The 72,089-nt window shown below is 33.8% G+C and overlaps 6 protein-coding genes across 10 annotated transcripts in view; 4 read left to right on the forward strand and 2 right to left on the reverse strand.

Moving 5' to 3' along the window:
* The first annotated feature begins 23,238 nt into the window (after window positions 1-23,238).
* Window positions 23,239-28,656, forward strand: LOC109165710 (endoglucanase 6-like). Its single transcript, XM_019314596.1, has 9 exons — window positions 23,239-23,703; window positions 23,815-24,027; window positions 24,241-24,441; window positions 25,738-25,827; window positions 26,202-26,366; window positions 26,612-26,896; window positions 27,258-27,606; window positions 27,695-27,778; window positions 27,861-28,656. Exons 1-9 carry the CDS (start codon window positions 23,509-23,511, stop codon window positions 28,157-28,159), a joined length of 1,881 nt encoding a protein of 626 aa, XP_019170141.1. The 5' UTR covers window positions 23,239-23,508; the 3' UTR covers window positions 28,160-28,656.
* Window positions 28,657-29,361: 705 nt separating this feature from the next.
* Window positions 29,362-40,095, reverse strand: LOC109165709 (long chain acyl-CoA synthetase 4-like). 2 transcript variants are annotated; one of them, XM_019314594.1, is made up of 20 exons: window positions 39,796-39,947; window positions 38,575-38,638; window positions 38,388-38,477; window positions 37,973-38,029; window positions 37,159-37,207; window positions 36,865-36,941; window positions 34,577-34,616; window positions 34,406-34,500; window positions 34,058-34,225; window positions 33,806-33,916; window positions 33,652-33,739; window positions 33,104-33,170; window positions 32,623-32,698; window positions 32,392-32,509; window positions 31,731-31,976; window positions 31,511-31,650; window positions 30,654-30,836; window positions 30,370-30,489; window positions 29,674-29,786; window positions 29,362-29,470 (listed from the first exon to the last, which is right to left on the reverse strand). In XM_019314594.1, the coding sequence occupies exons 1-19, from the start codon at window positions 39,945-39,947 to the stop codon at window positions 29,742-29,744; spliced, it is 1,986 nt and encodes a 661-aa protein (XP_019170139.1). In that variant the 3' UTR covers window positions 29,362-29,470; window positions 29,674-29,741. The 2 variants fall into 2 exon arrangements, with proteins under 2 accessions (XP_019170139.1, XP_019170140.1); XM_019314595.1 differs by lacking the exon at window positions 29,362-29,470 and having other exon boundaries at window positions 29,503-29,786; window positions 39,796-40,095.
* Window positions 40,096-44,959: 4,864 nt separating this feature from the next.
* LOC109165798 (putative E3 ubiquitin-protein ligase UBR7) lies at window positions 44,960-50,185 on the forward strand. 2 transcript variants are annotated; one of them, XM_019314735.1, is made up of 6 exons: window positions 44,960-45,134; window positions 45,235-45,332; window positions 48,043-48,201; window positions 48,798-49,058; window positions 49,191-49,835; window positions 49,932-50,185. In XM_019314735.1, exons 2-6 carry the CDS (start codon window positions 45,252-45,254, stop codon window positions 50,019-50,021), a joined length of 1,236 nt encoding a protein of 411 aa, XP_019170280.1. In that variant the 5' UTR covers window positions 44,960-45,134; window positions 45,235-45,251; the 3' UTR covers window positions 50,022-50,185. The 2 variants fall into 2 exon arrangements, with proteins under 2 accessions (XP_019170280.1, XP_019170281.1); XM_019314736.1 differs by having other exon boundaries at window positions 49,194-49,835.
* Window positions 50,186-54,676: 4,491 nt separating this feature from the next.
* LOC109164773 lies at window positions 54,677-54,961 on the forward strand. Its single transcript, XM_019313322.1, has one exon. It carries the CDS (start codon window positions 54,677-54,679, stop codon window positions 54,959-54,961), a length of 285 nt encoding a protein of 94 aa, XP_019168867.1.
* Window positions 54,962-61,367: 6,406 nt separating this feature from the next.
* LOC109164775 (E3 ubiquitin-protein ligase PUB23-like) lies at window positions 61,368-64,029 on the reverse strand. The gene is made up of 3 exons (XM_019313323.1): window positions 63,700-64,029; window positions 63,377-63,428; window positions 61,368-62,092 (listed from the first exon to the last, which is right to left on the reverse strand). The coding sequence occupies exons 1-3, from the start codon at window positions 64,027-64,029 to the stop codon at window positions 61,368-61,370; spliced, it is 1,107 nt and encodes a 368-aa protein (XP_019168868.1).
* A 6,570-nt stretch (window positions 64,030-70,599) lies between these two features.
* LOC109165509 (titin homolog) overlaps window positions 70,600-72,089 on the forward strand; it is a 6,494-nt gene continuing 5,004 nt past the window's right edge. The window contains exon 1 of one of the 3 annotated variants that reach the window (XM_019314310.1): window positions 70,600-71,749. In XM_019314310.1, coding sequence (XP_019169855.1) covers window positions 71,044-71,749 — 706 coding nt within the window. In that variant the 5' untranslated portion in view covers window positions 70,600-71,043. Of the gene's footprint in view, window positions 71,755-72,089 lie in introns of all 3 variants that reach the window. The other 2 variants (XM_019314311.1, XM_019314312.1) reach the window with 2 other exon arrangements.

A 72,089-nucleotide genomic window follows, 5' to 3' on the forward strand; every position in this document is an offset into this window, starting at 1 on the left:
TTTAAAATTAATTAGAAAAAATTATTATAATTGTTGTAATATATTTGTGTAGTTTACATAATAAAGTAGATACACGATTGTTGGTGTAAATTCGGATCGGAGAACTACAACACCAACATTAATTATATGCTTATTAGTCATTAAAAGTGTTGGGAAAATCCCACTTCCTGCGACAATGAAAAATTACAGAACCGACAGGAACACAAACACAAGATGATACATAATAGCCCAAAAATAAATATCAAACACAAGAACACACGATTTACGTGGAAAACCCCAAATCGGGGAAAAAACCACGGGACCACCACCAACCAAATAATCCACTATAATAAATCTTGGGTATAAAGTTTCAGACTACCACACGAGCCAAACATCCACAAATCATCAAATACAATAATTCTAGGCCAAAGATTTCTATTATATTCCACAGGCCTAAACAGAATACCAACTCGTACTTAAAATATTCAACCACCACAAGCAAGATGAATAGAATACAAATAGTACGAGAATACCCAAAAGATGCCTGGAACAAATAAGCTGACCTCCAAAATATTTGATGAATAAACCACCCAAGAATATGGCAAACCCACAGCAACGATCTCCTCTTCTCGCTGCCGACGGAGAACAACCCAAAAAAAATCCCTTTTCTTTTGCTTAACCTATTCTGCCAAAAACAAAAAAGGGAATAAAACAAAAAAGGAACCTTTTTCTTTTACTGCTCTCAATGCCGCACTGCTGCCAAGAACATATATAAAATATATATATGTTGAAGATTGAAGAATGAATAAAAAGGAAATTTTGTTTCCTTATTCCTGTTGCCGCCTCATCATAATCCCTAATTCATCCAATATTCCTAATTAAATATTATTATATTATATAAATATAATAATAATAATTAGGGCTCAATATGAGAGGAAGTCCAACAAAAATATAGTGGATACAAATTGGCTTGGTCCAAACATGAGCTATTTACCACATAGGAGGGAAGCCCAACCCAACAAAAAGATCAATATTGAAATAGAATGATGTAACAAGAGCGTTCTTGGTACATAGTTCGGGATTACAAAAGCAATATTGTATAGTTCAGAAATTATACAATATAAATCGTGTTGATTGATCAGGTAAGTGCATTTTGTAAAATTGACAGATTAATACAAAATTACATCCTGTAAATTTTTTCGTAAAATTATTATACCAGGTTGATGTATGAATACTGAATAAGTGGTAAACCTAATTCAGTAAATCATTTGAAACTTATATTTGTAAAAACAATGGTTAATCTTTACTTTAGTGAACAATTTTTTGGGTGTGGTCCTACATATTAGGATATGTTCTCCAACTGTGATATCAAATTATTGGTTGTTCTTATTACTTTTGGGGCCAAATTTAAATTAATTAACCTGTTATTTGTGGAGTTGTTGTTGTTATCTCAATATCGATTGTTATACAGTGGATCATGGTACATAGTGTTACGTGGACCATGATTGTCAAATGAAACTGTAGTAAAATTAAAATGATACTTTAGTGTTGCTAAAATGAAATTAGTGTGTGTGAAAAATGAAACTAAAAAACAGAGCTCATTCAACAATGTATATTGTAAAATGAAACTGTAGTATAATTAAAATGATATTTTAATGTTGTTAAAATGAAACATAGTGTGTGGAGAAAATGAAACTAAAATCCATAACCATACAATAACATATATTGTCAAATGAACGTGGTGTGTAATAATTAAAACAATACTTTAGCATTATTATAATTAAACTAGTGTGTGTGGAAAATGAAACAACAAAATAGAGCTCATACAATAATATATATTGTCAAATGAAACTATAATAGAATTAAAATGATACTTTGGTATTGCTATAATGAAACTAAAAAACAGAACAATATTGTCAAATGAAACTATAGTACAATTAGAATGATACTTACTTTTTAGACCATATTACTACATGACAATAGTTATGCCGTGCAACCGAATGTACCATGCGCATGGTGCATACGATGCAAAACGACGTCGTTTTGATTAAAAACGCGCGTCCCACTTAAAAAAAAAAAAAAATCAAATTCGATTCTCGGCAATAGCATTATTGTGGATATATAGTTATGAATTTCTGGATATATAGTTATGAATTTGTGGATATATAGTTATGAATTTATGGATATTTAGTTCATTCATTGTGGATATTTAGTTCATTCATTGTAGATATTTACTTCATTCATTCACTGTGGATATATAGTTATGAATTTCTGGATATATAAAAATGCTATTGCTGGGAATCGAACCTAATTTTTTCTTTAAGTGGGACGCGCATTTTTTTAACCAAAACGGTGTCGTTTTGCAACCGTATACACCTTGCAAGCTGCATTCGGTTGCACAGCATAATTTGCGACTACATGAACCATGGTCTCACAATAAAATTTTCCATCTCAATATATATTAGGCCTGGAGAATGGACTGAATCATACACCCATGAATTTCAGTCCAAAGAACCCAAGCCGTTTAATATAAAATGAACATGTATTAATTTATTTGACTAAATTGATACCAAAGGTCCAAAATGCCCGTTTCAGCCCAATTTTTATTGGGCTTAGATCCTAACTGAGCAGTGTACTGTTTTAAGAGCTGAATCAGAGAGAGAGAGAGAGAGAGAGGAAAAAAAAAAAAAAAAAAAAAAAAAAAGTAAACATTGAACCTTTGCTATAATATTTGAATTTTGGTTCAAGTTAATTTTGAATCGTAAGTTTAGAATCAGAATCAAATCATAGTCAAGAGTACTTGTAATATTGTAACTCATAACATATTTATTTTTAAAAAAAATGCTTAGTTACTTTTTTTTTTTTTTCCTTTCTGTATGTCAAACTGAAAATTAGGTCACAAGGCATCACAAATCTCATAATGATTATTTTTTTTTTTTGAATGCTACTGGCTCTATTACAATGTAATATATGTTCATATACTTTCTCAACCTACTAAAACACAAAAAACTAATAACACCTCCACTAAGATTCAAACTCACAACCTTCCAACTAGAAATCCAACCTGGGTACTATTAAACCACATAGTCTTGATAATTTTATAATGATTATCTAAAGTATTCATATTTTTATTTTATTTGAAAGGAAAAGTATTCATATTTTTATTTAATACTTAATTTATTGAGTATAATGTCAATGATATGTTGAATATGTCAATATATATCTTATTAAAAATTACTACTAAACTCGTAAATCATGAACCAATATATATCATTTGAGTTAATATCCAATATAGTCCTGGAGTATAGTGGTTTTACTTGATTTAGTCCTAAGTGAATTTTTGTGCTTAATTTAGTCATCGATTTTGATGTTTTTACACAATTTAATCCTCTGTTAGTAATTCCGTCTGTTGGCCGTTAGAAGAAGGGTTAATATGGTAATTTCTCATTCTATTTTTTAATGTTCAGATTGCATTCTTCTCCGCATTATTAACCTTATTATCCAAGTATTGGACGGTGTCGTTTGGTGACGATCGAAGGAAGGAATTGGGGCTTCCGGAGGGTTTCGATTTGGAGTTGTTCGAAGCTGTTGAGGTAACAGGGTTAATAATATGGAGAAGAAGGCAATCTGACCAAAAAAAAAAAAAAATACCATGTTAACCCTGCTTTTTAACCACCAACAAACAGAATTACTAACAAATGACTAAATTGCGTAAAATCATCAAAGTCGAGGACTAACTTCAGCACAAAAAGTCACTTAAGACTAAATCAAGTAAAACCACTATAGCCGATGACTATATTGGGTATTAACTTTATACTATTTTCACAAATCTTTTGAAACTTTAAATATTAAAAGATTCCTATAACAAATAACATAAATAATATTTTTGTTTGTATATATTCATGATTATCAGTTCAGTCAGCACACATTAATTCTAAACTATTTATATACAATACTTCAATAACAAACCACAATTAAGAGCTGAGCTCCATAAAAACAATTATATATATATATATATATATATATATATATATATATATATATACTGGTTCAAATGAGAAATATATATATATACTGGTTCAAATGAGAACAATGCTTTCCGTACGGTCGTGCGATTCACCATTAGGTATGTATAAATGTATTACACAATGTTCAAAATGCACCACACACAAAAAATGTACCACACTGCACTATATTTAATGGTGTATTTCTGAACATTTTGTGATACATTTATGTGTAACTAATTGTGAGTCACCGCATGGCCACATAAAAAGGGGCAAATTATGTTGTGCATCCGTATGCACCCTGCATGGTGCATACAGATGAAAAAACGACGTCGTTTTGCATAAAACGCATGCCCTACCTAAAAAAAAAAAAAAAAATCAGTTTCGATTCTCAGCAACAACATTATGTTATTCATTTTTAGTTCATTCATTTTGGATTTTTTAGTTATGAAATTCTGGAAGTGTAGTTATGCAATTCTGGAAGTGTAGTTATGCAATTCTGGAATTATAGTTATGCAATTCTGAAAGTGTAGTTATGCAATTCTGAAAGTATAGTTATGAAATTATGGATGTGTAGTTATGCAATTCTGATTTTTTTTTTAAAGTTAGACGTCAAAACGACGTCGTTTTTGTGGTGCATACGGATGCACAGCATAACGCTCCATAAAAAGTAGTATCCGCGACCTTATTTAGAAGATCATTTGAATAATACATAAAGATTGATTTGTATATTGAGAGTAGCATTTTGATTGATTCGAACTAACAATCTTTCCAGCGTAAGCAAAAAGAGAAAAGCATACAAAAAGATTGGGCCCAAAAATTGAATGAGCTCACTGACAGCTGAAGAAGTTAGAAATAAAAGGATCTCCTGCGATTCGGGTGTCGGCTTTTTACACTTTTTTGTTCCCCCACAATTACAAATATAAGTAATATTACATATACTTTTATTTTTTACTTCATTTTTCTATTTTATATTATGTGTTATGTTTTAATTGTCTTATAAAAAGAGATGAGTCTTAATTTTTGTTTAATCTTTTTTTTTTTACATGAAATAAAAACTAAACATTTGGTGAGAATAAAAAATAATAGTATAATTTGAAAATAGATGTATCATTTTCCTACAAATACATACAATCCCTTGGATTTTAGAAAAAGTCGATAACAATCAACCTCAGTCGAGTTAGTCTTTGACTCTTAGGCGGACAAGATCTTTCTTATAAATTAAATTAAAAGAAAAGCCAACAACAACTCAAATTAAAAAGGCTAATAAGCAACTCCACTGATCAAATTAAGTACACAACCAACTCAGTTGGGATTCTTCGTCCGTCTTACTGTCCAAGTCCACCCGACTAATTCCCGCTCGCTCTGAGAGGCATGGAAGTTGATCCAAGGAGAATTGTCACTTGTACAAATTGAACCCAAGTTATCCATAAGATCGTCCTACAAAGAAGCTCCTTCACCCCTTGAACTACCCCTTTGGGTTGATATGTCTTATTTTTATTCACAACATAAAGTCTCCTCCAAAATATATTTTTTTGATCGTGAAGGAGGGGGATACCCAAGAAAGCTAACTACAAACGTTTCCAATATTCCTATAACAGGAAACTTGTCTTGGAAATTTAGCTCCAATCTGGTCCTCATGAATAACCTCCCAAAGCTGTTGGGGGTAGTCCTCTAAGATTTTAATCCCTACTTGGTGAGTGAGCGCCATCGAGGCTAATCTATCAACAACTCTATTTTGTTCCCTGTAGATATGGTGGAAGGCCACTTCGCGCAGACTACTAGCCTCACGAATACATCTCCGAATGATATTGGTTCGCTGGTCGCACTTTACTGGAGAGCTGCACCAAGAGCCTAGTGGCGCCATAATCTTTAGCCAGCCAGATTCCTTGTAAGATCGCCCAAGCCTCGGCCTCTTCAATCTCTCAGTGCGTCAGCCTCCAAATTATGTCGATAACGCATGTCTGGATCATGTTTGTCTTATGCGCCGTTCCTTGTATGGTCTGAAGTAGGCCCCACAAGGTTGGTGAAATAGAGTTTACGATTTTCTCTTATCGATTGGTTTTTGTCCGTCTAAAACGGATATATGTGTCCTTATTTATTTATGCACAAGGTGGTTCTCGGGTGTATCTCTTGGTGTATGTGGATGATATCCTATATTTGTATAGTGATCGTTCTCTTGTTGATTCTCTCATTGTCCAGTTGTCAAGTGCAGTCAAGATCAGTGACCTTGGTACTCCGACTTTTTTTTCTTGGCATTGAGACTGTTACCCGTCCTGATGGTCTACTCTTGTCCCAACGACGTTATATGTGTGACATTTTGAAGCGGGCAGGTATGGTTAACTGTAAGCCTCTTGCCATGCCGGTATTGGATGCCCGTTCTACTGTGGTTTCTACTAAGCCGTATATTGATCCTACTCCGAACTGGAGTCTTGATGGGGTATTTTAGTATATGATGGTGACTTGCTCAAATTTTTCTTACTATGTGAATCGATTGTGTCAACACATGTATTCACCCACGGTTGATCATTGGGCTCGATCAGCTGAAGCGGTTTCTGCACTATGTTAAAGTTACTTTTGATTATGGCATGCTGATGCACCGAAGTGTCTCATCTGAGTTGCATGCTTTTTCTGACTCTGACTAGGCTTGCTGCTTGGAGGATCGAAAGTCTACGGCCGGCTTTGCTGTGTTTTTGGGTACGAATCTAGTTTCGTGGGTGTGATAAAAACAATGAATTATAGCCAGGTCCTATACTGAGATTGAATATAAAGCTTTGGCTCACATCACTGCGGAGGTGACTTGGGTTGTATCTCTATTGTGTGAGGCCGTGAGCTAGGTGTATCTTTGACCTCTCCTCCATTGCTGTATGGTGTGACAGTTTGGGTGCGACTTACATGTGTGCTAATCCTGTGTTTCATGCAGGACATAGCACGTTGAGATTGATTACCATTTTGTTCATGACAAAGTTACCATTTTATCTCCACCAAAGATCGATTGTCTAATGTCTTCACCAAGCCGTTGCCACCTCCATGGTTTGTTTTTCTTCGAGACAAGCTTCAGGTTGTATCTCGTGAGCCTTTACTTGAAGTGGAGTGTTAGGACTCTATAATCTTTTATTTATTTATTTATTTATTTATTATTATTATTATTATTATTATTATTATTATTATTATTATTATTATTATTATTATTATTATTATTATTATTATTATTATTATTATTATTATTATTTTGAGGATCAAGGACTCTATAGTGTTAAGTGTTGTATAACTCTATTATAAGTAATCCTCTGTATATATATTTATATCCTGTGTAATCTATTATTGAGTAATACAGACAACCTGTTATCATCGTCATAATATTGGTTTTTTTTTTTTTTTTTTCTATATAGTTCATTTTGAAAAAAAAAATAACAAAAATCTATTACAAAGTTATTCCTTTTAAAATATTAATTATTTTAAATTAATAATTTAATAAATCCTAATTAAATAAATTGCAAAAGAATAATAATAATAATAAACTTACTATTAAAAATGTTTTGGATTGTAGGTGATGAGTCAAGATTTTTATTTTTTACTATTTGGGATGACTGGATAATCTAACCCAAATTTTAAATTTTTAACTAGGTCGGCTTTGTCTATTTCAAATATAATAGTAATAATAGTAATAGAGGTGAAACTTTGGAAGAATGACTAGGGATCGAGTCTCACCAGCGGCAGTGTGGGAGCAACCTCTCAAAGTGAGGGGGCTCCTTGTGCGCAGTGAGCACCGGTCTAACCTCTGTGGTTCATGTTCAGTTGAGTCACCATAATTTACATCCTCCCAAATGCTCTGTCGGGCCGGGGTGTGGGGGCCCTTAGGATTTGAGTTCAGCCCTTTGGAAGAATAATAGTAATAATAGTAATTGGATAGATGACAAATTGATTTGCTCTTTAGTCATTGGACACCACTTAGAGAGAGAGAGAGAAATTTGAAAAATATTTTTCGAGTAAAAATCTTTTAAAAAATAAACATTTTCGATCAAATTAGGACTCTTTTCGTTTAACAGAATGATTATTTTTTCATTTATTTTTATTTTCCTTAGATTTTTTAATGCTACTAACTCTATTATATTGTAGTATCTGTTCAAACATACTTTTTCAACATAATGAAACACAAAAAGTCAACAATCAAACTAATGTCCATATCCTAATTTCCAGAACTCATAATAACAATCAAACTTTAATTTATGTCCAAAGCATCTGATTTTATATATCAGAAAAAATCTAACTTATTATACTGTTTTATTTGTACATATATATGATATTTCGATACAAGTTAATTTATATTATTTTCTTAAAATTAATGTTTTAATTTAATTTTCTGATGTCAAACAAGACAACGATGAATTGATCTATGAAGTGGAGGAATTATATATATTCGATCAGTATTGAAAAAGAGATTTAATGCATGGTGGTGGGGTATATGTACAGACGCAAAAAGATTGTCAACCCATGTTCACGACAGGGACTACCCATCCCAACGTTTCGTTACAAAACCTAAAAGTTGTACCGACAATAAATGTGATTACAAATGATATTACACACCGATTGTCATCATGTGATGCTTTTCCATCTTTTTGGTTTAAAAGCAAAATATTTGTTGATATATTTTTTTTTGTCAAAGTACAAGGTGTCCTGAGCAGACCCTAATTATATGAAACACCTTTAAGTACGTACTATAGTCAAACTAATCATTATCCGCACCGGGCCAATTCAATCAAAGGGCAATTGTGTTCATGTTACACACACACGCACACAGACACATATATATGATATATCAATCATTATTGCATGGTCCACACAATTGTGTGGACCATAAATAAAAAGTACACTTTTAATATACTAAGGGTACATTATTTATGTACGTAAAGTACATTTTTTGAAGTACATTATTAATATACTAAGAGTACATTATTTAATATAATCCACCTTCAATACCAAAATAATGTACATTCAGTACAAAAATAATGTACTTTTAATATATTAAAAATGTACCTGATATTCATGGTCCACACAATAATTTGTCCATAATATATATATATATATATATATATATATATATATATATATATATATATATATATATATATATATATATATATATATATATATATATATATATATATATATATATATATATATATGGGAAAAAGACTGAAATGTGAAAGTAGAGGGATGTATTTCTCAAAATGTGAATGTCCATTTTTATGGACAAAAATATGAAAAACAAGTTTGGAACTTGCGTTTGATGTCAGAAGTGGTCAAATCATAAGTTTTTGTGTGTGTGCGTGTTTTTGTTAGAAAAAAAAAAAAGGTTTCTGGCGACACCCTTCTCCAGCGACCCAAATCGCTGGCTTCTCCAGCGAAGGAGAAGGCAACCAGTGGCAGTGGCCTTCTCCTTAGCTGGAGAAGGGTGTCGCCGGCAGCTTCGCCGGCGACCAAATTTTTTTAAAAAAAAGAAAGAAAAAACAAAAAAAAAAAACAAACAAACAAACAAACACAAACGCAAGTGGGACTTGTGTTTGTGATTTGACCATTTCTGACATAAAACGCAAGTCCCAAACTTGTTTTTCATATTTTTGTCCACAAAAATAGACATTCACATTTTGGGAAATACATACCTCTATTTTCACATTTCAGTCTTTTTCCCATCTTACATATAATAAAGCTATATGGTTGGGAAGTAATTAATTTTACAATTAATTACCAACATTATTATTATTACTAGCTATAAATTAAATTAGCCACAACATCTTTTACTATAAAATAATAATAAAAAAAAAAAGCACAACATTTGAAAAATAAAATAGCTATTTTTTTCTCGCCCATAACAAAGGATTACATTTATTGAATTAATGGAGTTATTAAATGTTATGATATTAGGATTAAGGATTCCGATTCCCGATTAATAGAAAATATGAAACGATGCAATATTAATTAAATCTCTGGCTTTACAATGAAAGTCTATTTGATATGTTTTTGTTATTTATGGTGGTTCTTGGGATTACAATATTAATTAAATTTTCGATGAAAGCCTATTCGATGTCTGAAACAGTGTAATTAATTCAAGCCTCTACATATAATTTTTCTCTATCTCAAATGCTTCAAAGAAATGGCAGAAGCGAGAAGGGATGAAGAAAGCAAATGTTGCGGACCATGGGTCAATTATTGGACTTCAGAATAAAAAAAAAAAAAATCATTTAAGCCATAAATAAAAATTTAAATATATATAAATGTATATATCGTATGAGTCTTTAATGTTTTTCTGGATGTCTAAACTTAAGACTTTTAAAAAAATATATATTTGAATTATCTCCACAAAAAGTGGTCTTGGACTTATAAAATTTCATTTGAGTTTATGGAATGCCATGTGCATAAAGAATATATTATATAACCATATAAAAAAAATGTGTTCAATTAGAGTTTAAATTTACTCATATAAAATTTGAAATTTGCTTTCTAAATGTAATTATCTTAGTTATTATTCGTGTTGTGAAAATTATAATATAGATGAAATAAAATTAAGAATAAATTAATGTAATTATGTAAATTCTCTCTATAAGTTTATTTGAATATGTACATAATTAGAGAATAGAGATTATATTAACCATACAAAATTTTAATTATAATTTTATATTCTATAAAAATAATAAATACTTGACCAATGGAAGCTCAAAAATATTATTATATTAAACAATTTAAAATATTTTTATTTTTTCTATTTATATTTATAATAACATAATTTTTCTCCGTGCATCACGCGGGTGAATTACTAGTGTGTATATATATATATATATATATATATATATATATATATATGATTCATGTGGCACAATATAGTTATATAGTACTATACGGAGTAATGGAGTATAATTTAATTTTATTATGGTATAATTTTTTCATATATGACATTTTTATCTTTCTCAACCTACTGAAACACAAAGAGCTAATAACGCCTTCACTGAGGCTTGAACTCACAACCTTCCTAATGGAAGTCCTACCCGGATACCATTGGACCACATAGTCCTGGTATATTTTTATCATTTATCACTAACATTTTTTATACATTTAATATCCAGGACTCTCTAATAAAGTTACAACCAAATAAAACTTAATCATCTGCAATAGTTCCTTACGATTTAGCTAGACAATGAAAAAGGACAAAGATGTAGGGTTTGATACTTATTAATAATATAACTTATTATTAGAGCCTTTAATTAAAATAAAAATGAGGTACCCTTAATTTGTCCTGTTTCTTAGGAGAGAAAGAAAAAGAAAAAAAAAAAAAAGATTTCTTATAGTGACTAATAATCAATGTCATATCATGCATAATTTTGAGACGATTGGCATTTCTAAGGAACTGAGATAACAAACAGTATTAATAAGTAATTAAGAGCACCCTTGCCGCAAGGACCTTGTAGTTTAGTGGCTCAAGTTACTTCCTCGGGAGGTTGTGTGTCGAGCCTCAATCTATGTTGTGAATAAATAGATATTGCATTGTAAGAGAGTCATTTGATGTGAAATTACTTATGAACAAACAGATACTGCATTGTAACAGAGTCATTTGTTACAGATATTGCATATATTATAACAGATACTGCATTGTAACAAAGTCATTTGTTATGTGGGAATGAATTTTTGGCTTGTTTGACCACTATTAGCTATTTGACTTGCTAATATAAGTGTTTAATTAATTAGCTTTTTATAACAACTTATTACTTCAAAACGCCAAAATTCAAAAACATGTTCAAAACAGTTTTTTCGATCAGCTTTTTGAGAAAGTCATTTTGCATGTAATTAGCTATCAGCTAATAGCTAATTTACCAAACATCTTTTTACAATCAGCTAATAATGCTATCAACTAGTCAAACTCACTAACACAATCAATAACAGCTATTTACAAAACACCCCAATAACTAATTTTTCAAACCATCAACTACTAATATTTCATAGGAGCTTAATTATGGTGGTATACCACATGCCCACCGTGATTGGCTCGATCAAGATTTTAACGTTGCTGCATGCAAACACGTACCAAAGAATATTGCGATCCTATTATAGGATACGTTTGTCGTTTGTCCCTTGGGAGATTCAGAGGACATCTTGCTTTTTATTAATTTGTGTGGGGTGAATCTTGGATACATGTACTTGGAATCATAAAGAGTTTGAAAATTTTAGAGGCATCATTGTATGCTACAAAATATATAATCGCAAAACGATGAAGAAAATGGGCAGAATTAGGACACGGAATTGAAGGGGGTGTCATGACTCATGACAATTCCAAGTAAGAATAATAATAATGAAGAGATCATATTGCACTCTCAATTCCATCAATAATTTTTTGGGGACCAAAAACATATCGCCCTCTCAAATTCAGATCTGCCTAGGGGCCCCTATATCTCTGCCACGTTCGAGTAAGGAGTGTCAAAATTTTCAAATGTACTCACAAATGGTACTCTTCAAATTATTATTTTTTTAACATGTTAAAACGAATCAATATATCTTATTGTACCAAATATGATCACATGTGCTATTTAGATTGTACCAAACCGAGTACGTATAGTCAATACTTATTCAACAATACCGTGTGCAATTAGGTATACCGTGTAATATACCTGATACAAATTAAACGATACATGTGTCAATCGATACCTTAGAAATTAAAAATTCTCAAGAATAAAATTCAATTTAAATATATTATATCGACTACAGTACATTTAGAATCCACAAGCAAAGTTTATATATAGGAGATTGGACCCATTACTCGGTTAGAATTAGGTATGTTAACATTGTCTCAAATGTCATGTGTACGGGTTGATTTCTTTTTGATAGACCAGACGCAACACGTGGATATACCAAATTGAAGTACATATATATGATGTTCAACAATCCTTGGGTGGCCTAATTTGTATTATACAAGATGTAACTATCAAAAAAAAAAAAAAAAAAAAAAAAAAGAACTATTAGAGATAAGCTATTTTCTTTGCAAGGCATGCAGGTACAATAAACAATAATGTGACTCTTTACTTTTAGGTTGAAATATTTTCAACTCATCATCATCAAATAATGTTATGATGGCATTGGCATGTTTTTGCATGAATTTTCCCCTTTTAGGTGAATGGTGGTAGTTAGTAGTTAGTAGTCATAAAGTGGCATAGCCTTTTGAGTTGATAGTAATGATAATGGCTTGTTATAAGTTGGAAGGATTATAGCCAAGTACCTCCATTTTTTTTTATACGGAGTATTTTTTTGCTTGTCACATAAGAGAATTGTCGTTTATGAGTGGCAAATGTAGAAGTGCGTACGATTCTTCTTACAAAGACTTAAATGTCTTTGAAGTCTAATAGAGATTTTTTCTAAAAATTTGCTATTGACCTTACCAGCCTAATGGGCACCCCACGTGCCGCATGTCAGTAGAAATTCCTACATGTGCCCCCTAGCTCAAACACTATAAAAGCCAACTTGTTCTACAAAAGTCAGTATTGAAAAAGACGTTACACGCCCAATTTTAGTTATTTTTTTTTATTTTTTTAGGGGTTATTCGCAAAAAAAAAAAAAAAAAAAAAAAAAAAAAAAAAAAAAAAAAAACAGAATTGCTATTCAGCCGCCTAGGTGCGGAGGAGGCCGATTTCGGCGTTCCTCGACGCGGCCTAGGCGCGATTTTTACAACCATGACAAAAGTATTGGATCTAGACTTCAAGGATACCGTTATTAGCACTTCCCGTCTCATCGGAAAATTTCAACCTCACTTTATCAAGCTCTTGTACATTAAGAATTATAATATAAATTATTATATTTTCGTCACAATCTTATATCAATGATAGACTAAATATTGTTTCACTAGACAATTAAACTTATCAGATCAACTAGTTAAATAATGCATTTTGTAGAGAAGACAACCAATTCATATTGGAATACAAGCAACATTTGATAATACCCAACTGGTATATCATTTCATAGTGGAAATAAAGTTGTTTGAATTCAGATTCAAGCTTCATATTCATATCCCCACTTTGAACCAATTCAAAAGATTAAAATTAAACTTGTTTTAAATTCATAATAAATAAATATTAATTTAAATATTCTTTATGCTTTGAGATTCAATAAATAATAAAATATAAATAAATATCATATATGATGAACCCACACGGTGGTATGCTCCTTCTTAGAAAGTTCCTAAGAAACGATGGAAGTGGATCTTGTGTTCTTCTACCTCATCACAACAGCTACCCATACCTTTTTTTAATTACACTCAACATTTCTCCATATATATTTTTTATTAATTTATTTATGACATGCAGATATTAACAACTGTACTCACCAATGAATTAATCCCAAAAAAAAAATTAAAAATTATTATACTGTAATTTAAAAATGAAAAAAAAATCAGTTTGGGTAACTTCGATTGCAAAACCCAAGCAACGCTCCAGCTTTGGATAATTAAAAATAGCTGATCCCCGAAAGACATGCCATTTCAATTTTGTACTTCTTAATTAAATAATAAATTTGTCAAGCATTTTGTGCTCAGTTGGTACTTATGTGACTTTTCTTGAGAGAAAATCATAAGATCAAATCTCCTGTAGTATAACTCGTCGGGCTGAATATTAGGCACCCGTGTATTTATTTTATTTTTTTTTTTTTAAATTTTTAAGATTTAATAATTATAAACTATTTAATAGTTAATACTAAAATATTTAAATATATCCCTTGAATTGAATAAATACTACTGAAATAGTGCAATTGAGCTGGATTGTACTTTTCACTCAACACTTAATAGTTTATTTGATATTTTCCTTTTCCTAAATATAATGAAGTTTGAGGGCCATTGATCAAATTGTAGTTGTTTAAAACATACTCCCATTAATAGTTTATTGATCTGTAAAATACTGCCATTAAATTACACAATTAATGCATAGACATAATAGTACAGTGCAAGTGTTTTTGGAACTTGGAATTTAATAGTGAAACGCTAAGTCAAGATTTGAACTCTAATTCTGACAAAAGAAATCCACTAATTAAGCAAGTTTGAAGTGTGTTTAATTAATGTAAAACACGTTATTTTAAGCGCAGAATTTCCGCTGCCATCAATTCAAAGTATATTTACTCCACATTTATGTCATGCTTCAGTTCAAATTTCAAACACATTACCACTAATTCTTAAAAAAAAAAATAATGTAGAATTACTTGGTCTTATAACTATTACGAGAAAAAAGTTGTAAAAAGTATTAAGAGGAAAAAATAATAGAAATAATCAATATATTATGTATAAAGAAAAATTAAAAATTGAAAATAGTTTTTAAACGTATAAGAAAGTAAGCATAGTGTACAAATTATAAAATTTAACCAAAGTAATTAAATGTATAAGTTAAGTTAATATTGCATCTACACAAATATACGGAATTACGGAGTATCTAAAATCCTCATTGCTTCTACCTGAGACAGACTAGCCAACAGACCCCTAAATGAATTTACACTAGTGCCCAGCCGTAACACCAAAAGGCCAAGTCGATACTTTTTTTTTTTTTTCTTAGTAAGATTCAAACTCTACACCATGCGACTATACTGCCAACAAAGTAAAGCTTGTGAAGCTATTTTGAGTTAGTTAACCAGTTGAGTTGTGTCTCATATTACTAATGGCATGTTTGCCTGTTTGGTACACTGTAATTTGGTTATAAAGGAATTGAAATTCAATGAACATGGTGAATTACATTGTTTGGTTGGAGGGAATTGCAATTCCGCCGAATTGCAATTCTTTCCTTTTGTTGAATTACAATTCAGCCCCTAGTAGTATATAAGGGCATTTCAGTCATTGTGTCACTTCTTACCTTTCTATTCCATGTACTCCTATTCCTGTATACCAAACACTGTAATTTCAATTCCTACCATATTTCCACCTTATTTTTTTCTCACCGAATAACAATTCATTTCCCCCCTAATTCCTTCCATCCAACCAAACACCCTATAAAATCACATTCTAATTCACCCATGACGTGACATTATTTATAATAATGCTTTACAAACAATAATTTCAGCCAAGCTAAGTTGGTCAGACGGTTGACTTGGTACAGAGAAGTTTACGTTGTTTCCGGGTAGGCAATATACGACAAAGCGGGTGGTCCGGTGGGAGGAATCCTCGCCGGTAGCGTCACAAAACCGGAGCCAGGCCGGTGATTACGGAGATCGACTTACATTTTGACTTTGGTATTACGTGTAAAAAATCACACTTTTCACGATAAAAAGAAATATATAAAAAATTGGGAGTAGAGGATTCTGCCTTTTCAAAAGCATGCATGGATCTCAGGTGGAAGCCGTTAATTGCGGTTATGAGTAAACAAGTAGTGGGGTGGATTAAATATTACCAAAAATTCGGTGGAGCTATCACACCGTGTCTATATTTGTAATTACCAGTACTTTGTTGTAAATTTACTTAATTATTTTGATAAACAGATAATATTAATTACTTGTAAAAAGTTAATTATTAACATGTAATAAAATGATATATAAGAATATAAATATTCTTATTTTTGAATTTTTTTTTATTTTAGATATCAATTGTATATAAATTGAAGTTCAGAATTTATTAATATTTTTATTACTATTAATTATAAATATAAAATTTTAATTATTTTATATATACATATAAATCAATGATTGGAGGGGTAATTTTTCTCGAACTAATGAGCAAATTAAAATGTTTTGGACAGAATAAATAAAATGAGTTAATTTTTTTTTTTTTTTTTGTACATTGTAACATCGGAGAGAAACTCCAAAGGAAAGACCTATAATCCCTGACCGTTTGTGTAGAAACACATGTAACAAAAAAAAAAAAAAAAGCAACAAATCCTTGATCTCTTCGAAATAGATCCAGCACTAATATGTCTCGATCATTTGTTTGCTACAAATTAGTCAAGAAGTCATTATACTTAATTCCTCGTATAACAACTTTTCTTTTTCTTTTTGCAATTAGCAATTAGCCCTATCAATTAATTACCAATCATCAATTTTAACTATTTAACCAACTCAAATCATTAAAAAAATCATTAAAATGAGTTGAATTCACTAATAAAAGGATAATTTTGTCAGTTGTCAAACATATCACGTAAGTTTTGATATATTAATTTTTAAAATAACAAATATTAACTAAATATTATGATATCATCTCATATCAATTCGTTTGAGTATATCGGTGAGTGATATTACAGGATTCCATCATACCATATATGCTTGGGTTTGAGTCGAAAATGATGCGAACTTCCTGTCGGTGATTTTCATAGAATTTCTGATCTATTGCCAAATAAAAAGCGTCAAGTGGCATTCAAATAATTTAGGAATTCTAAAAAATAATAATAATAATAAAGTGATGAATTCTCATCTAATTTATTTCTGTCTTTTATATAGATTTACTATATTATTTCAGAAATTAAAACAATTAATTTAAAATGTTTATCGTTGTCCGAAATTTATATGGAGGCTGGTATTGTTTGTCGGGTTGCCGGATTATCGAATCGCTCTCCGGGACAAATTGGGTGACCTAGTGCGTAGTACATGAAATTCTCTTTGTTATAATTATTTCGTTATATTTGTAATTATATATATGTTCTTTGTATTATGTACAGATGGTGGTTGGAATAAAATTTCGTGTGCAATTTACTTTCTCCCTCTTTTCTTTTGCTCCTGTTTCATTGCATTGTTCATTGTCCAATCACAGTAATCCTGTTATCTTCAGGGGGAGTGATATTTACTTGAATCAATTTTGAATATTGGACTTAAATAATTCTGACGTTGGGTCTTAAAAATCAACAGTTATACCCTTTTCGCAATACATGAATGTATACCTATCATGTACTCTTTTCCTCACTAGATTTTTCCTATTGGGTTTTTCTAGTGTGGTTTTTAACGAGACGTGAGTATGATATAGTAATATCAATGGAGAAGTTGCAAATAAATACTTAAATAGACAAACTCTTAAAATCAAGAAAATTATGCCCTGAAGACTTATGATTGTACTCTTTTTTCTTTAACTAGGTTTTTTTCCACATGATTTTCTTAGGGTAAAGTTTTTAATGAGGCAACCGAAACAACACATGTAATACTCATTTATCGTGTGTACTCTTTTCTCGACTAGGTTTTCTCCACAGGATTTTTCTAGCGAGTTTTTTTTTAACGAGACATGATTATGGCAAGATAATGTCTAAGGGGGAGTGTTATAATTATATTATTATTAAGTATGGACATTATAAGTGGATTATATAATGGTTGTAATAACGGTCCTCATATTTATGTCTCCATTATTCCTTTCCGTACATTTGTAATTATATATATGTCTTTGGTATTATGTACAGATAGCGATTGGAATAAAATTTCGTGTGCAATTTACTTTGCCTCTCTCTTTTCTTTTGCTCTTGTTTCATTGCATTATTCACTACTGTACAATCACAATACAGTAATCCGTTTCACTGGAAAATGTTACGAGTTAAAGGAAACAATTTACAACACTCTTTACCCAACAGCTTCCAAACTTTATTACATTTATATAATTAATTGTTGTATTTAATGATGACACTCCATATCCAGAAACTAAATTGGAATAATGCAAAAGTTATGGATTTTTTTACCATATCTCGTGTAAAAATATCATTTATTAAAAAATAAAAAGTAATAGAGTAATCATATATTTGATAGATTACATTTTTTGGTTAAATAACTGAGAACAAGTGATACCAAATATAACTTTTTCATTTCTAGTAAGTTATATTTTTACTCACAATATTATAAAATTTCGGGTATAGCATTAATACATTCACATATGCTAAGATATCCACCAACGTGCTTCAACGTGAAAAGATGGGCAATATTATTTTTAGACCAATACTAACACCTTTATATAACTCACTATATTAATCCTGATATCACGTGTCATTATTTTATTAGATATATTTCCTTCCAGTTCGAATTAAACCGTGCCTTGTACAAACCGAACCAGGATCCACCAGTTTGATAAAATCAGGAGTCGGAACTGCCAGTTTCAATTTGCAACCGGTCTATTATGGTTCCCAAAAAAAAAAAAAAAAAAGTTTTCCTTTACTAATCAATGTCACATTACCACATTAGGGAAAAATAACATTATGCCTATTTTATCAAGAAAACCTTAAAGTAAAATACATATATGTATTATTTATTCTAAACATACATTCCTCACCATAATTAAGTCCATCTATGCATGAACAAATACTCTTCCAAATAATGGGACAGCATTTTTTCTCTCTCTCTCTCTCTTGAAAATGTATTCATCCAGACATGTTGTTTGGATCTATCCCTGATTATTTTGTTCCAAACCCCTATAATTTACATTTTTTTCCACTAAATAATAAGACTATTTTCTTTTTAAAAAAATTATGAGGATAAATAATGGTGGAAAAGAATAACAGAAATGCCAAAGAACACATGATTAATGATGAGATGCAAAACACAAAACCCATTTTTGTGCTGTCCATTGCATGTGTACTCGTGTTCTTGCCCAATACATTGTGCCCACGTAAACACTAGTACGTGACAATAATTGATGCATCTTAAATTGCATTATATTGTCACGGATTTATGTTTCTTTTTACACGTTTTTTTCTTAAATCAAAATTCTGGGAGTTTCAGATCAAAGTTTTTCACTTTATCGTGTATGACAGGGAAGTAAAATAATAATAATAAATAAATAAATAAATAAATAAATAAATAAATAAATAAATATATATATATATATATATATATATATATATATATATATATATATATATATATATATATATATATATATATATATCACACTTGTGTGATATTGTCTCACGAATCAGAATCCATGAGACAAGTTGAATCTAGGATAGTTGTTTGTTATTAATGATAGAAATCATAATACTTATTACAAAAATTTTAATATAATACAGTATCAATTTGAATTTTGGAATAAATAAATTATTATTCCGTATTAATAATAGATGTTGTAATATTTATATGCAGATATTATTCAAGGAAAAATGATTGTTACTAATAATAAATATTGTAATACTTATAAATGTAATTATGATGCTTATAGAGTGTAATTACAATATAAATATTGTAATATTTATATGTGATATGTTACTTATGAAAGAAATTGTAAAAATTATAGTAAAAAAAATTTAATATTAATTTGAATTGAAAATAAATCGAATATATATATATATATATATATATATATATATATATATATATATATATATATATATATATTGTAATACTTATATATGAAATTGTGATAGTAACACATCCAATTGTTTGTAACTTGACTTATTTCACGAACAAGGATATGTGAGACAATTTCACACAAATTTTGCTAAAAAAAAAAATAATTTACCCTATTTAATAATTAAAAATATTAATGGATGAAATTGTAATTGGAGGGACCGTGTCGTAATTTACCCTAAATTTATATTATAAAAAAGAAAACATTATGGGTTAAATTTAGCAGAAAGGACAAAGTGTCACTGTTAGGACACTTGGCACTTGGCAGATATAAGTTAGAAGGAAGATGGAATATTTAGCACGTAAAAGGAGGAAACAGCTTTGACTGGTGCTGCCGGTGACCCGTGGCAGTGATTATTGTCGGAACCGCAATCGCCGTCGACGTTGAATTTTCACCGGTGGATAGCAATCTGAGCCGGAGATCGTGGTGGAGCTGCTGTGCTTGCCTTTAGCTCTAGCCGTCGGAAGTTTGTACGACGGTGAGGATCGCCGAATAAACAGAAATGAGGCCAGCGATGGAGACGAGTTGGCAAGACAGCGAAGAAAGAGAAAGAAAGCTGAGACCTATTAAAAAAAAAATTGGTTAAATAAGCTCCTAAAATTTACAGGAAAGGTCAATTAGACTCTTAAATTTTTAAAAATTATAATTTCATCCATGTTATATTAAAGCAATGAAGTTCAAAAACTGATAAATGACCTGCTATTACAGGTCATTAGGATTCCAGCATTACATTTATCATCTCTGGCGATGATCAAACCATCACTGGTCGCCGTCTACCAGATAAGGCGACCAGTTTGTCACCCTCTCCGGTGAGAGGCGACCAACTAGTAAATCAACACAAATTGCTCATAGTTAATCGGCTCAAATTAATAAGGTCAATAGATCACTCTCGTCAGTCAAATTGAACAATTTAATCGGGATTGTCTCTATTATTGTTTATGTTTGATTTTTTCTTTACACATATTTTGAATGGTAATAACGTTACCAAATTATGAATAATACTAACTGTAGTGATCAAATTTTTTTCTGATTGTGACTTCAATGAACTTTTTGGGATGATTTTATTATTTAATACTCACACATCAGACAATATTTTTGTACCTGGAAATAAATTTGTAGATTGAAGTTGAAGTTAATTGTAGATTGAAATCTGGATTTAAAAAGTAATAAATAAATTAGACAAAGTATAAAAAGATAAAATTGATATTCTTGACCTTTCATTTTTTTTAATTTATTTTTAGATTGTTGGTTAAAAGTACATAACCTGGGCAGAAAAGTTAGGGATTTGGGCAGAGTGGTAAATTACCAAAAGTGGTGACAAATTCACAAACAATATACATATATGATATACCTCTGAAACTTGTTTTTGACACTTTCTTCCGACAACCCTCTGATCTGCCTGCGACTTCTAACCTTTTTCCTCTCTTTCGTCCCCTTTCGATTTGGGCAGTGTGGTAAATTACCAATTTTTTTAATTAAAATATAAATTGATTGTTAGATTATATATTTATTGTTTATATATATAAAAAAATTATAATTTTAGTTAATTTCATATGGAGAAAAAAGTCTTTCGTGAGGTTAGCGTATTTGTAATGAGATAATTTTTTTCTCAAAGGAATTAGATAATTAAAATCTGCAATAGTTAGAGGTACTATTGCAAATTCATATTAATTACAGACAAAAATCATCTATAATTTATAACTTAATGACAAATTACATCATTATTTTATATAATATATAGTTTTAAAGAATATAGTTGGTGTTTTTACTTTTTACTTTCCTAAATGTTATAGTACAATGTAATTGGCAATAATTAATCCATGATTAGGCATGAATAGATTAAAATAATATTTTGTACAAACTTAAATTGTCCGTCCAAAATCAAATAAAAATTGAGCGCCGACCCTTCCCAGCAGAAACGCAGAAACAAAAGCACATGACTCTGTTCCCTTCTTCCCCCTCCCCTCATACTCTACATTCAATTATTTCCTACTTTTTTAGTTACGTTACACACTTACACTTCTATTTCAAATTTTGAATCTAATAATATAATCCACAATGGATTCAACTCGAATTTCATAATTAACCTTTTTAAATGTCGTAATAAACTTGTATAGCTATAATAATTTTTATTCTAAGATGCATCCCTACTTATTTTTCGTCCTTAAGTTATAAATATATAACTGACGTTACAAATTTCGGCTCAAATGTTTTGTTAGAAAAAGGGAGTAGTTTATTTGTAATGTTAGTTATAACTTAAGAATGAGAATGAAGTAGGGACAAATCCTACGATTATCCTATAACTTAGGATGGAAAAGTATAATTTTTTTCTAAAATTTACGTTATGAAAAGTTTACAATCTCAATTAGTATCAGTACCTGTTATATTGAGTTGTTTTTGAGATTAAGTTATAGAGACTTAAAAAAATTACCAACATCTTTTACCATTTAACGTGACAATATATGATTCGCATTTGATTAATAAATAAATCCGTTTTTTTGATTTGGGATTGAGATCAGCCAATTCACGATAACCAAATAATAAAAATGATTTTATTGTCATATCGGTGAATTTTTTGTCATTGCTACTTTATCCACGTTTTGCAGTTTTAAATGGTACTATCATGGTAATCGGTATTATTCGTTCCTGGTTTTAATTTTTTGTACGTCACTACAACTTTATTCATGTTTTGCGGTTATATGTGGTAGTATCATAGCCATCGGTATTATATGGTCCTGATTTTAATTTTTTGTCACTAAAACTTTTATCCATGTTTTGCGGTTATATCTGATACTATCATAGTAATTAGTATTATCCGCTCCTAGTTTTACAGTACCAGGTATAATCTCAAAAGTATATATATAGATGTATATAGTGTAGAAGACACTTATAGACACCTCATATATTTGTTTATATATATTATTTTGTAAAGCTTATAAGATTTTGAAATTTGTTAGATCACTTACCATTCTGCTGTATTGGCACCATCCTACTCCCTCCACCATATATAGTAAACTCAAGCTCCATCTTCTTCCCTCAATCCCAGCCTCCTCTTTCTCTCTTTTCTCCCTTTCTCTGCTCTGTTCTTTGTGGAGTTTATCACAAGTTTTAGCTGATAAACAAAGCAGCATTAGCCATTTTGTTCATACACACATATATATACATATACTGCTATATATAGCCTTACAGAACAGATCTGGTTTAAGAAGTATGGAGAGAATTGTGTTTTTGTTGGTGGGGGTTGTGGTTGTTCTTCCTTGTGTGGCAATGGGCGGCCATGATTATGCTGAAGCTCTGAGCAAGAGCTTCCTGTTCTATGAAGCTCAGAGATCTGGGTATCTCCCCCATACCCAGAGAGTTCAATGGAGGGGAAATTCTGGGCTCCTTGATGGCAAAGCTAGTGGGGTGGGTGCTTCGATTCCTCAGCTCGCTCGATCGATCTTCACAACCTTAATTCCCTTCCCTTGGGTTTCTCAGAAATAATTCTTTCTGACATTTGTGTGTTTAATGTCGCAGGTGGATCTGATTGGAGGGTACTATGATGCCGGGGACAACGTGAAATTTGGGCTTCCAATGGCGTTCACCGTTACCATGATGTCGTGGAGCATCATAGAATATGGAAGGCAAATGGGTGCCAGTGGGCAGCTTAGCCACGCCATGGATGCTATCAAGTGGGGCACTGATTATCTCATCAAAGCTCACCCTCAACCTGATGTCCTTTATGGAGAGGTAAAAACACTAAATAAACAAACAATTTTTATCTGTTTAGTTGAAACTCTGTTTTAGGTGAATCTGAGAAGCAGCGCCAATTAATGTTTGATTTGGACTAATAGTATTCTGTTTCCACATTTTTGTCTGTCATTTTCAATGGAATACTTCGATTCTTAAGGTAATATACTAAAATGTGGAGTGTTGATTTTACTGTTTTACGTTGTTGAAAAGGTGGGGGATGGGAACACCGACCACTATTGTTGGCAAAGGCCGGAAGACATGACCACTTCAAGAACCGCCTACAAGATCGACCCCAGCCACCCCGGATCCGACCTCGCCGGCGAGACCGCCGCCGCCATGGCCGCCGCGTCCATCGTCTTCCGCCGCTACAACCCTTCCTATTCCAACGAATTACTCAAACATGCCTATCAGGTCCGTCCAACTTTTTCAACCTCGCTTTACGTTCTACGTACATTTTAACGCTTGCTAATAATCATGTCAAAAATCAAAACCGTTACCCAAAAACTGCTCCGTAAAGTGAGAAATGTTTGAATCGCTTAAAAGTTGTTTTGAAAAAAGAACTTTTTATAAGACTCAACATAAATATTTATACATTTAAAATAGCATTTACTCTAATCCGTCAGCTATAAACCACTTAGACTGATATCTTATTGTAGTCATCTATCTGGTCACATGGCAATGACATCATGCGTCACATAAAAACGTACATTTAAGGAGTAGTTGAAAAAAAATCGTAAATAAAAAAATAACACTTAATCTTGAACACAATTTAATTGATCGATCAAGTCAAATAGGTTGTGTTAGGCGTGGCTAGTTAAGTACATCTCGCAATTAATTACTCCCACCAAATCTCTAGACAAGTGCAATGAGAACAATTCTAAGAATAAAACTCAATCGATATTTAACATAGATATTTTATTTTGTACTAATATAGTGTAATTAAAAAAAATATTACTCCTTAAATATAAAAGATGGTGCATTTTAGCGGTACAGTTGAGAGAGCGTAGGATAGAGTGGAGTTAGGCAGTTAGTATTGTCGGTGTAGGTTTGTTGTGGCGTTCTTCTACTCCATTAATAATTCACAACTACAACTTCCCAGATTTTTTTCTTTGTGTACAACAAAAGAAAAAACAAATTACTTTTTCGACATTAATAAATACGAACTAATATATTACAATCCCAAGAAATGTACATCCAAACGAAGCACTGTCACACTGAAGACAACATACAAAAAAAAATTCTTTTAAAAAGTAATTTTGTCTCAGTAAGAAGCTACATGTCACTTGTCTATACTGTCACAGTTTTTTTAGTTCAATTTTGCTTCTACCACTAATTTAGGATCTTATTTTATAGGTCTAATTTAATTAATAAAATTAAATTAAAATTATTTTTAATTTAATTTTTTATAATATTAAATTTATAAAATTTATACATTAAAAAATTACAAAGTATTAAATACAAAAAATCAAATATATATGGTATGAGATCCACCGAATCGTAACCGTCCCTCTACATGAAATTTGCACATGATGCTTTAATCACACACATATGTTGTCACTCCTGTCAGTGGAGTTGCACCGTACAACTGGACAAAGCACACATATTTCTTTTTGCACCCTAATTTTGTCTTTCTCTTAAATTTACCCCCTGAACTTATACTTTATTATGAAATTAACCTTTGGTTTCTTAAATGTGTCATGTTTGCAGTTATTTGAGTTTGCAGACAAATACAGGGGCAAATATGACAGCAGCATCACCGTGGCACAAAAGTACTACCGATCCGTTAGCGGTTACATGGTAAATTTTACTCTTACCCCACACACTAGATACCAACTACAATTTCACTTTTAATCACTGTTACATGGTAAATTTTACTCTTACCCCACACACTAGATACCAACTACAATTTCACTTTTAATCACTTAAGTATAATAAAATTTTCGATTTTGACAGAACAAGTCTTGTGTGGACTCGAGACGTGCAACACGTTTTAGTTAAAATGTAATAATTTTATATGCACATTAAAAATATTATATTTTAACTAAAAGATATTACACGTCTTATGGTGACATGATCTCACACAAGACTTATTTCACATTTGAACTAAATGCAGTTTTTTTTTTTTTTTTTTTTTTTTTTTTTTACTAATTTGATGAATTTAAATTGTGTAGGATGAATTGCTATGGGCAGCTGCCTGGTTGTATGAGGCATCAAATAATGAGTACTACTTGAACTACTTGGGTGAGAATGGAGCTGCACTTGGAGGAACTGGGTGGGCCATGACTGAGTTTGGGTGGGATGTTAAATATGCTGGAGTCCAAACTCTTGTTGCTAAGGTAATACAATCATCAACTATTGTATCAAGTCTACCTTACATTGTGAATCCTAATCCATAACGACATTCAGATTATATACTTATAGTTAACTGCATATACATAATTTGAATGTCGTTCTAGAACAAGTCTACGGTGCAGGGTGAACCCTGGTTTATGGTATAATTTGCCAAAAATGTAATCATCTTCAACAAGTGATTTTTTGGTAGTGTGCAATTTTGTTTAATGTGAGAGTTGGGTAATGGCAGATCCTAATGCGTGGGAATGCTGGTCGGCATGCGGCAGTGTTGGAGAAGTATCAGCAGAAGGCAGAGTACTTCATGTGCTCGTGCCTTGGAAAGGGTAGCCGGAATGTTCAGAGGACTCCCGGAGGCCTCATTTTCCGGCAGAGATGGAACAATATGCAGTTTGTTACCAGCGCCTCCTTCCTCCTCACTGCATACTCCGACTATCTCTCCTCTGCTGGCAAGTCTCTCAAGTGTTCTTCTGGCTATGTTCCCCCATCTGCACTTCTCTCCTTTGCTCAATCACAGGTATGATGCTTCAAGTTTTTTTTTTTTTTTCCTTTTACCCATAGTTACTACCCGAGGGTGTGCGGCGACAAAGAAACACAAACAAGTAAACGAGCTTAGGTTACTCATAGCTGACCAGCTCAAACCAAGAAGGTTGCCCTATGACCCTAGCCAACAAAGGACCACAAAGGAATAAATCAGCTAGGTTACCCATAGCTGACCGGTTCAAACCAAAAAGGCGAATAGGTTGGAGTCAAACGTGTAACATTGTGGTCTGACCAACTTAGCTGGAATTGTACCCAAATAGTTCAAGTTTTGTTTCAGGGTATCTGTGAACTATGTTTCAATTTTGATGTGTTCTGAATTGTCTGTGATGTTTAAGGTGGACTACATTCTTGGGGACAACCCGAGGGCGACAAGTTACATGGTGGGATATGGGAACAACTACCCCAAGCAAATTCACCATAGAGGCTCCTCCATTGTCTCCATCAAGGTTGATCCTACATTTGTTACCTGCAGAGGAGGCTATGCCACCTGGTATAGCAGGAAGGCGAGCGATCCCAATCTGCTCGTTGGCGCTCTCGTTGGAGGGCCTGATGCCTACGACAACTTTGCCGATCAAAGAGACAACTACGAGCAGACAGAACCTGCTACTTACAACAATGCTCCATTGGTTGGTGTCTTGGCTAGACTACATGCTGGTCATAGTGGATATAACCAGCTCCTTGCAGGTTTGTTTTCGCCAAAACCATTGTTGTTAAAGATCCAATAAAAACCGGTTCTTTAGCTGTAACAAGACTTGCTTTCTCTCTCGTGTAGCTCCGGTTCCCCATCCTCAACCTAAGCCAGCTCCAAAAGCGAAACCAAGTCCAATTTCACCACCAGTAGTAACTCCTGCACCAGGTAATGTTTCTAGTGGTTCTTGAGCTTATAAAAGAGACTGTGTTTAGAATGTAGTTATGGAGAAAACTTGTGGGTTTTGCAGTTTCCTCGTCGGCCGACATTGGGGTTGCACAGAGGGTAACAAAGTCATGGGTTTCTAAAGGCAAAACATACCACAGATACTCAGCAATAGTGACCAACAAGTCTGCCAAGAGCCTCAAGGATTTGAAGCTCTCAATATCCAAACTCTATGGTCCTCTCTGGGGTCTTTCCAAGTATGGCAACTCCTATGCCTTCCCAAAATGGCAGAAATCTCTGGGTGCTGGGAAGAGCCTCGAATTCGTGTACATCCATGCTGCTTCTCCTGCTCAAGTCTCGGTATCAGCCTACAATCTGGTCTAAAAGGCAACGAAGGAAAAGAAACAAAACGCTCAGCACACTTCAATCTCTGATTTTAGTGTAAGAAATTGTGCAGGTGTACATTGGTGCAAGTCCAGGTTGTGTGTTTTTTTTATTTTTACATGCTGTAATTCTCTGGTTTTTTCTGGGTGGTTCGCGATCTTAGCGAGGGTTTAGGTGAAGCTAGTGTTAATAAAGAATGAAGCTTTGAGAAGAAAGGAGTGAAGGGACAGAGTTAAAATGAGGGCTCATCCTCTTTCTTCTCCACTTCATCAGTGATGACAGTATAGAACTGAGAGAGAGACAGAAAAGAGTGCTGAGAAGCGGAAATAATTTGACTTCATTCCCAACAGCACCCAAGTGTTTGGTTTCCTTGTACCTGAGAGAATACTTCTACCTTTGCTTCATGTTTTATATATGTACTTGTCATGTTGTAAACTTTACAACATTTCCAACTTTCAATATAAATATGAATATATTTTGAACAAGATTCAGCACCAGTGAATCTCTGTCCTGTATGTCGAGCACATAATATATAAACCTAAATGTACAATCCAACATCCAACATAATATATAAATCTCTAAATGTACAATCCAACTATCAGCATAGATTTTTAGTTGGAATGGAACACATATTTCAACTTAGTATCAGAGGTGTAAATGAGCCGAGCGGCTCGCGTGCCGCTCGGTCAAAGCTCAACTCAAACTCGAGCCGGCTCGTTTCGTAATCGAACCGGACTAGAGCTCGAGCTCAAATGTTTTAAACGCATGGCTCGTCGAGCCGCTCGCGAGCCACATATATATATATATATATATATATATATATATATATATATATATATATATATATATATATATATATATATATATATATATATATATATATAACCGAGCGGCTTGCGAGCCGCTCGGTCAAAGTTCGGCTCGAGCTCGGTCAACTTCAAGCTTGAACCAAACTCGAGCCAGACTCGAGCTTTAATTTTCGAGCTCGAGCCAACCCAAGCTCAAACTCGACTCGGCTCATTTACACCCATACCCCATACTTATCAATAATTCCGATGAATTATTTTGAAACTCGTTAGGATCCTAAAGACCAACAGTTAATAATAACACTATAACAGGGCTTATATAACAACGGTTGTTAACTCCTCAAATACATCTACAAACCAAGACTTCCCTGCTGTCACAACTCAAAGTTTAAAGAATAGAAAAACCCATACCTTAATATATACAAAATATTTTCAAGTCATAGACAATAAATGTTACGGAAAAACAAAATGAGAATTATAAATATAAACTGAACTCATTATGCCACTGCAAAAAAAAAAAAAAAAAAAAAAAAAAAAAAAAAAAAAAACTCCAGTAAAGTTAAATAATGTTTTGCCAAGAGATTGACTAAAGAAAAATCCTTCTTTTTGACAAGAAAATCAAATGGGTTAATGTTGGTATTCTACTATTCAAATCGAAATTAAAAATTATTTTAAAAAAATTGAAGAAGCCGAAGAAAGAACGCATACACATAAGAGAAGACAGGGGAAGTAGAAAGTGGCCTGGTGTGAAAACTGCATAATAAATAGCACCGGGCTCATTTAGCACTCTTGTCATTCTTGTACATGATGTCAATGATATTCTGCATTAAAGTGAAACTATATCAGTCCAAAATTAAACTTACTTAGAGTAACAGCATCAGTTGGCATTTTTTGTGGGTTTTTGCATGGATGACAAGGAAAGAGAAAATGGGAGAGATAGGTAAAAAGAAAACAAAAAAAAAAAATTCCCATTTGTTCAAAAACCACTCTATAGTTTTTTCTCCTGAAAAACCCCCTCCAAAATCACAAATGGGGTTGTTCTTGGAACTAACTTCTGAAAATGAATACTCTACTAACGGAGAGAAATTGCATAAAGTACAAAGATGAGCAAGCATGAACATGACTCTGACAAAAAACCACATGAAGGCTTGAAAATAATATCAGATCAAGATCCAGAATCACGATATTTTTTGGTGGAATCCATTTAGAAACTTTTGATTGCAACTTTAGGGATTGATTCTAAGTATGATAATGGCATTAAGCCTTTTTCATCAGTGAAATCGATGGCAGATAGTTTTGATGGCATGATGAACTGGGAACCGCACAAGAAAAGGGAAATGGGTAATGATTTGTTAGGACTACACAAAATTGTCATCCTGGGGTTCCATCTGGAGCAGAAATTACCTGATAGTATTTCAACAACTGTGGCCTTTTCTTCTTAAATGTAGGGGTGAGAAGGTCACGTTCCATGTCAAATGGCACTGGATCAAGGTGAACAGCTTTTATAAACTCAAAGCCTTTCAACTGCAAAGGAAGAGTGAGGTTCAGAAAAAGGCTTTTATGTCTGATCAGCGAAAAAAAGGCTGAAGTAAAAAATAAGCAACTCTTTTCAATATCCCCTCGTTCACCAAAAGAACAGATATGCATAGACAAGGTGGTAAGCGCAATTAGAAGAGACAAATGTTAACCTTCTTTTCTTTTGCAGTCTTTGTTAGCTCCCCAATTATGTACTCCTTCACACTTGGATTTTCACATAAGGCTTCAAAACCTCCAGCTAACCCATTCTGTTCAGCCCATTTTTCAACTAATGGATTGTTTGGGTTGATAACAGCTACGAGAAAATACTCAAAGCTATTCCCATATATCCATATCTGGTACAGACAAAGTTGATGCTTAGTCAGCGTATGAGAAGTGTTTTTCTACCACATTGCTCCAATATATTTATAAACTACAATGCACGGAAGCTCGTAGGGAAGAGCGTTCATTTCTACATCAGAAACTCAGTGGAAACATTTTGAAAACGGTTTGCAGTCGCTTCCGTAATTAAAAGTAAAAAAGGTTTAAGCCTTTTTCATCAGTGTTTCATAAAAAGAAATGCATTTTGGGCCCGAGGTCTAATTGCAATTTGCAACAACCAAAAAAAAGTGTCAAAAGAAACACAAGTTCTTGTTCCTTACTCCAACTCCTATATTATTCCTGCAGTTTTTATGGTCTATATACCCTTGTATTACTTTTAATTATGAAATTAGTTGACAATTAATAGTTATGCATATTTAAGAAAAATATTTTCAAATATACCCCTATATCTTTTTACATTTGTACCTTTCCCCACATTTCATGTCCTACATTTTTTTAAACTGTTGTTTCCCTGCATCCCATGTCTGGTTTCTTATTTCCTGTTCTGTGTTACCTAGTCTATAAACTATTTCCATGTATTGGGCCAACAAATGCAAATTTTATTGTGAAACATGTTCACTATTACTAAGTACAAATGTATAAAATGTTATAGACCAGAACAATATTTACTGAACAGTTCACCACTTACCATGTCAATAACAGAAATTTCGCCATAAATATTCTCCAAATTTTCTACTGCAACATATTCTCCTTGTGAGAGCTTGAAAATATTCTTCTTGCGATCAATAACTTTCAAGCTTCCATTTGGTTGCCACTCACCAATATCACCTGTCAGGATAGATTGTTAAATGGAAGGTCCCCCACTCAACGCAAGGGAAAACTTCGGCGAAGCAGAAGGTAGGCCAAACCTGTGTGGAACCACCCATCAATCATGACCTCTTGTGTAAGGTCTTCACGCTTATAGTAGCCTGAAAATAGAGTGTCACCCCTCACGCATATTTCACCACGTGGTATGCTTGATAGAGCATCATAACCCATATCTGGAACAGACTCAAGGCACACATCCACGTTGGGCACCGGAGGACCAACTGTACCCAGCATATCAAGCTGGTTTGGTAGTGAGACAAATGTACCAGCACAAGTTTCAGTTAAACCTAGAACAGAGTTGAAAGCAAACATGTTTACTATACAGCATATGGAATTAGGGGAGAATTTTCTAAGCAGAAAGCACTGAAAGTTACACCCAAAGTACCAACAGAACATAAACTCTAAACAGTAGTTCAATTAAGAGTCAAACTAATTTAGGTGGATGGGTCAGGTGGCTATGCTATTGCTTAAGAACCACCTGTATGGAGAGTTATGTATGGAAAAGGGAAAAGTCTGTTTACCAATTTACTAATAGTTTCTATTTCAGAAACTAAGCCAAGCCAGATAAGGAAGAGGTTGCAAAACATCATATACATGTACATAAATGCCAGACAGCCAGAGAAAAAGGTAGTTAATCATAATGCACACAGAGGGGAAGGAATGCAGGACTGCTTTGATTTTAGCATATTACGGATAGAGTACCATATCCTTGAAGAACATGAGCACATGCCACGACTCTTAGAAAAGTTTCAATATGTGACGCAAGGGGTGCTGCTCCAGATAATATAATTCGTACCCTGCCACCTAGTCCTGCTTTGACCTAATCAAATGGAGCCAGGTAAATGTGAGGATTTGAGACAGCATAATATACACTGGTATAACAAAAAGTGAAAGAAGTTGAAAGGTAGAGGATTTTTAAACATCAGTATCCACCTTACTGAAAACCATTTTGTCACACAACGGAGATGCCTCATAATGTCTGCGCCCCTTCTTCATATTGTGAAATTTACTGCAGAACATCAATTTTTGTAGGTAGATCATAAATCTCATCCGAGAAATGCCCCAAGTTTGATTTGACTATGCTAAAATAATTTCACATGAAAGCTAGTAGGCTTTCTAGTAAATTATGCATGAAAAAAATACTAGGATTTCCAGTAAATTATGTATCTTTCTGTAAATTCAATATAGAAAATTTTTCAGAGTGACCATGAAAAGTAGAGTGCTAAATTATCAAAATGATAAACCAAAATGGAAAATTTCCAAGCCAATATTACAGGAAGATAGGTATGTCTCAGTGTAAAGAATCAAAGAAAACGGTACTTAGAAATAAGTCTTCAAGTTCAGAGTACTATATCCCTATGCAAGAAAGCTTTCTCTCATTACTATATCCAGTTGAAAATGGAAGAAAACTTACAAGGCATAAGCAAAATTGAACATGGTGTTCTTCACAAGACCTCCTGTAGAAATTTTCTGTTGCAGACCTGAGAGTGTATATAACAGTCAGATAGCCAGTTAAACCAAAATGTGTCCACAAAAGAGTAGGATTGCAATATTCCAAAGTTGAATAACTAAGAGAACCAAGACGCTAAAACATATGTCCTGCTCTTTCAAAAGAAATTGAAATAATTTTTTTTTTAAATGCCTCAAATAGTCAAATTGTTGCTTCATTTAGGAATTGAACCATTCTCATGTTTATTTAATAAAAGAAGTTAAAGCACCATTATTTTCAAATTGGTGACTTGCATAAAGCGATGATTTATGTCACACAGTCTAATCTTGCTAGATCAGGTTAAGACCAACATAGTCCAGTGATATGATTCACAAGCATATCTAAGCATGTAAATAACTACACTGATTCATTATTGTAGGAGAACCCAACATAGTCTAGTGATATGATTCACAAGCATATCTAAGCATGTAAATAACTACACTAATTCATTATTGTAGGAGAACTCAATGTACCTGAATAGATTCTATCCAACACCCGGGGAACTGCACAGAATACTGTAGGTTTCAGCTCTCCAATGTCCTCGACCAGCAACTTGACATCCTACAGATTAACAGAATAGGCTAGTAGATAATTTCTTATTTGGCTGAAAAAATGTCAACAACTTACCCCACGCCAAAATCCTATTGAGGCACCATGATGAATGAAACACTCTTCAATCGCCCGATCAAAGATGTGGGCCAGTGGAAGAAATGAAAGATAAACATCATTCGCTGTCAACTGTATTATGAGAATGTCAGAAACCAAAGAATTGGAGGAGAGAGAGAGAGATTCAGGTCTTCCTAGAAACTTCAATCTGACAGTAGTCTGCAATTTCACATCACAGATGTCTGAAATAATTAAAAATAGATATCCATTTACCGCTTCATTTGCACACTCTAGCAGGCGCTTCACTCCAGCTATAAGTGTAACAATGCTATTATTGGAAATCATGACACCCTTTGGATCTCCAGTTGTACCACTAGTATACATGATTGTACAAATATCTGTTTTCTTTTTCACAGGAATATCAAAGTGTTTATCTTCTCCCTGCGTATACAGGCAGGTTTAAGCTTTAGCCCAAATCTTCGAACTCATCAAGATAGATTTAAAAAGTAGTAAAGACCAAGTGCAAGAAAATAAATCATCAGGAAACAGTTTTATGTTTTTAACGTTTGATCAATTGAAAACATACAAGGTAGTATTGTGAAGGTTATTTGAAAGGCCTACCAGTAATAAAAACTCTTCCCAAGGATAAACCACAACGCCAAACTTTTCAAACTCTTCCTTCTGTTCAGGAGTCACTTTCCCTAAACTCACAACCGCTGAGAAGAAATATATATTATTGCTTAGTTTACATTCCTTGAAGAAGAAACTTGATAATTCCTATGGATGACTTACTTTTTAAATATTTTGCGGCATTAGGAAAAGTTTTGAACAGCTGAAAGGGAAAAAAGAGCATATATTAGTTAGAAGGTTCAGATTGAAATGAAGCCATGCAAACACTATTAATAGCACTACCCACTACATCCACATAAAAATCAACATAACTTCTAAAGTAGTCAACTCCAGGCTCATATAAAACAAATGGAAGCATCGACAAGGATTAATAGAAGCCAACCCATTAACATCCCTGTGAACAGAGTGTACGACATTCCAATCAATACTCTGACCAATTACATAAATTTATACAGAGTGCAGTCAAGGTTGTATTCATATTTCACTCAACCATTGTTGTCAAGGCAGACTTTTAGGGCAAGGTGCCACCCAACCGCCTAAGAGATACCTAGGCGATGAGTAATATATATATATATATATATATATATATATATATATATATATATATATATATATATATATATATGTATGTATGTGTGTGTGTGTGTGTGTGTGTGTGTGTGTATTATAGAAGTATAGCAAGCCACTAAGAAAGAAAGAAGAATGAAATCAGAAAGAAAGAAGAATGAAATCAGAACGAAAAAGAAAAAAGAACGGCCAGTCGACCAAGAAGAAAGAAGAAGGAAGAAATAAGAATGAGCTAATGAAGGGAGAGGCTGGGGGAGAGTTAGCTGTGACGGCGATTCGGCGGTGGAAGGGCGAGGCTGAGAGTAGGGGAGTCAGATGCGTTTGGCGGTGAAAGGTGAGGCTGGGGGTTTTCACTTTTTAATCAACAATTTAAAAATTTAAAAATAATAATAATAATAATAACTCGGTCGGACCCGGGTTTTATTCCGGGTTAGGCATCCAAGATTCCGCCTAGGCGACTCCCAAGCTCGCCTCACGCCCTCACCCATTTCCGGCGAGGTGAGCTTGTTAGGTGCTTGGTCTCCACCAACCGGACACCTAGGTGTCACCTAGGCAACGCATTGACAACTATGCATTCAACTATATAGCATAAAATCACAAGGAATTAAGACTTTAATTTATGAGATATTAACAATCTTTTACATGCCATAGACAACACAAATTTCATAAAAAAGTCTGTATGGACAATTTCATTTACAAAAGAGGTGATTCTCTTTTAGAAATGTATAGGTATTTATACCTTATTAAAGAAAGGGACAAAACTTAGGTGTAGTTCCTCAGTGCTTCACATCAACCATCATGTTCTACAACAAAATTTTGATATGTGAATTTTTTTTCACAACCCATTCACTACGAATTTTTTTCCCTTATTCTTTTCACTATCCATTGAGGCAATGAGAATACTATTCAATCAAGAAGAGCCACTCCATCCTATTCTTCAGCAATAGGTGAAAGGAAGGATTGAAGGAGAAAAGGTACTTGGCTCTGTTGAAATTGAGGGATTGAAAGGCCTAGCGGGTGGAGAATAAACACCACCCGCCAATTAGGCTGAAGCAAAATATGTGAGAAACCAGAGAAGAAGATAATAGAAAGAGTATATTATAATGAAAGATTACAATAGATTAATCTCTCTGTGTACTCTATACTTCTATGTACCTCTACATATACTAAACAATATACTAAATCAATCCTAATAGGAATAGGAAACTAAGCCTACTCCTACTAGGAGTTTCCTAATATTCAACAGGCTCTTTGCATTGTTACGCTTGCTTGTTACTGTGGTTGTGATGGTCTTCCAGTAAATCCACTTTGGTGGCTGCTGTGACCACCACTGCTCTTCAAAGTTCAAACAAAGAATTTGCCAGCACAAATGCAAGTCTCTAAGCAGAATTTGAGGTAACTGGATACCTTAATGAATCAGATAAGAAAAACACCTTGTTGATGTTGCAATTCCTGTTCTTTTTAAAAGAAGTGGATGTAGAAGGACCACCCTGTGGCCAGTGAGGGTGAAGGTACTGTTCTCTGTGGTGAAGAATTTACTCACCACATTCTTGTTGTGAGCTGTTCTATTTCTTTGACACTTCTTTTTTTCTGGGTGTAGTGGGACTATGGGCTTTGGGCAGGGGAGAGAGATATATACAGAGAAAGAGTACAGTTTTTAAATAATAATCTATAGGTCAAAATATTATTGGAGAATTGGATGGCAAATGCCTAAGCAACTGCACCTAAGTTCGGTAAATTAAATAAAAATAAAAAATTTAATTAAAAACAAAACACAAACAAACAAACAAAAACAACAACACCAACAAAAATTGTAAAGCCATTTACGTCTAGTGAGATTAACTCATATAAAATATCTAAATAAATAAAATTTTCACTTGTACCTCAGGCATCTTTTTCTCTTCCACAAAAGCTATTGTAACCTCTGCATGGGAAATGATAAATTCTACAGCACCAGCACCTAAACCGCAAAAAGAAGCAGTTACATGAAAAAATAGACACCCATTTAGTAAGAACAGAGTACAGTCCATATTAAAATAAGAAAATCTTAAATCCACACAATTAATTCCTGTGGTTCTGTAAGAAGCTATATTGCAATAAGCCTGTGTCAAATGCAAACAAGCAAAGCTTGTGCCTTTGTCAATGGAACACTGGGAGTAAAAGGCAGTATAACATACCTAGGGTGTCATATAGTGGAACACAGTAAAGTCCATGAGCATTACATGCCTGCAAATGATTGAAAAGCATTTCTTTTCTAAGATCTCAGCACAAATTTGAAATTAAGGATAGTAAATGAATTAGATAGAAGTCGGGATGCTTCAAAAGAATAATATTTAAAAATGTCCTGCAAGTAAAATTACAGAAGAAAGTCATAAGGACACAAAAGGAGGAAGATTAGATAGTATTGCCTAAAGAACTGTGTGAAGGAATGATACATGCTGGGGCCATGATTATTAGGCGTCAGAAGACTTATTTTATTATGATTGCATTACATAGTTTAGATATTAAGAAACTACTAAATAGTTATTTAGCAATTACTAAATAGTTTTTAACTTATTACTCTTAGTTTTCGAATTAGTTTAGGTAGTTTAATTGTTTGGAAACTACCGAATAATCATTCTTAGTTTAGGAATCTTTGTAGCATGCCCTATAAAAGGGAGTGTTATTTGGAATAATAAGGGAGCAGAAATTCAAACCCAAAAAGGATCTAAGGGAGTTTTCTTCCAACTGTTTTTCCTTGTTCATTTCTATTATGTTTTCTTGCCCGTGACAGGAATAGTAGCTTCACTCACCCCCCCCCCCCCCCACCCATCCAAAAAAAAAAAAACAGTCATGAATGCCAGATGATGACCAAAATTTGAAGTTCATCTCTGGAAACTTATGGACATGAAGGGGGTCCTTATTTACATAGGTTTTCTTTCATTAAAAGTTAATAAGGTATTGCAAGAAGTAAAAAAACAGACATGATGAGTAAGAAGGAAAAACATGTACCTCCATGCTTATCATCCATTCTGGGCAATTGGCACCATATATGCCACATTTTCCTCCCTAAAGACCAAAAGTTAAATCAACAAAAAGTGAGAACTGATATGAAGCTCAAATTGGCACTAATAATAGCAATGTGTTATAGAACTATAAGAAATCAACAAATGAAACTACAAAAGTGAATGAAGAAATAGCAGACTATTGTACTTTATGGTTAAGTAAACAAGTTGAATGTGGGGAGCAGGAATGAAAAGCTCATAATTCTTAGACGCCATAGGCAAAGAATAGTCTATGACGCATTAAGCAATTAATGTAAATGAAACAGATAAAATGCAGAAGAGTTTTAAAATTAGCCAGATACTTCATAATTTTCTATATACCAGCTGAGTTAACATAATATAGTGCACTAGATATTACTTACTTGTTCAACACCACAACTACGAATTGAACTTCCTACTTTCATCACTACATCATACACTTCTTTGTAAGTCATCCAAACATATTTTCCAGCCTGTCGGTAAGAGCAATGATTCCAAGAATCAGCGAACGCTAATTAAGTACTCCATAGAAAAGTTGCAGATACTCAAGTTTCAAACTAACAAACCTACTTTTCCATTCACAATCTCGCGGCGACCAAGCATTCGATTGTTGGGATACTTTTCTACAGACAAACTGTAACAAAGAAAGGAACAACAGGGTATTTAACAGAGAGGTCTTACATTGTTTTCTTATCATCAAAAGTGGAAAAACAGCAACATTTGCATAACCTTAATGATGGAATTACAACACAGCCCAGTGCTATTACAGACTTAAAACTAGAAATAAAAATAAAATACTTTAGAAACTACGTATCATTTTCATATAAAAAAATTTAAACCTTCACAACAAAAAAATAAAATCTTAATGAGTATCTTAATAGGAAGGCATTAATCAAAACATGGACATTTATCTTAGAAAATAGTTTTACTTAATAAAAACAACAACAACAACAAAAAACAAAAACAAACAAAAAAAAACAAACAAAAAACAAAAACTAGGGAAAACAACACTTTTGGCCCCTGAATTGTTTTACTTTTGGAAATTTGGTCCCGGTTAATTTAAACAGATTTAGTCCCTTAATTGTCCATTATATTGCACTTTCAGTCACTGGTATTATATAATAACCAAACTCCATTAGCAAGCTCTTTTTTATGGTGTTATTTTTGTCATTTAAAATCAACATTCATGGTTAAAGTTTCATTTTCTCCATATGAACACCATTTTAACCGTGAAATTGATTTTAAATAACAAAATTAAACTCACATGTTAATGAAGTTTGATAGTTATATAACAGTATGGACTAAAAGTACAATATTACACACAATTAAGGGGCTAAATTTGTTTAAATTAACTTACAAGGACCAAATTTTCAAAAGTGAAACAATTCAGGGTCAAAAGTGTTGTTTCCAAAAAACTAATTAGATTGAGAAAAACTGTACCAAAGAAGCCAATTTGATCCATAATGAAATGCAACTAAATCTTTGGCTCATAATTGTTACCAGAAAGCAGTTATAGAGTACACTGACAAATCAAAAACAGAAAATGAAAATGCATATCCATCACACTCGAATCACACAGAGAAACCAATTTTCAAAGAATACTATAGAATTTAATTTTTAAATTCTATGAATTCAATCCAAACTTAACTCGCATTTGGAAAATCAATGTTCCATACATTTCCTCTTAAACTTCAACGTAATCTTAAAAAGGCCAAAAAAAAAAAAAAAAAAAAAAAATTACACCTATACTCGCATAAATAAATAAATAATAGAAGAAAGCGAAGAACTGACCGGAAAACATCCCAACAGCTATCCATGCCATCAATTGGCGGCGGAAATCCATCCTTAGCGAACGCACTACGATACACGGGTCCAATCGACGGCTTTCCGTCCTTGCCTTCCTTCGCCGGCTCAACCTCAACTGTAAACTTCTTGTCAGCCATTGTGATCTCTCTCGCTCGTCACTGCGTGCGTTCATACAACTGCTAATCTCTCTCTATATATAAAGGTTGTGAAAAAAAGCGCAACGTGAGAAGCAGAGACTGACTGAGAGTGAGAGAGTTCAGGGGTTGTTAATTGTTATACACTGGACCTTCCATAGTGTATTATTGTTTTCAAATGAAAATGTAGTAGAATTAAAAGAGTTATTACCATCTCAGGTCCGTAGGTCCCGAGTATAGTGGTTTTGTCACGTTTAGTCCTAAACTTTTAAATTGATTATTTGTGGTCCTTCGACTTTCAAATTTAATCATTCGTGGTCTAAGTTAACCACTCATGGTCCTCTAACTTTTAAAATTTAACCAACTACAGTCCTTTCAAGAGGACCACGAGTGGTTAAATTTTGAAAGTTGAAGGACCATGGGTGGTTAACTTGGACCACGAATGGTTAAATTGGAAAGTCGAAAGACCACAAATGGTCAATTTGAAAGTTTAGGACTAAACGTGGCAAAACCAGTATACTCGGAGGACCCCATGTGGCATTAACTCAGAATTAAAATGATATAGAATTTAGTAGAATTAAACATAACATGAAAATGTAATTAGATCACTGAAACGAATAAAATGTGTAATTAAGTCACTCAACACTCTAAAAATGTATAATTAGGTCACTAAACCCTCTAAATGTATGCAATTTCATCGGATAACGGATTACCATCAATTTTAACTGGTTACCTGCTTACGTGGCAGCTGAATTGATATTTTTAATAATTTTAATAATAAATTTTAAAAAATAAAATAACAAAATGACGGGTGGCCAGCAGCCACCTTGTCGTTTTGTTTTTTTTTTCAATTTATTATTAAAATTTATTAAAAATTAAATTAGTGTCCGGTAATTAACAAAATAATTTTTAATAAATTTAATAATAATTTTTTTAAAAAAAAAAGTTTAAATAAAAAAATAACGGGATGGCAGTGGTTTTATTTTATTTTTATTTTGTTATTTAGTTTTTTTCAATTTTTTAAAATTTATTATTAAAATTTATTAAAAATGCCAACTCAGCTGTCACGTAAGCATACAATCTATTAAAATTGATGGTAAATTGCATGCATTTGGAGTGTTCAGTGACCTAATTGCACGTTTTTTTATTGTTAAATGACTTAATTGCACTTTTTTCGTTCAGTGGCCTAATTGCATTTTCATACTACGTTTAGTGATCAATTTGAACCTTATTCCAAATGATATTTTAGCGTTGCTGAAATTACAGGACGTTTGGTTCACTGTAATTTAGCCGTAGTTGAATTGAAATTCAATAGATGCTTCAATTACATTGTTTGGTTAGATGGAATTGCAATTCCCTTATTTTGTTGAATTGCAATTCATGGGTACCCCATGAATTGCAATTCAATGGATGTGAGAAAAGGAAAATATATAAAATGACACTACTACCCTTGACTATATTACTATTATTATTACGCAAGTGTATTTTAGTCTTTATACTACTTCTTTCCTTATCAATTCCAATAATTATATTTCTCCATACCAAACAACATAATTTAAATTCATACTTTATTCTCACATTATTCTTTTCCCACCGAATTATAATTCATTTCCCTCATAGTTCCTTCCAACTAAACACTCAGTAAAATTAGTGTGTGTGAAAAATGAAACTAAAAAATAGAGTTCATTCAATAACGTAATTGTCAAATGAAACTGCAATATAATTAAAATGATACTTTAATGTTGTTAAGATGAAAATATGGTGTGTGAAAAATGAAACTAAAATTTGAACCATACCATAACATACATTGTAAAATGAACGTGAATTGTAATTAAAATAATACTTTAACATTATTATAATTAAACTAGCGTGGGTAAAAAAATGAAACTACAAAATAAAACTCATACAATAATGTATATTGTCAAATGGAACTGTAGTATAATTAAAATGATACTTTGGTATTGCTATAATGAAACTAGTGAGTATGGAAAATGAAACTGAAAAACATAACAATATTGACAAATGAAACTAAAGTGTAATTAGAATGATACTTACTTTATTGACCATAATACTACATGGACCATGGTCTACAATAAAATTTGCAGAGTTCATAGTTTTGACTCGTGTACACGTCTTACGACTTTTACACGTCTTACGACTTCTCCTATCTAGCTTCGCTTCTGAAGTCTCGTACATATGTATTTTTTATACGACTTCTCTTCGCTTCTGAAGTCTCGTACATATGTATTTTTTATACGACTTCTCCTATCTAGCTTCGCTTCTGAAGTCTCGTACATATGTATATTTTTTATACGACTTCTCCTATCTAAGCGAAGGCTTCTGAAGTCTCGTACATATGTATATTTTTTATACGACTTCTCCTATCTTGCTTCGCTTCTGAAGTCATTATACGACTTCTCCTATCTAGCTTCGCTTCTGAAGTCATTATACGACTTCTCCTATCTAGCTTCGCTTCTGAAGTCTCGTACATATGTATATTTTTTATACGAATTCTCCTATCTAGCTTCGCTTATGAAGTCTCGTATATATGTATATTTTTTATACAACTTCTCCTCTAGCTTCGCTTATGAAGTCTCGTATATATGTATATTTTTTATACAACTTCTCCTCTAGCTTCGCTTCTGAAGTCTCGTATATATTTTTTAAGTCTCGTACATATGTAGTTTTTATTTTTTGAATGATAGTGACTCCAGCTTCGCCTTGTGAAGTCTTTATCCCGTATTTTTATTTATATTTTTATTTTTGCTTCATTTTATCCCGTATTTTATTCTATACATACCCCATTACATTGTAGTATCTGTTCATACAAACTTTCTCGACCTATTAAAACACAAAGAGTCAACACCGCATCCACTGAGACTCGATCTCATGACCTTCCATATGTGTGAATCACTACATGTCATATGAGCATAAAGTATTTGGCATTAACTTATATTTATTTGTACTGAAAATGTGAGTATACTGTTACGAAATTTGTGAAGAGATCCTATTTATAATAGTTGATAATAAACCATACATACAAAGATAGCTACAAATCTATATGAATACATAAATATTGAGGGCCCACTTACTAACAGAAAATTGTTTTCTGTTTTTTATTCTCTGTTTTCGAAAACTGAAATTGAAAACTTGTTTACATGTACTTATTTTCGAAATTCATTCTTCATTTACTAAATTAAAAATATACTACATACATATATTTATAAGTTATTTCGTGACAAATTAAAATGTCATTACAAAACATATTAATTGCAATAATTTAAAATAAGTTGTTTCGTGACGAAATGTGATTACAAATAAAATTGAGTACACCATCAATGATTATAATTTGCCCAGAGTGCATTTGCGATGTCCACACGCAATTGTAGCATTTGGTCTTGTTGACTCATATATAATTGTATGGTATCATTTCCACCACCACTACTACTTCCACAATCATCCAAAATCATGTATTGCATTCCGTACATCATACGTAATTGATCATCCTTATCTTCCAACCGAATGAAATTATGTAATGCACAACATGCAAGACAAACTCAATTACAGGAAAAAAAAAATTCTAGCTACCATATGTTATAATCATGAGATAAGCCCGCTGATCAAAAAGGATAATAGCTCTATTTCTCAAATGAACAAACTCAAGTACAAAAAAAAAAATAATAATAATAAAAAAATTAGAAATGACATTACCCTGGAACATGGTGATGCGCACAAACTAGAAATAGTAGTCTGCAAATGTAAATTCTTTGTTGTAATTCTTAAGCATAATTTGCTCTAACATTTGTACGTATCAAATAACATTTGCGCTAGCACTTTAGCACAGTTTTATAAGAACTTTGCAAATATCAATCAACCGAGATCGAAAAAAAAAAAAAAATTTACCTGCGGAGCGTCGGCGGGCAGGAGGTCGGCAGCAGACGTCGGATCCTCCTCAGGCAGCACCTCTAGTCTCTCTGGTAGCAGCAAAACTCAGATCGGAAAATGAATTAAATGTAAAGGGAGGAGTGGGTGTGGAGGTTTGAAAAAAGAAGGAAAATAGATGAGTGGTAGGTGGCAGAGTAAAGCTGATATTATTCTCTGAGGAAAGGAGAAGAAAGAAGAAAATAAAAAAAGCTGATATTATTCTCTGTCTGGAGTCGATGTGTGGGTCACGCTGATATTATACTGTTCACGCGTGTGTTCCAGTTTAGAAAACAACTTTTTGCGTGTTCCTGATTTCACCTCCACTGTTTTCTATTTTCAATTCTCGAAAATTCTTGGAAATTTCTTGTTAGTAAACGCTCCCTGATATTTTTGTTAATTTTCAGTATCCAATTGAAAATGACAGCCTATAAATTTTTTAAAAAATCCATTTACTTCGCAAATGGTTGTCAGTTAAGTGAATTAATTTTGTTGTTAACTCTTGTAAAACTTTACACAGAGAGACGCTGTGACTTTTGCCCGTCATCATCATCAGGAATTGGTAACTTGTCCCTTATGTTGTTAACTGGTCAAAAGAAATATTAGAAGGAATTCTTCGTTGCTGGCTAGTCTGTTGCAATTACTTGATTTATATAGGGAAGTATATTCATTTAGCATGCTTATTGAGAGTCCAACTTCTCGGCTGATTGGCTTGCATATCTAACTCATAGACCTAAAAGATTCACGATCTACCAAAAAAGCTTTCTATCCGTGAAATATGGCTACCTGTTAACTAAATTAACTTTCAGTTAAAAATGTGAGTTTATAAGATTCTTAGCCACCAGAAAAATAAATTATTTTATATTTTAAAATTCTGCATGCCTAAAATATTCTTCCCCTTAATATTTTTAGTTGATTGAGTTTCATCTCTAAAAACATATTTTTAGAACTAAAGTAGTAATGTCATATTCTTGTAAAATTAGTAGGGTTATATAGTTGTATATGTATCATCTCTAAAAACAATAGTTCCATTTGACATATCAAAAAATCCAAAAAGATTACTACTAGTAATTTTCCTACACTCACTCAAACTCAATTTGGCTGGAAAGTGTGTCCAGCCCTTTGGGCGAAGGAGTTGTTGTATAAAAGCCTGTCTCTCAGAGCCCATTAAGCTCCCCATTTTCCTCAACCTCTTCAATTGCCTAGGGTTTTCCGGAACTGCTTCCCAGCACAAAACACCAATCTTTTTTTAATTTTCTTTGATTTTGGGTAATTTTCCACAAAAGGAAAACATCTTTTCCATTCTGTGATTTTTCGTTTTAAAAATGTATCCATTTAACAGTTTTTTTTTTTTTTTTTTTTTTTCAAGGGCCTTCGCCAGTCGTCATGACTGATGCTTTTGAAGAAGAAGCTGAGCCCACGGTTTCAATTGGAGAGTACCTTAAGGATGTCGAAGAACAGGAACTGGTAAGGTTATGATTTTGAATTTTTGTTTGTTTTGTTTCGCTTTATTTGATGGATTTTGGCATTTTAGGTTTTACTTTTGACGTGTATGGTTGGCAAACGTGCATGTATGTGAACATTAGTGTAAATTGGTGCCGTGACAATGCAGCAATGCTCCTTTCAAGTGAAAAGAAAATTAGGGCTAAGCGTACTTATGTTTTCTAAATCAAAAGTGGTTGGTATACAGTTCACGGAAGAATTCCATGCTTTCAGTCGTTTCAGATTGGTCTTAGTTAAATTTAAAAGCTAGATATGAATTGGTGTTGTTGGGTGAGATGGTTGAATTGGATTGAAAGAGTCTTTTAAGTTATTGACTACGAAAATCTTACCTTACTTGGTCCTCCCTCTCTTGTGTCTCCTGTCAAAAGGCCCTCATTTTTTAGGGTTAATAAGTAATTTCACCCTGTTGAGGTTTGAGGAGATGATTTTGGATTGTTGGTTGCTCACAAGCCCTTCCAAACTTTATTCTCAATTCACTAAAAGAGTTTTAGGTCTAGATTGAAGGTTTCTATAGGTGATTCGTTTCCCCCGCTTGCATATAGTGTACACTTTTGTTTCCTAGACTTCCTTAGCGCACTGTCATCAATGGCGCGACCTCCAGTCTGTGAACGAGTTGAATGGGAAAGTCTGGTTGGATCGGCGGAAATTAAAATTACTTTTTATGTAAATCTACAATCGCGATAGTGAATATTGATGATGGAAGAAAAAGGGAAAGGTGAAGAGCGTCAATGATGGAAGAAGGGAAATACAACAAAATCCCCAAATTGATGTGTCATCAATGGCTATGGGCCTATGGCTCTGCTGTTCCTAATCTTCTTTTCTATGGTGGAATTTCTACTGTGAAATTCCTTAGGGGGTGTTGGTTGGATATTTCAGAAGAACTTTTAAAGAAGAGAGTGAGAGAGCTCCTTTTGGCTTCTTTCTCCCGAGCAACAGACTAGTGGCATAGTACTGTCAAAGGGCTGTTTGGGCTGGCCTACCACTTGGCGGGCTGAGTAGACTCAATATGGGTGGGCCTAGAAAATGCCAGCCCATCCTGCCCTTGCCAAGCCTTGCGGGCATGGTGTGCTGGCCTGCCAAATTCTAAAATAATTAAATAATAAAAAATAATTCAAAAAGCTAATAATTAGACAATAAAATAACCTAGATAGTTTAAACAAACATTAATACAAAGTTTTAAAGTTAATAATGAGCTTAGATAATTTTAAATGAAATTAGTACAAAGTATACAAACTGCAAATGTTAAAATTCAAACAAAAATTAATATTTTAATAATATTATTATTAAAATTGGCAGGCCAACAGTACTAGCCTCAACGGGGGGGTGAGCCTGTAAATCCCCAGCCCACAATGTCAAGCGTATTTTGACAGCTCTTGAGCTCTAAGTGTTTATTAGTAGGTGGTGGTGATTGTGGACAGGTTCTAGTGATGAATTTTCAGCGTATCTTCTTTGTTATTCTTTTAGCAAAATAAATTGCCGAGGCAAAGAAGAGTTCACTAATCGTCATTGTTGTAAAGATCGGCCTAGGCGCCCCTAGGCTGTTCCGCTTTCACTATTAGGCGCCTAAAAATCGGCCGGCTGGGCGGCAAAATCGGCCTAGTCGGCCAACTCGGCCGAGTCGGTCGATTTTGACCGATTTCGTCCGATGTTGTCTCGTCTAGCCGTCTGTATACTAGTTTGAGACTTTGAATCTTTGGATGATTGAAGTATTTGAGTATTTCATTTTTGAGTATTTTTATTTTTTAATATTATTTTGATGTTATGACTTATGAATTATCATTATTTCATTTATTTGGATGTGTTATTTGATCGAATGTTGAAAACAACCTCATTAAAATTGTCAAACTGCAAGTCTCCCACTATTTTTTTGGCGCCAGCCTAGTGCCGCCTAGGCGCTAGGCCTGCCCGACTAGCGCCTACGGCAACCATGCTAATCGTCATCCAACTTAGTTTGTGATGTAGAAATTTTTGGAAAAAAATTATTCTTTATCCAATATCATCTGTCTTTAGTAGTTTATTTGGTATTTTGCTGATTGTATGCCATATGGGAACGTGGAGTTCTTCAATTTTCTTGCATGTGAGTATGTGACAATGACAGCTTTAAATATTTGAGCATTTGATGATCTTGTGGACTTAATCGGAGTGTCCGCGGAGATTAAATAACTTAGAAAGCTTTTTGATTTTCTTTTACTTCCTGTGGCCACCAGAAACTTACAAAAGCAACAAAAATGGAAGAAAAAGGTTACAATGAACTGAAATTCCAAAATTGACCTCTCGATTTAATGGTAGTTTTTAACAAAGGACCAAATTAGGTATAATTTCTATAGTTTAGGACTTTATTTGGTACAATTGAAAGTTGAAGACCAATTTAGGAATTACTGCATAGCTGGAGAACCGTTTTGGGTATCAACTCATTGCAAAATATTATGTTGTTAATTTAGCATATATTTGTTTGGCATAGTTTATTACGAGGTATTATAATTTTCAGCAGAAGTTATGTGGCAATTGAGCCTAGAAATGTTTTTGTATACTTATAACTTTTTTGGGCAGTCTAACTTGTGATGGATACTACTTATCTGTCATGGTATTTCAATTAATCCATGATCATATTATCATATTATGTATGATTGGAGTTATTTATGTCTTTTTATATTTTAATTTTTCAATTGAAAAGGAAGCAGATTTGGTTTTGGGTGGTGATGAGGGAAAGGAATGCACATATAACAATGGCTATATGAAAAGACAGGCCATTTTTTCTTGTTTGACTTGCACACCAGATGGAAATGCGGGGGTTTGCACTGCTTGTAGTTTGTCCTGTCATGATGGTCATGAGGTAATATCTTGTTTATGCCCTACAATTCATTTTGTTAAATGTTTAAGCCAACACCAGGTTTTCCTTTTTCCTATTTTAAATAAGCCCTTTTACTCATTTCTGAATGAATATTTGTTCATTTGTTACGATACCTCATCTATCTGCATTGATTTTCTCATGATTGAGTCTGTTTAAATGCATTCATGGCGTTAAGATTCTGTGATTACTTGGAGGAATCTGAATAACATTTTAAAGTTTTGATCTCGCTTTGCCTGCATAATTTTTTTTTTGTTCTGACGCTAGTCTTGCATTCATTTAATCTAAAATTGATTTGATTTTACTCTTTTACAAGTATCAGTCATGTATGATCTGAAGGTAATTGTTTGATAAATTGTAAATGATTTTTTTTTTTTTCGTATGTTTCATCTCGTGGCCATATTGTGACTGACATGTTGTTACTAAAAGATTTTTTTTTACCATGATGCTACCCCTTATTTTTATTTTTATATTTTAAGTTTATTCATTGCACTGTAAGGTTCAGTTTTACAGAATGTTGTCTGTGCATATTAAGTATGATAAGCTTTCCCTTATGGAGTGCCTCACACTGCTTTGAATAGATTGTGGAGCTCTGGACCAAGAGAAACTTTCGGTGTGATTGTGGAAATTCAAAATTTGGGGAATTCTTCTGTAAGCTTCTTGCAAGCAAAGACGTAGAAAATCCACAGAACTTGTACAACCATAATTTCAGAGGTCTATACTGCACTTGTGGTCGCCCATATCCTGATCCAGATGCTGAAGAACAACCGGAGATGATTCAGTGCTGTGTCTGTGAGGACTGGTTTCATGAGGAGCATCTTGGCCTGGAGTCTTCTGACATGGTTGGTAGCTTTCTCTCTCTCTTAATTTGTGTTATTTCCACTTTTTTTGGGTTTATTTCTTTTAAGTCCATTATTCTCTCTTTTCTTCATTATTAGTTAGAGAATATGACAATTCGTCCATTTCATTTGCAGCAGGTTCCAAGAGACGAAGAAGGGGAGCCAATTTATGAGGAATTCATCTGCCAGGGTTGTGCGAGCGTTTGTTCTTTCCTGATGCTATATCCTCCAACGGTTTTTGCATCAGTCCCTCCGAAAAATGCAACAAGTTCTCTGAAGGAGAAAGAAGTGGCTGAGAACGTTCCTCTATCTTCAGAGGAGACTAACAATGCGAGTTCTTCACAGGATACTCTCATGACTAACGCTAGCAAAGAAGAGCTCTCGCTTGGAAAGGGTATCCACGAGGAAAACGATGGTAAAACTACGACTACGAATCACTGCAACGGAGTTGCTGGCTCGAGTGAGAAATGTGTTCTTGGACTGAATCTGAGTGAAGCCGTTGCTAAATTAGAGAAAAGCAAACCGATGTTTCTCTGCAAAAACTGGAGGGAAGTCCTCTGCAAGTGCCAAAATTGTGTGGACTTCTACAACCAGAAAGGCGTCGGCTACTTGCTCGACCCAGAGGACACAATTGCCGAGTACGAGGCAATGGCAAAGCAGAAAAGAGAGGAGTTGGAGCAGCAGCAGAGCTCCGAGTTCCTAAACAAACTTGGCCACATCGAGAAAATCGAGATCTTGACTGGCATAGCTGACATTAAGAATGAGCTGAGCTCATACCTGGTATGCTTTTTACATGACACCTTTGTTCGTCTTAAATAGGAGCGTGTGTAGTGTGTACGTACACTCATACTTGTTCGTCCACTATTTCTTCTACAGGCGTCCTTCGATCCATCAAAGGCGGTTACCTCTGCTGACATTCACCAGGTTTTCGAGAATCTCGCTAAGAAACGCAAACGAATGGAGTAAGTTATTAAAAGGTGTGTTGTTAATGCAGAATTGGATCATGACTAGTGTAGTTGTGTTGGTGTTCAATTTGTTAGACCTCCTTGAATGGATGTACATCTAAACTATCTAAATGCTTATATAAATATTATTATGTAGTTATGATAAAAGAACAAACACCTTGACTACCTGCCCTTATCAATGCATGACAACCATTTTGCGTAAATATGATTTCATTTTTGCTACAATTACTTGTGTTTTATTTTTTAAAATTTACGAGATAATACCAAAGAATCAATCTTTCCAGTAATTTTTTATCCATAAAATTTCAATTTCATTCCTTTTTAAATATTTTTCGCTAACTAAATAAGTTGTAGGCTATTGGTTGTTTAGCTAATTAATTTACTTTTACATTAGTTTCTTAATGAATGTAGTGGATACATTTATCATTTAAAATTACGAGTTTTTTTTTTTTTTTTTTGAAAGGATTAAAATTACGAGTTTATGTGATAAATAAATAAAATAAAAAATGAAAGCGTAAAATGTATAGTTTACTAACTTTACTCTTTTACCTATTTGAGTTTTGATGGCAGAATAAAAACTTTCTAACATCACATCATGATTGCAAAAATTGCCCAAAATTGGTCTCTTCCACACGGCCGGTCGGCGGTCGCTTAGACGATTTAGGCGAGCGAACCCTTTTATGTGTCTGGTTCGGTGAACAAGGCTTGACTGAAGTTATTTTTAATTCAAATTTTCATAATATTAAGTTTAGTGTTAGTATACAAAATTTATATATTTAGAAACTACACTAAAAGTACTATTAAACACAAAAAATCAAATTTAAAAATGAGTAAAAAATACTAAAGAAAATAAACAAAAAAGAAAGAGTTGGTTTGACCAATGAATAGTAAGTAAGACAGATATGTACACATCCATTGGTCAAGTAACCTATTGATTTTCTTGGTTTGAGCCAGCCAGTTATTGACGGCTTGACGCTGTTAAGCTATGGATAGCCTAGATTGGTTTACCTTCTTGTTGTAGTTCTTTATTAGTTAAGGTCACAAGGCGGAATTTACTCGATCACGTTCTTGGGTAGTGGTTTTGAGTTTCTCTCGTCACAAAATAAAATGTCTTGATGTTTTACGTCCATTGATAGAATATATTGTTTGTGTGTGCTTATTTATTATAATAAATTTATTGGTAATTAGTGAGAGACCTTAAAGAAATATTATTATATTATTCAAATATGGTTGATTTTTGTTAAGTCTGTCGCACAAGATTTTTTTAGTACGATTTATTTCTCTTGTATGATTTATTTTTCTTGTGAGGTCTGTATATTATTACACATGAGTGGAGTTACTCCGTCTCAAAAAAAAAAAATTCTTTTTTAATAAAACAAAAAGTTGAAAGTTAAGATATATATTAAGTGCCTACACGACAAAACTTGAGTAAAAACATTTACTCCAATTCAATAAATCGCTGATGAATGAGTCAGATTAAAACATGTGCATTTACTTCAATTCATGTGCAACGAAAATGTCGGCAATTCTTTAGCTGAAACAAAGATGGTGTTAATAAATGTTCAAGAAGAGTTCTTGGTTTTGGGTTAGATTTATCATTTATGTAGGAAGTTTTAATGTTAAAAAAAAAAAAAAAAAAAAAAAAAAAAAAAACCTATTTGAGATGTGTGAATTGGAAATTTCCATATTTATAACAGTTGCCTCACTGGTCAGGAATTTCTCTGGAAACACAACTAAATGGACTATTCTACAACCAAACGCCTGTTTACTCAAGGGATGTTTGGTTGGATGGAAAAAAAAATTTTTATAGAGAAAAATGTTGTTTTTTTTTATGCTTGATTCATGGAAAATGAATTCTTCAAATTTGAGGAAAATTATGAAAGATGAGAAGCAAAAATGATATGATTTGACTATTTTATTCTTACTTTCTTTCTTAATTATATTACTCTTATTAAATATAGGTATTTATATTCATTATTCCTTACAATTCCAAATCTAACCAAACAATGGAATTAGTATTCCTAGTAATTTGTTTTCCACCAACCAAACAATGAAATTCATCTTCCTAGTAATTACTTTTCCATAGAATTGCAATTCCATTTCCATTTCCCTTAAAATATTTTTCGCAAACCAAACAGGCCCTTAGTAAAAAAAATACGAAGTGAATTTTATAATTATTAAAAATTTTAAGAGTGAGATTCGTTTTAATTTTTTTTTTTTGAGTGCAACTAACTGAGGCTCAAACCCACAACTTCTCATATGGAAGTGCAATCTTATTGCCATTAGACCACAAGGTCTTGGTAAAATTCATTTTAATTATAATTATTGTGAACTTGAAAGTTTAGTAATAATAAGATCCTAACATTTGATTTCTCAAGATAAAGGGTGTGGTTGTATCCATACTTTTTACAAGGGAGGTGTTTTCACTTGAACCATCCCCTAAGGGTCAAATAAGCTCTTGAACTATTTATGAAAGTGCAATTAAGCCATCAAACTAGAAAAATTCTAATTAGACATTTGAACTTAGAAAAAAGTGCAATTAACTCCATTTGACATGTTATTGCAGGTAATCTGCAAGCTAAAGGTGATTGATATGCTACATCAATATATTTTGATGACTTGGATGCCCAATAATAATAATAATAATAATAATAATAATAACAACAACAATAATAACAATCACCTTTAACTTAGAGGTTACTTGCAATAACATGTCAAATGAATTTATTGTATTTTTTTTTTTAAAGTTCAGATGTTTAAGAGGAACTTTTTATAGTTCGATGTCTTAATTGCAATTTTTCTGTATAGTTCAATAGTTTATTTGACACTTATTGTTAAAAACTAATAAAAAATAGAGTAAATACCCAAAATGGTCCCTCGACTATAGCTAAATTCACAAATTGGTCTTCGACTTTCAATTTTAACCAATTAAGTCCTTAACTTTGCAATTTTAACACAATTTGGTCCTCTGTCTATTTGACCGTTTGTTGACTGTGATTTTTGAGAATATATATGTAATTTCATGGTCCATAGTTGGGCTTTTAAGGTTCCGGTTGCATTTTCAAACCGCACTGTTACATTTGAAACCATTGCCGAAAGCAATCTACTAAATTCGGTCGCCTTTCTTCATCCTCCCTTTGGATTCAATGTAGTTGAGTTCGTACCAGAGCGATTAAGACGACGTGTTTCTGAACCAGTACAACGTCATCCTGGAGGCCTCCACGTGCTCCGACGAGAGCTGAAGGTTCTTCTGGAGATCGTCGATCACGGTCAACAAATGGTCAAATATATGGAGGACCAAATCGTGTCAAAATTGTAAAGTTAAGGACTTAATTAGTTAAAACTGAAAATCGAGGATCAATTTGTAAATTTAGCTATAATCGAGGGACCATTTTAAGTATTTACTCTAAAAAATAAAATAATGGAGAATTGAAAAGTCTAGACTGTAGCCAAACGTAACGTTCATGCACTTTTCATACAAACGTCATTGTCGTCTCTATTCTCGCCTTAAACGATGTATTAATTTGGAGTGGACCATTTTGGACTGTGCAACGTACGTTTTATTTTATTTTTATTTTCATTTTACAAAGAAATTATCATTTATGATGTGATGAGACTATGGTAGGTTATATTATCTCACTTAGATCAGAGTCGGCACATATTATTGATCTAAAAAAAATATAGTGAAGTTTAAAAATTGCTCACAATAAAATTTGTTAACAGCATAAATCAAACCAAATTATTTGGTAAAAAAAAAAAAAAACAGAACCGGATTTAAGTCAATTTGAGTGGAATTAATATATATATATATATATATATATATATATATATATGCTAAATTTAGAAAATTATTGGACAATACTTATCAACTCAATTATTTGTGGTGCATTTATGTATATCTAATGATGTGTGTCCCCTTATTTCTTATCCAAAACGTACATTATACTGAAAGACTAAGTCTAAAAAGCAACCATCAAAAACAATATTGCTTTTGCTTCAAGTTGTTGTCAATCGTTATTTATAATTTATTTCTAATTGAGTTTGGGCGAATCAATTTTTCTTTAAATAAAATTTGAGATTCGAATTTCAAATGAAAGTAAAAAGAAAAAAAAATATATACTGAGAGACCGGGTTCTCCCATTAATTAATTCTATGATATATGGGTTACCCAGAAGAAAAAAAAAAAAAAAAAAAAAAAAAAAGAAGAAGAAAAGTCTGCATAAAATAACAAAAAAAAAATGTTCCATCGATATTAAACTATTGATCGAGATTGATCTATAATAGAACCCTACCGAGACAACGGATTTAAATTATTAACAAAGAGAGATGGGCAGCTGTATCACAACTGACAGTGAAGTTATTTGCAAAATTGTCTTGGCACAACATTGGATTGACACAAGTCGCCGTTGACGGCTTAGTAGACAAATCCACAACATTTAAAAAAAAAAAAAAAAACTTTCAATTTTTTTTTTTTTTTTTGAAAAATATTTCTAAAAATTTTATGTATTTCATATATACTCTCTCTCACATTCACATGCGGCATAGTCGTTATTTTGCTAATAACTAACCACCCTCTCCCAACACTCAACCACTAAACATATTTACCCTTTCCGATCATCTCTCCCATCAATCAATCCCCGACCAGCAGAAATTAAGATGGGAAATTGCATGGACAAAACCTCGGAATTTCCGAAGCAAGAACAACCTAGGAATAACAGGAGGGTAAAGGTTGTGGTGAGGAAGGAGGAGTTGGAGTGGGTGCTCTCGCAGGTGAAGCTCCGACAGGGAAGAACAACATCATTGGAAGATGTGTTGGAAGAACTGGAGAGATGCAGAGGAAAGGCGGCGGCAAAAGCTTCAGTTTCTGCTACGACATGGAAGCCTTCTCTTGAAGTCATAACTGAGAGCCCGGAATTGCATGAGGTGATGGATAAATCATAGATGAATGATGAATCTGTTGTAGTAGTGATATGATCATCATCAACTCCTTTAGTTTCGAGTTAGCTAAGGTGTAAGTTTGTTGTTGTAAATTATGGTTTATGTCCCTTTTCAACACTAAATTCAATAAATAGAACATGTATGTTTCTTTTGATTTCCTTATGATTTACATTCTTGTACGTGGGTGTTATAATTTTTATCTGTTCATTGTTAATCTCAACTGGTCACAGAGGTGAAATTTGTTACAAGAGATTAAAGATTAAGTCTCACCAACGACAATAATTTGGGAGCAACCTCTTAAGGGGGCGAGTTCCTTGTGCGCAATAAACAAAAGTCTAGTCTCGATCTATTAATCAGTTGAGTCACAATGATTTATCTTTTCACAAATTGTCGAGTCAAGATCTGAGGACCCCTGAGGTAAACTATTCCACTTTTTGCCAATGATTTACTTATGAAATTTTGTCAATAATTTTAGTTTTTCTTGTAATGTATCAATATTTTTGTAATTTTTTTTTAACTGAAAACAAAATTTGGTACACTAACCTCCTACTTGTTCAGTTGAGTCACCATGATTTACATCCTTCCAAATGCTCTGTCGGGTCGGGGTGTGGGGGCCCTTAGGGTTGGGGTTCAGCCTTGGAATAATATATAGCCAGATAGCTTCGATAATTTGGAATGAAGTTGTTGTAAGATCTCATTTGAGGAGTATTGAGGAATGACGAATATTAATTTTTTTAAAAAAATCTGATTTAATTAGGCCCTGTTTGATAAAATGGCTTTTAGCTGTTAGCTTATTGTGTTAATTAGAGGGTATAAATAGTTGATAACATTAGCTGATTGTAGAAAAGTATTTGATAAATTAGCTGTTAGCTGATAGCTGTTTGGTATAATTTATTTTCTCAAAAAGCTAATTGGAAAAGTTGTTTGGAGTAGCATTTTGAATTTTAGCATTTTGGAGTTGCAAAAAGCTAATTAACCAATCATTTATATTGATATTTTAACTAAATCAACCAATTAATAGTGGTCAAATAAGCTAAAATTAGCCTATAGGCCAATTTTTTACCAAACAAGGCCTTAATGAATTTTTTCTCAAATAAGGAACAGTTATTTCAAATGCGGTGAACATTTATATTTTTATCGTATTTTTTAAAACGACAAGAGAAATCCATACTTATTATCCAATAGACAATAATATACGGTACATTAGGTAAACATCACTCATGTATTATAATCAATAAATAGAGAGAAATAAACTGCACTGAAAAAGCCGACGAGTTCGACCACACAAGAGTGTTTTTTTTTTTATTTTTTTTTTTATAGATAAACATCACTCATGTATTATAATCAATAAATGGAGAGAAATAAACTGCACTGAAAAAGCCGACGAGTTCGACCACACAAGAGTGTTTTTTTTTTATAGATAAACATCACTCATGTATTATAATCAATAAATGGGGAGAAATAAACTGCACTGAAAAAGCCGACGAGTTCGACCACACAAGAGTGTTTTTTTTTTTTTGGGTGCCAAGAGCATCCCCGTCTGTGATTTTTTTCACAATTTTTTAGAAGAACATGACTTATGTGGAGGAGAGAGAAGAGTTGGAATCGTCCTGCAAAAATAGTTTTTTTGTGGTGTCCGTCTGGAGATAGAAAAGGGAAAAGAGAGGCGCAGCCGCGTGGGTGACCTGCATAAACCGCGTCTCTATTTTTTATTTTTTTGTTTTGTTTTTCTCTCTCTCTTTTTCCCTTCTTCTCTCTCCCTCCTCTATCTTCTGATTGACACCTTAAAAAAAAAAAAAAAAAAAAAAACACTATTATTTAGCATTTTCTTACCCCAAAACACATGCATGAGCATTAAATTAGATGCAACTGTCCAGCTTTCAATAAGACAGGAGGACGTTGACGATGTTTGTTAGGAGTCTCCTCACATAAATAATTGACAGTACAAATGACATCATAAGACTTGTTCTAGGAAAATAACATATATGGCTACTTGATTAATAATTGAGATTGTGGGTAACACAATGTTGGAGTTTATTCTACACGTAACAACTTGTATTTGATATTCCACCAAAAGAGAAAATTTCAATTTTGGTCCCCTGACTACTGTACTTGTGTTAATTGTAACACTTGACTATCAAAAATGCTAATTTAGTATATTGACTATGCGATTTCTATCAATTTTGGTCACGCCGACCAAATTACCGGTCAATTGTGACCGGAAAATTTTAATTGATACAATTTTGAGGGTATTATAGTCATTTTAGTCCTTTTTTCTTTCTTCCCTGATGAATCCATCTCTTCCCTCTGGTTTCCGGCGATTGTTTCTTCCTTCGTTCATGAAGCTGCCGCCGCCATCCTTCATCTCTCCCTGTTCAGATGAGTTTGGTCCTCTCTTCTTTCCAAAGCGAACAACGGCAGTGACGAAGCGGCGGTGACATGCAGTTCAAGAAACCAGACAACAAAAATAAACACAACCAAACAACAAATATACTATAATACAGTATAGATTAATACTTGAGTTTTTTTTTATTATTATTTATTCAGCAATGATAAAAAGAGGGCGAATTCTGCAGAGGAAGGATTCAATCTCTTCGCTCAGAGCTCTGTTCGGCGAATTAATCTGTGGTGTGGTGGTGGCTGAAGGTACTCCGATCGGTGGCGTGGAAATTTCTCCAGAGCAGCAACGCGCACTACACTGGTTCTTCTTTCTTTTATTTTCTTAATTTGTTGCGTAATATGATTCTATATACTCATCTCAATTCCAATTTATTATGTGACTGTGTACTGCAAATTATTAAGGTTAGTGCCTAAGTATGACACTAGTTGCAGGCTTAATTATGATGCCCATTCGGTGATTGAAAATGGCGTCTAAGCTTCAGCAAGTTTCAGTAAAAATTTCCCGACGGTGTAGAAGATAAGAAACGGAGAAGAAAAAAAAAAGGTTAAATGACTAAATTACCCTCAAAATTTTATACATTGAAATTTTCCGGTCATAATTGGTCGGTAATTTGGCCGGCGTGATCAAAATTGATAGAAATCGCATAGTCAAGGTACTAAATTAACATTTTTGATAGTCAAGTGTTGCAATTAATACAAGTGCAACAGTCAGTGGACTAAAATTGAAATTTCCTCTCCACCAAAATTTACGTAATACTTCTTCTCCCAAAAGGTTGAATCCCCAACCCTCACCCAGACCGGACAAAACATTTGGGAGGATGTAAATCACGGTAACTCAATGGCTCAGCATACAGGGCCAAATGTCAGTGTGCACAAGGGATATGTGCTCACTTTGGACATTAATCCTCATACTGTCGCTGCCGAGATTCAAACTTGGTATCTCCTCCCAAATACTGTCTACAAATTTACGTAATATTGTCTCAATTGAGATGCATAATATGTAACATTTTCCATTATGTCATCCTTAAGTGGTGCAAGTTAATATGCCATTTATGGTAATTATGATTGTGGGTTGAAACGGAAGTAACGGTTTCCGTTACTTAACCTATAATGATGGCACGTAGGTTATATATATGTTTGGTCCTCCCACTGCTCCTGTGATCTATTGTGACTACACCATCTAGTAGAATAGGAGACCAAGTGGTAGACAAAAAACAGTTCTTTACTGATCTTCAAGCAATGCAATGAAGGTATCAACTATGGCTGGAGGTATGCTTGATCCTATGCTTCCGCTATTGAGGTTAGATTATATGAAACATGTCTATTTCATTTGTATATTTCTAACATAATAGTCTTCTACAGAATCCTAAAAATTTATTATATTTGTGTTACCATTCCAAATGGGTACGATGGTCATAGGTTTGAACTCTAATAGTGGGGGCTTAAATTCTTTAGACTACAAATGTTTGAGAAAGTATAAAACATATACTACCTTTTAAAGAATTATGAATATTTTAATAAAAAATTATATATTTTTGTTAAAAATATTAGACGTTTTACAAAAGATCAACTCTTAATATTCGGGTGTGTTAGCTACTATGAAGGTAGGTGACGGATCATGTGAAAGCGCATGCCCAAGTGCGAACATGCAAATATTCATCGCGCAAAATTACAAATTGCATCATATATAATATGTAAAAGTGCGACATAAAAAATGCGTGCACCATATTATATGTAAAAGTACAACTAAAAAACAAGTACAGTTTTAGAGTTCATAGTTTCGTAAATGCACTTTTACATATCATATAGAATGCATTTTATAATTTTGCACGGTACGTTCACACTTAGGCGTCCATTCTCATTTGATCTTACCCCTATTAAGATCATTAAACAAGCAAGATTACAAAAATAAATGTAACATATACCAACCACTTAGAATAATAAAGAAATAAGACAAAGAAGTACGTGGCTATATATGTTTATTTGGTAGATCTTATAAATTATTTTAAACTACAAATAAATTATTTCTAATGAAGCACAACGAGTCAATATAACCTCTACCGAGATTCGGACTTACAACCTTTCATATAAAGGAACAATTTGGTGTCATTGGACCACAAGGTACTTGGCAACTACAAATAAACTATAAACTCAGTAAAACATAAAAAAAGTTAAAATAATATCTTATTTTTAAACACTAAGCTACCTTAAATAACATTTTACATTAGGCTAGCTAATATCTACTAGTTTTAAAGCTTTCAGTTTTAATCTAACTTATAAGCTATGTATGTCAATGTATTACCACAACATAGCAAAAGATTCGTTATTTTTTCAATCACATAAAAATCATTTAATTTAATTTACTCTCAATTCACGTAAAAATCACTTATCCCTTTATTTCACCTTTTAGTATATTCTCCACGATTATATTCTCGTACTCTTGTCTGAGAAAATAATCGACTCTGTAACTAATACTAATTCATGATATATGCATGCGTACTTGCGTAGGAGAGGGGACTGCAAGAAATTAAAGTTGGGCGTGATTAAAGGGATATGAAGTCGTAGCTATATATCTAGTTTATCAACTTAACATAAATTCCAACCCGACGGATCAGGGCAGCTCAAGTGCCAAATGAGCTCTTTTTGTGAAGAAGAGTTTTGGGATAATTCGGATTCAATTTTCATAAGTGATGATTTCTCTTGGACCAGCTCCTGTGCCTCTCGAAGCGAGCGGAGATTAGTCGGGTGGGCTCGAATCGTAAATTAACCGAGAAAGACCCAAAACACACTTAGCAAAATTCAAGTCTACAAAACCCTAGTCCCAAGCATGTGCCTGGGGCACAAATGTCAAAACATCCATCCTATCCAGTCTTGGTAAAAACTTCAACGCACAAGAATTATTGAAAATTTTATTTAACTCAAATTTATACATTATTAATTAACTGAAGTAGTTATAAGAAAGCTAGGGCCTAGGAATAATGTATGTATATATATCTCGATCATTAGCCAGGACGTCAAGATGGGTGTCAAATGTTTGACTCTTTCTCGGATCGGACTTAACCCCTGTAAGTTACGTTGTAATCAACGCTAAGTTTGGACTTTGGATATATATGTAGAAAGTGGGAGGAAAAAAAATGGAACAATATAATAGAACATTGGAATATAGAAGAAAATTTGTATTATATATGAAATTAAGCACAGAAAATTGGAAGAAAGTGAGAAAAACAAAATGCGTTGAGAATATCATATTTACTAGACACATTAAATTATTAAAATGGTCAATTTACGAGTGGATTTTTTTTCCACAATATTTTGGTCCAATACTAACTTAGAGCAACCCCAATAGTAAATCTTTGGTGATTTTTGAAACAGTAAAAAATCAATGGGTTGATTTTAACAAATGGGAGGGTTTTTTTTTTTTTTTTTTTTTTTTTTTTTTTTTTTTTTTTTTTTAATGTTTCTTTTTCTGCAAATGTGAGTTTTTTGTGGGCCTAAAGGAAAGAGAACGGAAGGCAAAATTACTGCAGAAGACCCGCGTGTGGCACAAATCTCGCACCCGACTGGGTGCGTTAATCTTTTGCTTTTTTTTTTTTCATAAAAAAAATAAAAATAATAATAATAATAATAATAATAATAATAATAATAATAATAATAATAAGGGTGAATCAACGATTTGGTCCCTCACTTATTCGCGACTTGTCAATGTTGCCCCTGAATCACGTATTCATCGATTTAGTCCCCGAAAATAATTGTTTTTCGTCAAATCAGTCCCTATGGCTGTATTCCGTCAAGTCTCAGGCGAGAGCTCCGATTTGCCCGGGGCATTTTGGTCTTTTCACGCCTTCTTCTTCATTAACTCTGACCAAGCTTCGCCGGAGAAGCTCAAGCTCGCCGGAGGGAGCTCCATCTCTTCTCTGCTCGTCAAAATTAGCTCACCCGCAGTAGTGATTCATCTTTCTTCGACGACATTCCATCGTCGCCGACATCAGCTTCACCTCCGATGGCTTGCCTAATTAACACCTATGGTGTTATGAATCAAATCCAATGGTAAACAAGGAGAATTCTTCCCTTCCTTAGCATGCAATTTGAGAATCTCAGCAGCTCTCTCCTTGTTCTTCCCAACCCCACAATCCACTTGTATAACCAAACACAGCTTCGCCCCCACTCCCAGCTGCAACATCTCTTGCACCACACTGGGAGTAGCGGAGAACTTGGCGATGGAGTACAAGATCCTCAGACCTCTCTCATTCGCCACCTGCGACACCCTCAGGATTTTCCTCGACACCACCGCCAGCCCCACCGCGTGCTTCAGCAGCTCCGCCCGCCCCTCCGCGCACCGGCAAAGCTGCTCCAGTACGCTCAGACTCCACTCGCAATATCGTTTCTTGTTCGTGTCCAGTAGTAGATCGATCAGCACGGTCGCCGCCCCGATGAACGATAATGTTTCTTTGTTGTCGACGATGTTTGATGTTATGATGATTGCGGCGAGGAATTCCGCCACGCCGGCGTTCTCCATGCAGCGTTTATTCGCTGCGTTTTCTGACGCGAGGGACCTTAGGGTTTGGAGAACTTTAGTCTGCATTTCCGGCGTCGACTTGGCTTGCCGGGGGAGCTTTAGGATGTGAGACTTGGTCACCGGAGGCTTTGTGGTGGGGAAGCGCTCGACGCCGTGGGAGGCGTGGAGGGTGCACCACGACTGGATGATTCGCCGGAGAGTGAATTTGGGGTCAACAACTCATCATTGGAGGTGAAGCTGACGTCGGCGACGATGGAATGTCGTCGAAGAAAGATGAATCACTACTGCGGGTGAGCTAATTTCGACGAGCAAGAAGAGATGGAGCTCCCTCCGGCGAGCTTGAGCTTCTCCGGTGAAGCTTGGTCAGAGTTAATGAAGAAGAAGGCGTGAAAAGACCAAAATGCCCAAGGCAAATCGGAGGTCTCGCCTGAGACTTGACGGAATACGGCCATAGGGACTGATTTGACGAAAAACAATTATTTTCGGGGACTAAATCGATGAATACGTGATTCAGGGGCAATATTGACAAGTCGCGAATAAGTGAGGGACCAAATCGTTGATTCAACCTAATAATAATAATAAATTTGTTTTTGCTTTTTTTTTTCCTATTTTTTTTTCCTCTTCCATCTTCTTTCCCTTTTCTTGTTGTCTAGACAAAAATCACCAAAAATTTTATACTATTGAGATTGGTCTTAGACTCGCCCAAGTCTCTTAACATAGTAAATTAAGACCATGATCTAAAAAAACATGTGTCTATAGTTAAATTAAAGATACATGATTTGTTGATTGCATGCACATCACATAATATGCAGTTATAGTTAACAAATTATATGCTTTCAATTCAATTATTTACAGACAGATACATAATTTATTAACTGAAACTACAAACACATAATTTTAAAACCAAAATGGTCCACAATGCAAGATAAATTTTAGTCCATTCATAGTATAATAATAGTCTTAACATGACTTACTTTTACAAAAACCAAACATCATATTTTACAAAATCCGCCATATCAGGGAGTACAATTTAGGAAGTAAGATTATGGAGTAGATGTAAGTAGAACTCTTATATTAACTAATTTACACGATCGATTTTTCATTTTGATGAAATAGAGTAAATACCAGCTAAGGTCCCTCGAGTTTGGTGGTTTCACCACCTATGGTCCCTAACTTTCGTAATTACCATCCGTGGTCCTCCGAGTTGCGAAACCTGACCAGTTGACATCCTCCCGTTAGTTCCTTCTGTTTAAGCCGTTAAAAGAGGGGATAAATATGTCATTTGCTATATAATAAAACATTCAGAAATTAAAAATCACAGAATTTCTTCATTGACTCCATTTCTAGACTCCTCCTCTGGCTCTGTCCGCCAAGGTTGCGGTGGTGGAAGGCGCCGCTATGGATCAACTCCTTCGAATCTTAGCATGAAATCCATTAAAAATCTTCTTCTTTTTTTTTTTTTTATCTCATCCCAGTCCTGAATTGAAACCGCACACACTTACAGTGTTTTCCATTCTCCAATTCCATCATTTCTGCAATTCTAATGGGGGCAAACTTGAAGCATTACCACCTCTCAAAAGGTTCATTCTAATGCAAAAACACCAAGAAAATGACGACGTTCTTCCTGCGAAAAAGTGAAAGCATTTCCCAGATCTACCTCTCTCTTCCCCTTGTTGCCTGGCGGCCAAGAAATGGGTGTGGGCAATCCACCCACTAGACCTCAATCAAGAATACAATCCCATATTTGATGACCAAAAAGTTCAAAAATTGGCCACCCACAAAATAATAAAATGATAAATACAAGGAAGGGGTGCTCATACCAAACCCCCATTTTTTGCAATGAATTTGCCCAGATTGAAAATTGATCCTTATTATTCCGGGTTTCCCTTAACCCATTAAGGCCACTGCTAATTGTATTCACATCCACCACCAATTTCAAGCTCCCCACTTTTCTCCTTTTCTTTGAATCATAATTCTTATTCTTTGCAACAATCGCATCTTCTGTTCCCTCTTCTACTTCATTCTTTACCACCACATTGTCCAGTTTTACAACAATTGGTTGCAGGGGCAAAGTAAGAGAGTTGAAAAAAGAGGGCTCGGATTGCTTCCTCTTGCAGCGGCTCGTGTAGAACTGCGTAATAGGGGGCTTCCACATTTTTATATAATTGGTAGGTGCCGCCGGAACGAATTGCTTAGCTGCAGGATGTCAAAAGTTGTGATTTTGCGAAAGGCCTTGACTTTCTTCGATCCGTTGGCCCTGACGCAAAGGGAGGTTGCCGAGTAGACGTCACATAGTGAGACATACTTCAAAGGCGAACCTCTCTCCATGTCCACAGAGTCCTCCTCCGCTTCCAGCAGCTGCCGCTGTCGCACCCGCCACGGCGACGACGACCTTTCCTGTTCGTCTCTCCACGCAGTTCGAGTTAAATCACTGGACGGTAATGCCATTGAAGGTGGAGACGGAAGGGGTGCGTGTGGGTTCTTGATTTCCCAAAAATGGAGCCAATGAAGGTATTTTGTGGAAAATGACATATTTACCCCCACTTTTGACACCTTAGACAGAAGGAACTAACGGGAGGATGTCAACTGGTCAGGTTTCGCAATTCGGAGGATCACGGATGGTAATTACGGAAGTTAGGGACTATAGGTGGTGAAACCACCAAACTCAAGGGACCTTGGCTGGTATTTACTCGATGAAATAAGATGGGCCAAGAGACTGACATATTATTTATGAACAAATTAAAATTCATAGACCAAACAAAAAAGAAGTTACATCAGTCTAGCTAGCTAGCTAGAATGCTAGATAACTTCTTAGAATCTGGAAAAAAAAAGTACAGTAGTTCATCATCATCACTTCAAAATCATCATCTTCTTGATCTAATTAATCTTCTTTCAATTCCTGAATACTTTCAAGTTTATCATCACAAACAGAAAAAGGAAGAGGAGAAGAAGAAGAAGAAATAATGGAAATGTGATTGAGGGGAATATGTTTAAGCTCATCAGCCACGTCCATGAACGTAAGAACCCCTCCTTCTCCACACCTTGACAGCAACCTGGTAGCTTCTCCTCTCCTCATCAACACCTTCAGTCTCACCCCTCCGCCGTCGCCGCCGCCGCCGCCGCTGCGGCGGCGGTCTGAACCGTCTTCTGGATCTGCGCTTTGCTGTTCTGATGGCTTCAAATCAAATTTGACTTGCTTCTTAGCTTTCCTACAGTGTGGCGGCGGCGGCTTCTTGTCTAGCTCATCTCTAAACACACAACTAGAAATTTGAGGAACAGTTTTGGGTTTTCTTGATTTGTGTGGTTTGAAGAAGGAACCCAGGGTTTCCAACATTTTTTTTGTTTTTTTTTTTGTTTTTTGTTTTTTTTTTTTTGTAATTCTTACGTTTGAAGACTGATCGAAGAGAAATGATAACAAATTAAAAGGATGAAGTGAAGTGATGATGAGAAGCTAAAAGGACGTCTGAGCCTCTGAGGAAGCAGAAGGGGGCAATCCATGTTTATATAGATGCCGGCCGGATTGGAGGAAGCATAAATTTTGGCCATAATTAATAATTAATAATAATAATAATAATAATAATAATAATAATAATAATAATAATAAAAGAAGGGAAGAAAAGTAAACTAATAGTCCCATATGATTGATGTGATTGGAAAACGTTATGTGTACGATCTATTAATTTTTACAACTTGTGAAAAAATCTAGATAAAACTCATAAGTTTATTTTTAAAATGTTATTTTTAATGAAATTTCAAAAAGAATTTTAAAAAATATAGTTTAAAAAAGATTTTATAGAGTTAACGTATCATTTCTCAAACCTATAATAAATACACTAATAATTAAGCGTGGGAGAAGGATTAAGACTCAAGAGATGAACATTCAATCAACGTAGGAGAATGATCAATCATAATTATACTATGGATCAGGAACCTGGTCTTAAATGACGTAATTTTGAATTTTAATTTTGACAGCAATTGTTTGTTATTCAGTTCACATTATTTTTTTTTCTTCTTCTGAAGCATGTTTATGTATCTTGTGTTATGCGTTCATGTGTCTCATGTTATGCAATTTTATACCTTAGCATATGAATTATGTAACTGAAATACACTAAATATAACATGCGCTTTTGTGTGTTATGCTATGCGTTGCAGTGTCTTATGTTATGCGTTTTTGTGTCTTATGTTATGAAATTATGTACCTTAAGAATATTGTTATGTACTTGAACTAAAGTAAATATAAAACATGCATGTGTATGTGTCTTGTGTTATGCGTTTCTGTGTCTCATGTTATGTAATTAGGTATCTTAAGCGTATAGATTATGTACCTGAAATAGATTAGTAGTTGTGTAACACACAACATATTTTTACGAATTTATGTTTTGTATTATGAAAGTATGTGCCTATAGGACATATGTTATCTACATAAATCAAAATTGAGAATAAGTAAATATATAACATGTGTATACGTCTTGTGTTGTAAGTTTTTGTGTCTCATGTTATACAAATTTTACCTTAAAATTATTGATTCTGTACCTAGAATAAATTAAAACTTGTGTTGAAACATGAGAAACAAGAAATTACATAATCTGTTAAAACTTAAATATCAAAACAACGATTTTCAAAAAAAAAAAAATCAAAACGGACAAGTAGCTCAAGTGGCAAATGAGCTCTTTAAAATTTTTTAATGTTTGAAAAAAAAAAATGGACAATATAGCATAGTTTATACAATTTTTTTTGAAATAATCATGATTCTTTACTAGAATAAGCCCTCCACCACCGGGGTTTAAAACATATGACCATCAATTTGAAATGGTAACCGATATGTCATTACACCACATGGTAGTTTATACAATTTAAATAAACATTAATTCAAAATTCTTAAATTAATAATGAGTTTAAATAATCCAGAATAAAATTAGTACAAATTAAAATTAAAAAATTCAAATAGATTTTTGTTTTATATTGTTAATAATCTTGGCCGGTCTCTTCCTTTGTAAAAAAATAATCTTGGCCGGTCTCTAAATTAATAGCCTACCCCATCATAAAGCGCAAATTATGCCATGGAATCGTGTTCACCGAGAATGGTGAACACAAGACAAAACGACGTCGTTTTTAGGCAAAAAAAAAAAAAAAAAATCGCGGATGTGGAGTTAACGGCGCGCGTTTGATCAAATTATGAATTTTCTGTTATGAGATTATGAATTTTATGAAAATTCATAATCTCATAACAGAAAATTCATAATCGCATAACAGAAAATTCATAATCTCACAACTGAAAATTCATAATCTCATAACAGAAAATTCATAATCTTATAACAGAAAATTCATAATCTTATAACAGAAAATTCATAATCTCATGGTTCCAAAGTGAATGTGTAGGCATGGTTCCAAAGTGAATGTGCAGGCATGGATTCATAATTTATGAATGTCCGTGATTTCGGACGGGAATATGTAGGCATGGTTCCAAAGTGAATGTGCAGGCATGAATTCATAATTTATGAATGTCCGAAATTATGAATATAATGAAAATTCATAATCTCATAACAGAAAATTCATAATCGCATAACAGAAAATTCATAATCTCATAACTGAAAATTCATAATCTCATAACAGAAAATTCATAATCTTATAACAGAAAATTCATAATCTCATGGTTCCAAAGTGAATGTGTAGGCATGGTTCCAAAGTGAATGTGCAGGCATGGATTCATAATTTATGAATGTCCGTGATTTCGGACGGGAATGTGTAGGCATGGTTCCAAAGTGAATGTGCAAGCATGAATTCATAATTTATGAATGTCCGAAATCTTTGTTCACCTCAAATTAAAGTGAAACCGCAAAATGTGAAAATAAAGAAGAAAAGTCATGCAATTAATTAAGAAAAAAAAAAAAAAAAGATAACGGTGTACTAACACCGTTGGAACCGTGTTCACCATGAATGGTGAACACGGTTCCATGGCATAACGTCCCATCATAAACCAATAGTTATGTTGTGCAACCGTGTGCACCATGTAAAACGACGTCGTTTTGACTAAAAATGCGTGTTCCATTAAAAAAATAAAATCAGTTTTGATTCTCCTCAAGAGTATTATGTTGTTCATTCATTGTGGATTTTTAGTCCATTCATTGTGGATATTTAGTTTATTGATTGTGGATATTTAGTTTATTGATTGTGGATATTTAGTTCATTCATTGTGGATATTTAGTTCATTCATTCTGAATTTTGTGTTATTCATTCACTGTGGATATATAGTTATAAATTTGTGGATATATAGTTATGAATTTGTGGATATATATCTATGGATTTGTGGATATATAATTCAAATTATGCACACAAAATACTATTGTCAGGAATCGAACATGTGATTTTTTTTTCTTTAAATGGAACGTGTGTTTTTAGTCAAAACGACGTCATTTTTACAACCGTGTGCACCCTGTACACAGCATAATTTGCGATCATAAACGGGCTAGGCAATATAACTTGGTTTCCTTTGATTTCCATATTTTAGCTTTGTAGTTAATGAATCATTACTCCTTGTTGAGCTAAAGAAGTCGTCACCATACAGAACAAGAAAAGCCCAACCCATTACATACTTAGAAACATCAAGACATTAAAATTGATGGTAGACAAAGATCCAATAACGGTTGTTGAAGACCTCACTTGTCATTATTTATTTGTTTTTTCAACTAATCCCAAATAAGTTCATAACTTTTGTGTTGTTAATAGTCGCATGGTGCAGTGTTCAAATCCTACCAAGAAAAGAGAAAATGAGATACGAAGTATAAATTTGATCTTATTGTGTTAGAAGTATTTGTGGCTCACTTTAGACAAATCTCGAGATTTATATCTTCCACTGATTTTAATGACAAAAATATAACCATTATTCTAGCTCATAAATTACATTATCTTACTCCATAATATTCATTATTATAACATGTGGGCGGAGCAAGGAACTTGGAGCATAACATTTCTTGCATTTGAGAAGTATTTTTAATTTTAGACTCAAAACAAATATATTGCTTAGTCGTCATTAGGGATTTGGGGCAAAACATCTCGTACAATGCATACCAAGAACCTTGTGATCTAATGATATCAAGTTGAACTCACATATAGAAAGTTGTGAGTTCGAGTCTCAATTGAAGGCTTGAAGCTCTATTGAACTCTCTAAACAGTAGTTACGAACAAATAGTTCCCTTTATTTGTATTGCTAAAGAGGGCTAAGCCCAACCTGTCACATAACAAAGGTGAGGTGGGCTTGAAATTCTGAGCGGTATAAATTTATAACGCTTAAACCCTAATTTAAAAACAAATCATAATGCGTATTTAGCATTAGCTATGATAATTGCGGGGCGCCACAACACTAATTACAATAATAGTGTCACGACTTGTCGTAAGCCATCCACTGGTTTATCAAATACTCCGTACTTGGTGAATGACATGCGTGAGATTGTGAATACAGATTTTTTGAAATTTTGACGGTTCAGCTCGTAGAGTCATTAGAGAGACAACTAGTCAGGGTCACCCCCTCTTACTTCCTACCAAAAAAAGGGTCATTCCCTCTTACCTCAATACTCCGTACTTGGTGAATGACACGCGTGAGATTGTGAATGAAGATTTTTTGGGATATCGACGGTTCAGCTCGTAGAGTCGTTAGAGACAACTAGTCAGGGTCACCCCCTCTTATCTCAATCTCATCAATCCAAAAACTTACCAAAAATTGTGAAATAGACTCCAACTAAATATAATGTCTAGTCGTTAAACATGACATTTTTTACAACACACGTGCCCCTGACTAGTACGGAGTATTATATTAAACTTGCTCATGACATGCGTTTCTAGTTTCCTCTATCAATACTATCAAAATGGACTAAGCCCATCCTACCACATAATAAAAATAACGTTGATTAAAAGTTTAATAATACACCATATATTTTTTAAAAATTATAAATTTATAACTCTTAAACCCTAATCCTTAAAAATATCATAATTTGGGTGTAGTACTAATTGTAGCAGTTTAACGTTTATGAATGTCAAAGACCTTGTTGTCAATCAGTATAACTGTGACTCTCCAAAATGGAAGGTCACAAGCATGATTGAAAAAATCGATAGACGCTCATCGGACACTTGGAGGGTGTCTGGGCGGCGATTAATCGGTGCCTAGGCGTCTATGTATTTTTTATTATATTTTTTTATTTTTTTAAAAATTTGTTTATTTTTTTTTAAATTTTAAAGACTTGATAATTATAAAATATTTAATATTTAATAGTTAATACTAAAATATTAAATATTAACCTAAAAAATCTAGATTTTGAACAATTTTGGGTTATTTCGCTCAAAACGATATCATTTTAGGTGAAATAACCCATTTAAAAAAGAATAGAGCAATAGCTAATCGATTGACTTGGTGACTTAGCCTAAGATGCCTAGGCGGCGCTTAAGCGGTTTAGTTGGTCGCCTAAAACACTGATTATGATGATACACTAGCGCCGATTAAGTTGTGTCTAGGTGAAATTTTTGCACTAGTCACATGAGTACCCCAATAGGAAATAGTACTCAAACAAAAATCTGAATGAATTATTTCATGACAAATATTTTTATTTTAGGAATTTCTATCCAAAAACACGTGTCAAAGAAGGCAACCCCCGTAAATAGGGGCATCTCTGAGGGGTAATTGGGTCATTGGAGTCCAATTATCCGCGATACCCCAATACGAATCACATTTTAATTTGGCAAAAGCAGCAACACAACAAGAAGCCTTCGCCTCCGATCTCTCCCTCACCCGCTGCCGGTGTCAACATATATGTTCAGATTCCTATCGTCACTTTTTCTCCCAATTTTCATTTCTGTATCAATCTTTACTGTCCTTCTTCTCTCCGTCCACTTCTCCGTCTGTGTATACACCTACTCTCTCTGTATCCGCAATCGGCCTGTATCTGCCTGTCGCCGCAACCCAGCAATTTGAAAGGTCAAATCCGTTTTCCGGCAAGTCAACCGGCGAGGAATCTTCGGTTCCGATTTGCATTTTGCTGGAGTGGTGTATTGGGACGGAATCTGGATGGTTGTGGCGGTTATGCTGGTGGTAGCGGATAGGACCTAGGGTTTGGGCGGAATAAAAAAAGTTTTAAGGTTTTAAGGTGTTTAGGGAAATTTTTTTAGTGAAATTACAGTTATGCCTCGGAGTTCTAAGAGTAAATCGCATAAGCCGAGTAAGCATTCGAAGGAGGCGAGGGAGTACTCCGACTCGGAGGAGGATGTGAAGATGAAGGAGAGTTCGTCTAGGGTTTCTAAGGATTTGGCTTCTGGTGAGAAGCGGAAGCTTTCGTCGCAGTCGAGAGAGGGGAGAGAGAGCAAAGATCTGAGTGGTTATGGGAATGGGGATGCTCCGGAGGAGTACCTTTCGACGAAGCGGCGGAAGGAGAAGGGCGAAGGAAGTGGTGGCGGTGATAGGTGGAATGGCGGTGTGGATGAGAGTGGCGATGGTCGGCATGCAGCGGAGAAAGAGAGCAAGGCAGGAAGTTCAAAAACTGATCAAGAGAAGGGATTGAAGCAGAAGGAAGCAAAAGGTTATGGTGATTCGAAGAGTAAAAGTAGTAAAAGGCATGAGAGTGGCGGTGGAAGTGAGATTGTACTGTCTGGAGTGGAGAAAGAAGAGGCTAAGAGTGGCAAGGGTGAGTCTAAGAAGAAATCAGAAACTGATTCCGTTCGGAAAGAGGGCAAGGATTTGAAGGAAAAGGAGCATGGATCAGAAAGGGAGAGGAAGCAGGATAGTAAACGTGAAACTGAAGTAAGAGGCTACAGTGGAGACACAGAAAAGAAGATATGGTCTCAGTCAGGAGATGAGGAGAAGCAGAGCAAGCGCAGTAAAGAAAATACTGGTAAGGTAACTTTTTGCTGTGGTATATGTGGCTGTAAGCTTTCGATTGGCATTACATCATTATTCTTTCAACCCTTTAGTTAATAGAAGATTTAATGTAGCTAACAAATTTGTGTTTGGGAAGTTATATTCCATGCTTGAATACTTCCATATAAAATTTCATGCTCCTTGAAATGATAGGGTTACCCATTTCAACATTAAATGGTCTTCATTGTTGTATGCTTTGCTTAGTTGTGAGTTTAAATTCAATGCAGGACAGGATCGAATTCGTTTATTGCTATTTGAGTTTTTCATGTTAACAAGGATGAATGAGGTGAAAGTAGTATGCTTCCTTCTATTTC

The sequence above is a fragment of the Ipomoea nil genome, unplaced genomic scaffold (assembly GCF_001879475.1).
Source record: "Ipomoea nil cultivar Tokyo-kokei standard unplaced genomic scaffold, Asagao_1.1 scaffold3069, whole genome shotgun sequence".
NCBI lineage: Eukaryota > Viridiplantae > Streptophyta > Magnoliopsida > Solanales > Convolvulaceae > Ipomoea > Ipomoea nil.

What these genes read in the sequence shown, in the direction of transcription:
- LOC109165798 (XM_019314735.1), top strand. Translation starts at nt 45,252, where the DNA reads ATGACTGATGCTTTTGAAGAAGAAGCTGAGCCCACGGTTTCAATTGGA. An exon ending in GCCTGGAGTCTTCTGACATG is followed by an intron (nt 49,059 to 49,190) that starts GTTGGTAGCTTT and finishes TTTCATTTGCAG; the next exon opens with CAGGTTCCAAGAGACGAAGA. An exon ending in ATGAGCTGAGCTCATACCTG is followed by an intron (nt 49,836 to 49,931) that starts GTATGCTTTTTA and finishes TTTCTTCTACAG; the next exon opens with GCGTCCTTCGATCCATCAAA.
- LOC109165709 (XM_019314594.1), bottom strand. Translation starts at nt 39,947, where the DNA reads ATGGCTGACAAGAAGTTTACAGTTGAGGTTGAGCCGGCGAAGGAAGGC. An exon ending in ACAAAATGGTTTTCAGTAAG is followed by an intron (nt 32,510 to 32,622) that starts GTGGATACTGAT and finishes CCATTTGATTAG; the next exon opens with GTCAAAGCAGGACTAGGTGG. An exon ending in AAATTTCTGTTATTGACATG is followed by an intron (nt 30,837 to 31,510) that starts GTAAGTGGTGAA and finishes TGTCTGTACCAG; the next exon opens with ATATGGATATATGGGAATAG.
- LOC109165710 (XM_019314596.1), top strand. Translation starts at nt 23,509, where the DNA reads ATGGAGAGAATTGTGTTTTTGTTGGTGGGGGTTGTGGTTGTTCTTCCT. An exon ending in CTGATGTCCTTTATGGAGAG is followed by an intron (nt 24,028 to 24,240) that starts GTAAAAACACTA and finishes GTTGTTGAAAAG; the next exon opens with GTGGGGGATGGGAACACCGA. An exon ending in TACTCAAACATGCCTATCAG is followed by an intron (nt 24,442 to 25,737) that starts GTCCGTCCAACT and finishes TCATGTTTGCAG; the next exon opens with TTATTTGAGTTTGCAGACAA.
- LOC109164775 (XM_019313323.1), bottom strand. Translation starts at nt 64,029, where the DNA reads ATGTGGAAGCCCCCTATTACGCAGTTCTACACGAGCCGCTGCAAGAGG. An exon ending in ATTCATTGCAAAAAATGGGG is followed by an intron (nt 63,429 to 63,699) that starts GTTTGGTATGAG and finishes TAATGCTTCAAG; the next exon opens with TTTGCCCCCATTAGAATTGC. An exon ending in ATTGGAGAATGGAAAACACT is followed by an intron (nt 62,093 to 63,376) that starts GTAAGTGTGTGC and finishes TCCAATGATGAG; the next exon opens with TTGTTGACCCCAAATTCACT.
- LOC109164773 (XM_019313322.1), top strand. Translation starts at nt 54,677, where the DNA reads ATGGGAAATTGCATGGACAAAACCTCGGAATTTCCGAAGCAAGAACAA.